The sequence below is a fragment of the Rosa rugosa genome, chromosome 6, assembly GCF_958449725.1.
Source record: "Rosa rugosa chromosome 6, drRosRugo1.1, whole genome shotgun sequence".
NCBI classification, from domain to species: Eukaryota; Viridiplantae; Streptophyta; class Magnoliopsida; order Rosales; family Rosaceae; genus Rosa; species Rosa rugosa.
This window is the reverse complement of record NC_084825.1, coordinates 17,084,046-17,144,993: the sequence shown is the minus strand read 5'-3', so window position 1 is coordinate 17,144,993 and position 60,948 is coordinate 17,084,046. Positions and strand designations below refer to the sequence as shown.

General features: G+C 37.9%; 1 protein-coding gene and 1 long non-coding RNA gene across 2 annotated transcripts; one reads left to right on the top strand and one right to left on the bottom strand.

The window, feature by feature from the left end:
* Positions 1–16,762: 16,762 nt before the first annotated feature.
* Positions 16,763–35,158, top strand: LOC133714161 (exocyst complex component SEC5A-like). Its single transcript, XM_062140234.1, has 21 exons — positions 16,763–17,290; positions 17,389–17,546; positions 17,641–17,729; positions 17,813–18,007; positions 18,079–18,206; positions 18,304–18,462; positions 19,095–19,199; positions 21,069–21,143; positions 24,899–25,036; positions 25,122–25,304; positions 27,402–27,545; positions 27,995–28,121; positions 28,199–28,409; positions 29,295–29,410; positions 29,495–29,729; positions 30,855–30,948; positions 33,282–33,359; positions 33,469–33,525; positions 33,739–33,888; positions 34,238–34,453; positions 34,712–35,158. The coding sequence occupies exons 1-21, from the start codon at positions 16,883–16,885 to the stop codon at positions 34,931–34,933; spliced, it is 3,288 nt and encodes a 1,095-aa protein (XP_061996218.1). The 5' UTR covers positions 16,763–16,882; the 3' UTR covers positions 34,934–35,158.
* Positions 35,159–36,270: 1,112 nt separating this feature from the next.
* Positions 36,271–37,496, bottom strand: LOC133714919 (uncharacterized). Its single transcript, XR_009848868.1, has 3 exons — positions 37,361–37,496; positions 36,902–36,946; positions 36,271–36,417 (listed from the first exon to the last, which is right to left on the bottom strand). It is a non-coding gene; the product is annotated as an uncharacterized LOC133714919 (long non-coding RNA).
* Positions 37,497–60,948: the final 23,452 nt, after the last annotated feature.

Sequence of the window (60,948 nt, the reverse complement as noted above, 5' to 3'; positions counted from 1 at the left end):
GCGTTCCACATGTCCACGAACTCGTATCGACGAGCTCTACAACTTTCATGAAGGAAGTTTTCCCAAATTTTGAACGTATAAAAAGTCAACTTTGTTGACCCCCTAAAAACGTTCGTTTTCGAAAATAAAATCGTTCGAACTAATTCCACAACTTTTCCAAGCTTCGTACTCGCTCCTACTATCGTGAAATCATTTCTAAAAAACCATGGAATTTAATTTGGATTTTCCGGGGTATTACAAATTAATCTAAGTGAAAGCACAAAGACTAATCCTATCAAACATGCATTCAAGCTCTAGAAAGCTAGACAATCATGACATGTTCAACGCAATAAACACCTAGAAAGGCTATCAACTCAAGTGTGCAACTTAGTATGAAAAAGTCCACCTAATTGCAATCTTTTTCAATTGAACTCGATTTTTGTCCAAAACCTTTACTACTTTTTCGATTTAAATTACACAAAACAAAAAGTTGAATTATGTTCTTAAATTTAGTACCACTCATACATAAACCCTAAAAGTTTGGAACCATTTAGAATCAACATACAAGAGTTATCAATTAAGCAAATTCAATCGAACAATCACACAAAAGCAACTAAGAATCACAATACAAGAATCGAAAACTTCTCAATCAATCATAAAAATTTCAGAATTAATAAATTGTTCAAACATATATGTCAACTAATACATAACCAACGAATTCAAAACAAGGTTTACAAAGGAGAGATCGGATTACACCGTGGATGGAAGATGAATATGGATGATTAACGTTGTGGTCTCTTGAATCTCGAAAGCAAGCTTCAAGGATGGTGATGGATGATGAAGGCTCACGGCTTCTCTTCTTCTCCCTTGGCCTTGCTTGAACCCGTGGAGATGACTAGAGGATGGAGAGAGGAATGAAGATGCTCACGGCAACAAGAAGAGTTTTCTGATTTTCTAAAGTTTGTATAGAGTCTAAGGTCCCTTGAACGTCACGTATGGGAGAGTATATATAGGAGTTCGGCCTCCTTGCTCTCCAAGCCGTGCGCTTCTCTTTATTTTCCACCGAATTAAAGTGATAATTCCACATAACTTCCTCCAATGCTAGCTTGCCACATAAGCCCTATGAGGTGGTCCGACCAATCACAAAATTCTCTAAAATATCTCCCTATTATTTAGTTGCCGAAATTCCTTGATAATATTCTAATTTTCTCTTTTATTTCGGCCAAACTACCTTTAGGGATTTTAGGAATGTATCTAGACGCCATTTAGCACTTTTCTTGGTCTCCACACTTTTGCTTTCCTTAAAAGTCTCTTCTCTTGACGTCAATTGCTAGGGTTTCACGTTGCTTCCTCCATTCTTCTTAGTTTCTCACGGCAAATCCCCAAGATAAGTCTCCAAGTATATTTTCTTTCCATAAAAATTTCCCTAGAAAATCTCAACCGAAATCCTCTTTGATAATTTCTGATTTTCACACCAACTTCCTTGTTTATCTCTTGGCTTTGGACGGCAACAATACCTCTTTGAACGGCACACTAGGGTTTTATTCCAACTCTAACTCTTTGACGTCACAAAACCCTAGTTCACATGGGCTTTTATCCATCTTTGCCGAAAATCCATCTTACTTGATAATTCTTGGGCCTTCTTGCGTCACACTTTGCCATGTTGTCTCCAACGTCACTTTCTTCATTATTTTGGTCACACATCTTCATGGGCTTTGGAGTTTTGCGTCACACAGTTTCCTTTTTCGAACAAGATTTCCTGGTTGAACCAGGAAAGCTTCATTTCTTCATTTCTGCATCCATTTGTATCTCATCTTGTCTCCCTCCAACATTGACTAGCTCCTCTTTCCATTTATGAGCTCATTTCAGCTCATTTATTCCAAGTACCTGAAAATAGAAACTGTCAATGAAAAATATAAAATTTTCTAAAATGAAAAATGGCAACTTTCCCAAACTGAAATGGGAAACTTTCTAAAAATGAAAAATAGAAACTACAAAATGGAAACTTTCTACAAATAGGAACTTTCCCAATCGAAGAATGGAAACTTTCCTAAACAGAATTTTATTAAGGAAATAACGCAGGAAATGTAGGAAAAGCAGTTAAAACGTCGCATTAAAATGCTCCTATCAAATTCCCCCACACTTAGCTTTTGCTAGTCCCTTAGCAAAATCACACAAAGACATACACTAAGACTCAACGAAAATTTAAAGACTCAAACAAACGAAAACTCTATTGCCCTTCAACTTTTTGTCTCAGCAATCTCTTACTTTCACAACACCAAGATTAGCACTCAACCAAGAATCAATGTTTAAGCATTCGAGAGTTAATTAAAACATGTAATCCACACATACACAAGTAGGACTTGGTTGTAACAATGGTGATGGGGTTAAGCTCAGCTTGCTTCAGACAAGTATGATTCAAATCCTCACAAGGTATATCCACTCTTTTTTCTCTCAGATCATGGCAATGCTTAAAAGCTTATTCACTCAAGTATATGTGAAAGATAAACAAATAGATCACATATGAAAAAACGAAAGCACATATATTTATTCTTTTAAAGATCTCATGAAGGATACCAACTACTTGCACGAATGGACTGCCATAGGTTCAACTCTTGTAACTCATCTCCACATCAAGGGCTGTCCCATCTTAAGGATCAAGAAGGTCTTCTCAAAGGTTGTAATAGGGCCAAGGTTTAAAGAATCGAATGGTAATGAATTATTAAAGTGTCCTAAAAACCTAGCAGAGCTCATGTAAATATAGAGACCTCAAGAATTCCACCAAGGTATTGCAAAAACGTCACTTCCCATAGAGGTAACATAAAAGGGCCTAATGTCTTCATGTTGGGCCCAATCTTCATTGTAAACTTCCCTTAAACTCTAGTGAAATGGACAAAGGCCAAATTTTTCTGTAGTAGGCCTTCAATTCAAAACAAACTCCAAAATCACTAAGTATGGGGAACTAAAATCCATAAACATTTTTTTTTCTTTTTAGCCATACTCATTTTTTTCTTTATCATTTTTCTTCGGCTTTCACAATTTTTTTCTTTATGGACAAGTCTACCCCCACACTTGAACTTTCACCTCTTCTCAATCTTCATCCTTAGCACCAAACCCATGTAGTATGTCTCAAAAGATAGCTCCACTAAGTTCTTAGAACAAAGGGTAGGGTTGTAACTATACTAAGCTTCAGGGTTCAGGATTTTAAGGGTGATGAAAGAAAAGACTTAACGTGGGCTCAAAATGGTTTATCTAGGGAGGTCCCACGACGGGCACAAATGGGGACACAAGTTTATTTGGCAATGGTGATAATTCCTAGGGTGCCTCTATCCCTTCCAGAATCAGGGCCATGTATTGATATCACGTCTCAACAAGCACAAGAGCGAATTCTAGCATTCTCTAGTCCATTAAACTTAATCTATGGCAAGTAGTCAATCAAGATGAAAGAATAATGAGATCATCAAAACATCGCCAAGAAATTAAGAATATATTTTTCATTTCACTCCAAGAAAAGGGGACATGGGCTCAAATATCTCACATGGGCTTTATGAATCACAACTCATCTTAACATGCTCATATTCTGTACCAAGGTCACGAGATCCATATCCACTACACATGCACACATTTTTCATATATCTCAATTAACCAAAGAATACCATTTAAAAATCATCTCAATGTTGTGATCCTCTTTTAGCCATGATTTCAGAGATATAGAATCATCCTAGACAGTTGAAAGACATCCTATGACTCAATAAATAAAAGCAACGAAATTTTTTTATTTTTTTGACAATTTTCAATTTTTTTTTTTTTTGTATTTTCAATATATATGTGACTCAAAATAAAAGACAAAATATAAATCCCTTCCCCCACACTTAAATATTGCATTGTCCTCAATGTAATCAAGTATAAGCATGCAATGAACAAATAAGCATATAGGGATGGAATTTACGAAAATAAAGACTAAAACAATTAAACAAAACGAAAATAAAAGATAAAGATAGAGAAAGCAAATCTGATTTGATTGGGTTGCCTCCCAATTAGCGCTTAGATTTAACGTCTTCTCAGCCTAGACGTGGTCTCCTCTCGTCCTCAGTTGGTTGGGCCCTCAAAGCCTCCCTTTGGATTTGGAATTATGTTGCTCGGAAGCTTACCAGTTTCATGAATCTTGGTCATGAAGTCCACCACTTGTCCCATTTGCTTTTTGAGGTCAGCAATGTCCTTGGTGTGGTTCTGTTGGCCTTGAATCAAAGCCTGTGTGGAACTAGTCAATGCCTGAGTAGAACTAGTCAATGCCTCTATCGTTTTATCATAGTGAGAATTTGAATTCCCTGAGTTCTGTTGAGGAGACATGTAAGGTCTTTGAAAGGAAGGTCCTTGAGGACGTTGGAAACTGCCACCAGGAGGGTTCTGAACGTTTTCATTGTTGGTCCACTTGAAGTTGGGGTGGTCCCTCCATCCAGGGTTGTAGGTATTTGAATATGGATCATACCTTGGACGTTGGGGACCCCCGTGGTTCCCTTGGTATCCTCCTATGGAGTTCACAGCTTCCCATCCACCATTTTCAATTAGTTGAGGACATTGATCCGTAGGGTGTCCTTGGGTAAAGCATACCCCACAAGCAGAGGGTCCTCCATGGCCTTGAGTGCTTGCCACCTTGTTCACAAGAAGGGTGAGTTTGTTCAATTGATCCGCAATAGCAGGACTAGTGCTCACCTCATTTACCCTACGAGTGGTTTGTCTCACACCCTCATACTGTTGAGTATTTAGGGCACGATTAGCAATCAGTTCTTTCCCAGCAGTAGGTGACTTATCCACAAAATCTCCTCCAGCTGCAGCATCAAGCATTTGTCTTTCTAAGGGTAGGAGTCCTTCATAAAAGCATGTAAGTAGGTTCTCATCCTTCATCTGATGTTGAGGACATTGTGCAAGTAAGGAATTGAACCTCTCATAGTAGGCCGAATAGGACTCATCTTGGGCTTGCTCGATTCCACTGAGCTTCTTTCTGAGTGTTATGACCTTCGAAGCTGGGAAGTACTTTTCCAAGAAGGCCTTCATCATTGTGTCCCATGAAGTGATACGTCCAGCAGGAAGCTCATATAGCCAATCTTTGGCTCTGTCAGCTAGGGAGAAAGGAAATGCCTTCATCTTAAGAATGTTTTCATCTGCTCCTTGTGGTTGCATGTTTGCACACACAGACTGGAATTCTCGGATATGCTTGTTAGCGTCCTCCATATTAAGGCCATGGAACATAGGGAGCTTGTGCAATAATCCACTCTTAAGCTCAAACTCTGCCTGTCTTCCTACTGCAGGGGCAGGGTATACAATGCTCGTAGGGGGTCCTCCTTGGACTGTTGTTGTGGAGAGTTCCCTAATAGATGCCATTCTCTCTTCCTTGTTTTCTTCAGGTGGTGGTGTACAGTTGGACGAAACCAAAGGTGAGGGTGTACGTGAAGGTGGAGATGGAGTAGGTGTCGGTGATGTGGACTCCTCAGAAGGATAGATCCTCTTCCCTTGCTCGTTTAATGTGTACGGCTTGAATTGCAAGGAAGAAGGTCTTCTGTACTCAAGTTGTGGAGGATTTGCCAAACGAGCAAGTCTTTCTTCAATCTCTTTTTTGCTAGGGATTTTAGAAGGCTCGGTCATTCATGGAGATCCTGAACAACATTAAGAATTACGCAAGTTAGTAAATTACAAAATACCATAAATACAAGTTAATAATTTATACAAGAAAACGTCACTATTCATAATATACACAAAAAGGGAAACGTAAAAATTTGTACAAGTAAGAAAAGTATAAAACAAAACAATTTACATGTGAAGGTTATGTACAAGTATTTTTTTTTTTTTTAGAAATGATAAACATAGTTAATAACTCAATTGATTCCAAGTTGTAAGTCGAGCCCAATAGAAACCACTACTATTGGTGAGCTACGATATAGGGATAGTCGCCTAGACATAAGTCTCTTTCCGTTGTTTCAGAAGGCCAGATAGCCAGATTAAGAGGTAAGTGAGAGGGAGGACTCATTTTGGTGATACTACGGAGGCTACTCCCTCATTGAGGTTTACGCCCCTATTGACTAATTCCACATTGTGGTTTACGCACAGTCTATAGTATCTCTGAGATCCAATTAAACCCATCACCCAGGGTCTCAACCTAAGACACCATCTGTATATGCCCCTTACTCAGCTGGGAAATTAACCAACGTGTTAAACTGTTCTCCAAATGCTAATAAAGGCCGCCCTCAACCTCATAAGACCTTAAGAAGGTACGAATGAAGGGTTGAGGCCAATATTAACAAAAGGGCCCTTGTCTACTCATACGATTTTACACACTCACAACAATTAAGTAATTAGCAACATTCATAATTCAATTTTTATTACTTTTTCCTTTCTTTTTTTTTCTTTACAAGTAAAATTAGACAAATTACATGCAACATTTTCACATAACACATGTACAAAACGTCACAATTCTTTTTTTTTTTTTTTCTTTTCTTTTTTTTTCAATTACTTTCAACACTTAGGTACGGGAACAGGGAATCTCGGTGTGCAATGGGACTGAAACAGCTACCCTTTTCCAAGATTATGTTTAATCCAATATACCTTAAGTGTCACAACAATTTCTTACATTTTCTTTTGTTATAAATATCATTGATATCAAATATAATTCCAAGCGGTAAATCAAGTGGACATGCGGCCCAAGTATAGTCGCCTAGACACAAAGTCCCTCCTACATCCGTTGGGCAACCTTACTGAGATGGCCAGGTAAGGGACGGCGAACACAAGAGGTAAGATCCATTTTGGCATAGGCTACTCCCTCATTGAGGTTTACGCCCATTTGTAAGCACTTCTGGATCCAGAACCCGTTATGAACGTTGTCCCCTTTCCTAGACACCATCTCACATAGGATATTCTTACTAGGATGTAAAAGGTCCTAAGTGTGAACACAGTTCAATGAATGTTAATAAAGGCCGCCCTCAACCTTAAGGGACCTGAACTAGGTACCAATAAGGGGTTTAGGCCAATATTAATAAACACGACTTCACCTATTCCTTCTTTAATTTACAACTCACAATTAAACTCGTGTTCAACAATATAAATAACAACCTAAGTAATTAATTGCTAAGTTTCGAAAATTACAAACAATTAACAAGTAATTTTTTTTTTTTTTTCAAAGCAATAAACAAACAACATATTATTCACAATATGACAAATGATTTTTCAATCCCCGGCAACGGTGCCAAAAATTGATACGCTCAAAGCAAGCGCATAATTTAACCATGAAATGTCATTAGTAGTATAAGTAAATAGGGATCGTTCTATTCTGGGGATTGAGGGTACACCTGTCAATGTAGGACAATTAAACAATTAATAAAAACACTAAGTATAATATTTACAAAAATAAAACAAAGTATATACATATTTACGAAAAAGGGGGGGTTTTTGATTTTGGTTTTCGAAAATAAACTAAGTTAAGAAAACAAATAAAACACAAAAACATAATTACACAAATGGAATGAAAGAACAAAGATCAAAACCGAAATTACAATCAAATTCGATTCAACCCTAATATTGTTCATCTTAGTCATGCAAAAGGAGTTGATCATGTGAAACGTTAGAAAGCAAACAATTCCCCATATTTTACTTTTCAAAGCTAATTAATCTAAGTAAAAGTACAAAGACTAATCCTATCAAACATGCATTCAAGCTCTAGAAAGCTAGACAATCATGACATGTTCAACGCAATAAACACCTAGAAAGGTTATCAACTCCAGTGTGCAACTTAGTATGAAAAAGTCCACCTAATTGCAATCCTTTTCAATTGAACTCGATTTTTGTCCAAAACCTTTACTACTTTTTCGATTTAAATTGCACAAAACAAAAAGTTGAATTCTGTTCTTAAATTTAGCACCACTCATACATAAACCCTAAAAGTTTGGAACCATTTAGAATCAACATACAAGAGTTATCAATTAAGCAAATTCAATCGAACAATCACACAAAAGCAACTAAGAATCACAATACAAGAATCGAAAACTTCTCAATCAATCATAAAAATTTCAGAATTAATAAATTGTTCAAACATATATGTCAACTAATACATAACCAACGAATTCAAAACAAGGTTTACAAAGGAGAGATCGGATTACACCGTGGATGGAAGATGAATATGGATGATTAACGTTGTGGTCTCTTGAATCTCGAAAGCAAGCTTCAAGGATGGTGATGGATGATGAAGGCTCACGGCTTCTCTTCTTCTCCCTTGGCCTTGCTTGAACCCGTGGAGATGACTAGAGGATGGAGAGAGGAATGAAGATGCTCACGGCAACAAGAAGAGTTTTCTGATTTTCTAAAGTTTGTATAGAGTCTAAGGTCCCTTGAACGTCACGTATGGGAGAGTATATATAGGAGTTCGGCCTCCTTGCTCTCCAAGCCGTGCGCTTCTCTTTATTTTCCACCGAATTAAAGTGATAATTCCACATAACTTCCTCCAATGCTAGCTTGCCACATAAGCCCTATGAGGTGGTCCGACCAATCACAAAATTCTCTAAAATATCTCCCTATTATTTAGTTGCCGAAATTCCTTGATAATATTCTAATTTTCTCTTTTATTTCGGCCAAACTACCTTTAGGGATTTTAGGAATGTATCTAGACGCCATTTAGCACTTTTCTTGGTCTCCACACTTTTGCTTTCCTTAAAAGTCTCTTCTCTTGACGTCAATTGCTAGGGTTTCACGTTGCTTCCTCCATTCTTCTTAGTTTCTCACGGCAAATCCCCAAGATAAGTCTCCAAGTATATTTTCTTTCCATAAAAATTTCCCTAGAAAATCTCAACCGAAATCCTCTTTGATAATTTCTGATTTTCACACCAACTTCCTTGTTTATCTCTTGGCTTTGGACGGCAACAATACCTCTTTGAACGGCACACTAGGGTTTTATTCCAACTCTAACTCTTTGACGTCACAAAACCCTAGTTCACATGGGCTTTTATCCATCTTTGCCGAAAATCCATCTTACTTGATAATTCTTGGGCCTTCTTGCGTCACACTTTGCCATGTTGTCTCCAACGTCACTTTCTTCATTATTTTGGTCACACATCTTCATGGGCTTTGGAGTTTTGCGTCACACAGTTTCCTTTTTCGAACAAGATTTCCTGGTTGAACCAGGAAAGCTTCATTTCTTCATTTCTGCTCATTTGTGCATCCATTTGTATCTCATCTTGTCTCCCTCCAACGTTGGCTAGCTCCTCTTTCCATTTATGAGCTCATTTCAGCTCATTTATTCCAAGTACCTGAAAATAGAAACTGTCAATGAAAAATATAAAATTTCCTAAAATGAAAAATGGCAACTTTCCTAAACTGAAATGGGAAACTTTCTAAAAATGAAAAATAGAAACTACAAAATGGAAACTTTCTACAAATAGGAACTTTCCCAATCGAAGAATGGAAACTTTCCTAAACAGAATTTTATTAAGGAAATAACGCAGGAAATGTAGGGAAAAGCAGTTAAAACGTCGCATTAAAATGCTCCTATCAACAAGTTGAATCCCATGAGCTTTCAACCAATCTCCCGCCTTAATCTTACTGGTAATGCTTTAATTGCTGCATTGTTGTCTTGGTCATTCAAGTCCCTAATTGTATATTTGATTTTAGTACAAGTTATAGCTTCTAATATAAAAAAGGATTGAGATACTGAGATCCATCAATTTGGATGATTTCAAGCATTTGATGCTTCTTTTATGAATATGTTGCCATAAAGTTGTTTGTGTTTGTGGTTGAAATTGATGATTTCCTGCTCAAGGCTTTGGATAGTGATGAGACAATTATATTATTTCATTTTTACCATGCACTGCTGCTATTAGCATCACCTTCATTTACGAAGTTTACGATTGGAAATTTGAAGTACTAGAGTAGCAGCTGTACTGATTTGGATGTCTAACATTGCTGCAATCCCTAAATTTAATGCTGATGCTCAAATATTCTAGTGTAGTGTTTTTATATTCTTCCTGTATACCTGCAATCTTTATTAACTGAACATGTTGCTCTGTATTATCAGATATGAGTCTAGACACACAAACTTGGGCCGAGTGATGGAAATGCATAGTTCACTGTTGTTCACAGTTCACATAAGCCTCAATGTTACCAAGTCAGGTGCAAAGAAGAGGAACAACCTTAAAATGGAAGACAATATGCCAAAGTAGATATAGAAGTTGTATTATTAATCTGCTTTTGTTTTAAGTTGTAATTGGGAATGGTTTTGGACTTTTGGTATAGTCCCCCATTCCCTACACTTTATATTTTTCGTATTTTTATTTCAATAAATTCAATCGGGCGTGGGGATGAGCCTCCCAGTTCGGCTGGGTTCCAAACCCCTTAAAATGAAAAAAATAACATCCTTAAACATGTCTTTGTAAGGTGGGCTACCAGGTCCGTCACTATTTAAAACAGTAGTTAGGCCCGGCCCTTTAACAAGGCCTAATGTGAGATCTTCAAAATTCGGAATTTTTTTTTTGAATAAAAGATGAATGCTTAAAAGAATTGTGTTGCTTTTAACTCCTTGGAGGTGGTCTTAGCACTCCATCATCTCGAGAAATTCGGAAAATATCGAGATAATTTCGGAACATTCTTACTCAATCATCATTTCTCACATGCAAAGTCAAAGCTGATGGCCCACCACGTGGCTGATAATTGGTTCGCCTAAAATTCAATCAGAAACCAACAAAGTCACCAAGGCTCAAACCTTGGTCACCAAATTGCCATTTGAAAGACTTGGCCAACTTTGCTGCACATACATTTATGTTATATTTGCAACATTCTAATATATATTAATTTGACCTACGAATCTGAAAACTTAGGTACATGTCCAATCAATAGCTAACTTAGAACAATCAATTACTATATTGAATATTCATCAAAAAAATTACTATATTGAATAAATTTTACCAAATGTTCAAAATTTTTACACCAACATTTCAAATTTTAATCCTATAAATAGTTCAAAATTCTATTCATTTTTTGCACCGAAGGAAACTACAAGTTTCTTTCTTCACTTCTTTCTCCTACTACTTCTTCACTCTAAAATTTTGGTAAGTAATAAGTTAATATTATTAACCATTTGGTTCTTATTGTTTATTTTATTGTTCTAATTAATGACATTTACTACTTTTAGTATTTGGTGTCTTAATACATTCCTACATTATCTCAATACACTCCTACATTATATAGGAGATTAGTAAAATATTGAGACATTAACAAAAATAAGTTACTCATGTAATTGAAGGTGCAATGTATGATATGTACATACAAAGAATGTATATAATGCGTGATGGCTTAGCCTCTCATTGGGTTTCCTGCCATTAAAAAAAAAAATTAGGTGTTTATTTCAAAAAATTTCAGAGTTGTTGGCGATTCAGCAATTATTGTTTTATCTTAAATTATTACAAATCACTATATAACAATGTTTATTCAAAGTTTTCTTTTCATATATAGAAGACAATTGATAAAACAAACATATCCAAAAGTTTCACTTAAAATTTCCATCATTTTTCTTGATTATTTACCGAAATCGATATATCCTTGATATTTCAGTCGAAATTTTCGTATTCGGGACCATCGATATTTCCTTGAAACTCGATATTTTGGTCATTATTTTTGGCTAAGAAATTGTCATGCAATACACGATTACGAATCCGCCAAAGTGTCCTCTTCATTCTAAGCATCACATTACAAATCCTTGTATATCTCTAAATCTGTTTTTTAAGCTTCACATGCATTTCTTGACATCTCTATGTGCTACATATTCATTCAGAAAATTGATCTAAAAAAATAGCCTCAGCCCACCGATCCCACTTGTTATACAGGGAATTAAGTTACCTAAACATTGTTTGCTGTTCTATGTGTCTGAACAAGTGTATGTTAAACAGCCTCCCACTCCATTGAATAAATGATCTTATCAACACTCTTCTGCACTTCCTCAACCTTCACATTTTAACAAATATTTCTCCCAATGTCCCGAGTACATAGTATATGTCTAGCTGTTGGCATTAAATTTTCCACAACATTCCTTATTGCTGCCTCCCCATTTGTTGCAAGTGATATAGGGTGTTTTTGATTATTGTTGTAACGTCCCGAACCCAAATTTACCGGTTTACTAGTCTTTCGGACGGTAAACGAGAGTTATTTTTATTTTCGGCTCCGTTTTGACCTTTTAGGGGGGCCTAAAAGTTGACTTTTTGTTCGGGTCAAAATTTGAGAAAATTTTCTTCATGAAAGTCGTAGAGGACGTTAAACCAAGCGTGTGCATATGTGGTACGTAAAAATCGGAGTTCGTATGTAAAAGTTATAAGCGAAAATGTAAAGTTACTGTTCATTGTAAATTAGTATATATATTCGAAAATTTACTGTGGGTAGAACTGCCTCTCTCTCTCTCTCTCTCCTCTCCGTTTCTCTCTCCCCGACAGCGTCAGCTTTGGCCGGCGGTTTCTCCCTCGTCCGGTGGCTGATTGAGGCCCTGTCTGCGGCTATGAACTCGTCTCTTCATCCTCTTTATGACAGTGGTAGCTTGGTGGCGCGATTTGGGCCGTGGGAGACGCATCAAGGCGGTGAACTCAAGGAGTTTGGCCGGCGTTTCTGCTTGCCGGCGTTTTCTCATTTTCCGGCCATTTCAGGCCGATCCATCACCCACTCCTTGGTGCTGGTTCGATCCATGACAGTGGGTATCAACGATTTGGCCGAATTAGGGCGAATCGACGGCGAGAAACCCCGTACGGATTTGAGGTAATTTCGACCCTTTAGACTTGAAATTGAACTTGGCCACAGTTATGAAAGATGCTTAGAATGTTGAGACGATGCTGTGGATGAAATTTGGTAGCCAGATATGGTGGTTGACCGGCGGCGTGTGGGGCCCAAGTGCAGTCGCCTATGGCGGCGCCTGGGGGCGCGTCCGACTGTTCCTGGTGAGTTGTTTTGATCTGTTGGATAGTACTTGTTGCTACGAATTTATAGATATGAGTTTTGTGGGAATCGGAAGAGATTTGGTATCGATCGGAATTTCCGAAGTTCAATAGTTTGGTTATTGATTTACGAGAATTCCACAGTCAGATTTCTCTCAATTCTGCCCTAGATACTTTGAATTAAAGAATTGGTGTAAATGATGAAGTTTTGGTTAAATCAGAGAAGAAATAGAAATGTTGATTTATGAGGATTTGATGTGGGAAACGTATTTAATTTCCGAATTGTTATTCACGAATTATAATTGTGTACAGGGCGACGTGCCGAGCTACTGCTCGACGTAGGAAACCGGTAGCGTGGTCGCCTAAATAGTACTGTGAGTGGACATTTATTTTAAATTAATTGTGCATGCAGTATATTATTATTTTCCGATTGAGGTTTTATTTATTATTTGAATTATTGAGTTTTATGATTTTATGAGCTTGATTTCTTGAGATTTATTATGCTCTATGAGTTACGGGATTATTAGTGGATTTCCTTCCCGAGGGCTTTCAATAGATTTTTCAAGCTATTTATTTATGAGTTATTGAGTTGGGAAATGATTTTCGGGAAGTGATTGATTAAGAAAATATTGTGAGAATTATTGATTTCGAATATCGATTTATATGGTGATATATGAGTACGAATGATTTAGCAAATATTTGAGCATGATCGAATTATCGAGATTTCTTGAGTTTTGAGCTCCGCACTTATCAGCTTTGAAGTTAGATTGAGATTTCTTTCCGAAAGAATTTATTGATTTATCGAGGATTTATGCTTTCGAGGATTTATTGAGATAATGAGCCTTGAGTTATCGGGATATTCTTAAGTTATGCTTTCGGTGAATTATTGAGGATTTATTGAATTAATCTCGGGTTCTTTCCGAAAGCAATTGTTTTAAAGAGATTGAATCCAGTTTATTGAGCAGGTAAATAAGTCAGCGCATGCATGCTTTACCTGGTCGGCAGTCCCCTCCAGAATATTTCGGTCGGCAGTCCCCTCCAATGCGTCTTCTGGTCGGCAATCCCCTCTAGATGACATGAGGTAGTTAGTCGGCAGTCCCCTCTAACTACCTATGGTTAGTCGGTAGTCCCCTCTAACCATCACCTCCTCGTCCGGTCGGCAGTCCCCTCCGATGCATCACTGGTCGGCAGTCCCCTCCAGGTGGCATGAGGTGACTAATCGGCAGTCCCCTTTAGTCATCGTCTATTTTGAGATATATTTTGAGATATGAGTGATTTAACGAGATGTTTGAAATATCATTATGTATTTGAAGGATTTGAGATTTTAAAGAGATTTCGAGATGATCGACATTACATAAATGAGATTTCAGTAAAGATGATGATTAAGAGTGTTTTCAAGATTTTTACTGCATGCGAGGTTTTAGAGAATAACTTGGGAAAACATTAAGTTTCACTTGTTCATTCGAAATTACTCATTTTTCGTCCATTCACTCTAACGATTTTCAAATGTTTTTCCCCTGGGCCCTTCGGTTTCAAATGCCCAGTTTGCAGGCCAGTTTAGCTTGAGGTCGAGCGTACATGGGGTTGAGGCATAGCTGACATAGCTTCCGCATTATAAAAGTATCGGTCCTTTATCTTGTTTTCTATCGTCTTGTACGCCTGTGCATTAGATTGCTCTGATAACCCATGAGATTAATATTCTTAAGTTCAGAATTGTTTTGTGAAATGGGAGTTGTTGTGATTGAGGGAGCAGGGTGGCTCCACAAGATTAAGGGTGGATTATTTTAGAAGTGTAAATGTCTTTCTACAGGTTTTGGGTAGTCCACTTTTAGAGGAAGATCCGCCAAATTTTTGGTAGAATTTCTTCTAAGGTGGGCCCCGCAGGGCCACTTTGGATTTCAAGGTGAAATCTGGGGCGGGTCCTATCAATTGCAGCCAAAAATTTTTGAAAAACCCAACTATATATAAGAGTGCTAATTCTCATCGACTATAGGGGAAAGCCCAAAAACAACCATGACTCGGTGGTTATTGCACCCTATAAAGACAACAAAAGGCTTTCCATATATATTGGTTTTGTAAGTACTCTCCATAATCAGTACTTCACCATATGCATTGTAGTCCAACAGAGATTGCCAATCTTCCTCTTCATCTGCTGTATACTTGTAGCAGAATTGTTTTTCCTCCAATGCCCTTATTTGCATCCAAGCGATGACAAATTAAGTATCCCCATCTAAGCCCGTTGCTCTCTTCCTCTTAGCAAGCTCATCGTACAAATCTTTGATGGTGAACCCCACAAATTTTTGCCCACCTGCTTGCTCAATAAGGAGTTCAAGTATCCGGCATGTGTGCACTTGTGCTTTCCGTAGAGTCTCAACCTGACCAATGATGTTCTCATTCACTCTACGGTGAGAAAGGAAATAACTAAACCTCTTCTGGAACAGCAACGTCATGATTCTGATTGTTTATGAACTTCGGTATAAAGTAATTCTTCATTTCCTTGCACTATTGAATTCCGAATCCAACCATGCAGCCAATTTGGGTATATCTTTTACTCTTTGAGCATTGATTCTTCTGCATCTTCTTCTTAACTTCGATTGGACTCTTCCCATTTTCTTTCACTCCTTGGTTGGCTTAATCGTTGCTTTGCCCTGTTTCGAACATACCCACTTCATTCTTATGACAAATTCGGAACCATATGCTCTAATCTTCTTGTTCTTTCTTGTGCTGAATCCAATAACACGAGTATAAGCGATATAACTTTTCAGCTTCGCACACGCTGCCGAAGACAACATTCTTCATGTCATCGATATTCAAAGTGTTGTAATCCTTGCCATATAAGTCTACACAGTCGACAACATTCGTTCCTTCTAATATCTCTACATCCATCAGATTGGATTTATTATTACCAGTTTGTGATGTATCACCAAGCCATTTCCCTCCTCTGTCGTAAAATCTGGGTGAGCGTTCCTTATCTTCCCAAATTCTTAATATGCAATTATCACCCAATTCTTCTTCGTCTGATGGTAAGGAGCGATGGTACAGGTGGCCAGTGTAGCGCAAACCTAATTCGTTGTTTTCCATAATAACTTGCATTCAAGGTCATTTCAGTTACATATCTGTTGTGTATGAGTAAATGAGATTGATTTCATGACCATGTATAATTGTACACACTCACTTGCTGTGATTGATTACCGAGGACCACTTCAACACAATATCTAACATATAATAAAACTTATAATTAAACTTTATTTTAAGACTTACCGCCAAAGAGTGTGAGGGGATGAGAAAAATCTTCAGATTTCCCCAATTTCGCTATCCCACCATAGTTTTGTAAGATCTGAAAGTTTCCTCATCGCCTTCATAGTCTGAAAGTTTCCTCAAACCCGGCCTTCATCATATTCGACCACACTATCATTCAAACTCATCTTCACGTGCACCTCATCTCCACTTCCCTTCACTGCGGATGTGCTCTGAGTAATTGGAAAGCCCCTGCTTTGTTCATTAACCGAAGCTTTCTTCTATCAACAGGACGAACTAGAGGCGTGGACGCTCTGGTGTCTTCAAGAAAACGCTTGGTTCGGGTCAATTTTATCCCCACATTTTTATCTTAACGGCCACCAATTTACCTATAAACACCGTTTAATTCCGAAATTACATTGACCATACTTTAATCCAATTTGCCTCACTCCGCGTGCCCACGTTGAACGTTGTCAATGTGTGTAACTTACAGCGAGCCTCAACCATAGTATCTTGAGAGTCTTATACAGTAAAGATGGTAAAACCCGGCGAAACTTCAAAAATTCAAGAGCATAAATAATTTTTTTTTCGCTTATGACAAAAATGTACAGTAATGAAAAATTCGCTTAGAAGGAATTTTGGCGAAAAGAAAAAGAAGCAGTCCGTGATCTCCTTCCGATTGTGGTTTTCTTCTCCGGTCGTCTTGTGTTGATAGGATGTCGAGCGGCAGTGAGGACGAGGATGAGCTCCTCCAGATGGCTCTGAAGGAGCAATCTCAGAGAGATGTGAATTATCAAAAGCCACCGTCCAGCAACTCCCGGAGACCCGTTGCCAATTACGTCCAAGCCCCTCCTCCTCCTCCGGCAGCAGCCAAGAAATCCAATGGCAACAAGAAGCCACCGCAGCAGCAGCAGCAGCAGCAGCAGAAGCGGCGAGTGGTCGACGACGACGACGAATCGGATGTCGATATGCTCAGCATATCCAGCGGTGATGAGGACTCCACCTCGAGAGATCAGCAACGTGTGCGGTTCCGCGGCTCTTCTGGTGCCGCCAGACCTAAAGACGACGAGGCTGCTTGGGACGGCGACGAGCCTGGTTGCTGGAAGCATGTGGACGAGGCCGAGGTATTCCATTCCATTCCATTCGATTCGATTTTAGTTGTTTCTGATTGCTTAATTGGATTCGATTCGGTTTCTGAGAGAGAGTGTGTGTGTATAAATAGCTTGCTCGCAGGGTTCGTGGAATGCGAGAGACAAGAGCAGCACCGGTGGCCATTAAAGTTGAGCGCAAAGCGTCCACTGCAGGTTTGCCAAGGAAGGGACTAACCAATTTGCAGTCCTTCCCTCGTGGCATGGAGTGTATTGATCCCCTAGGCCTCGGGTGGGTTCAATTCCTCTTCACGGTTTTTTATATTCTAAGCTTTCTTTCCTGTTGTTACTCACCACCTGCTATGCATTTTTGTGTGTTCCAACAGCATTATAGACAACAAAACCTTAAGACTCATAACCGAGTCCTCCGACTATTCTCCAACCAAGGATGACAAATTGGACAACACCCTTCGTGGTAATGCATCATTTCTGCTAGTTTTTTTTTACTTCCATACACCATGTTACCACTGTTACCGACTCCCACCTTCATATTTGCAGAGAAGTTATTGTATTTCTCTGAGAAATTTGAGGCCAAGGTCTTCATATCCCGGATTCACCAAGAAACAAATGCAGCTGATTTGGAGGCTGGTGCTCTGGCTCTTAAAAGTGATCTTATAGGACGCACTCAGCAGAGAAAACAATTGGTCAAAGACAATTTTGACTGCTTCGTCTCTTGCAAAACCACAATTGATGGTATGAAACCATCACATCTCTCACTGCGTTCTGGTGTTTCTTGATTTTTCATGTGGAAGATATTTTTGCAGATATCGAGTCAAAATTAAAACGGATTGAAGATGATCCTGAAGGTTCAGGGACTACTCATTTGTTCAAATGCATGGAAGGAGTCAGTTCATTGGCTAATCGTGCTTTCCAGCATCTATTTGAGAGACAGGTCAGTCAGACTTGAATTTTGGATTTTGTTGGATGGTTTATACCTGTTTATTCAACTCGGATGATATAGGTTTCATCAACTTTTTGAATGATTATAGGCTGAAGCTGAAAAGATTAGGTCAGTCCAGGGAATGCTGCAGAGGTTCCGAACGCTATTCAATTTGCCCAGTACAATTCGTGGTAGCATAAGCAAGGGTGAATATGACTTGGCAGTTAGGGAATACAAGAAGGCGAAGTCGATTGCTCTCCCTTCTCATGTATACAACCATCTCTATTAATTTAATTTTTGTTAAAATTTTCGTATGTGGTTTTTATGTATGGGATTTGATTTTACGGAGATATATTGAAATTGTTGGAGGAGGTGCACTCCTGCTGTTTATTTTGCAGGGATCAAGGAGATTCTTTGACCCATTTCGAACTTTCTTTTAGAGAGTTATTAAACATTGAGTTGGAAGTTTCTTCTGATTGACTATCATCGGGAGCTGTTATGTCCTTGTAAAATAAGTCGCATATATGTGGTAGTTTTATGCATTAGTTCTTTAAATTTTTGTGTTGTTTTTCTTTTCTCCGAATAATGTTGTATGGTTGCACATCCATAACTAGTTTCCCAGTGCAATGTAGTTTGATACTATTAGGAATGAAGAGAGTCCACCTTGGAGCCTTTCCTACTATCTGACTTGAATTCTGATATATTATATTTGTTATGTTTGACTGGTATTCTCCCATCCTATGAATTTTTTTTCACACTATTGATAATGATTGTTGGAAAACCTCCTTTTGTAATCCACGCTTTTTAGGCAGAATACTGTTTATTTATTTCTCAATCTGTTGAATCATTTGCTTTGGAGTACTATTTTCTGAATCACACTTCTCTGTCATTCAACTGCAGGTGGGAATACTGAAACGTGTTCTTGAAGAGGTTGAGAAAGTGATGCATGAGTTTAAAGGCACTCTATACAAGTCTATGGAAGATCCACAGATAGATCTAACCAATGTAAGCTTAGGATGTAAACTATTAGCACGTATTTACTCTTAGCAATAGTAAACTAGCATGAGGTGTTGGATCCTTTGTTTCTTGTTTTTGTTAGTGCTTAATTACATTAGTAGCCTCTCAACACGCACTTCGTGTGAGCCAGCACTTTTGTTTTCAATAACAATATAGAAGGAAAACAAAAAATTTGAAAAAAGAAAACAAAAAAAAAAATTAAAATGAATGAGCAGCTTTTTGGAGAGGTATTTCTTTTTGTCCACAGTATGATGCAAACTGATTGGGGCAGTTTTGATATATTTGGCTTTATTTTTACCTTTATTTTATCAAAAAGAATGTTTTAACAATATTACCCTCATATAATAAACATGTATGTCTAACAAAGGCCTTTTTGGGGCCTTCAGAAGCTTAACCATAATAAGCCTTGTTGGCTTAACATATAAGATACAGGTGTTTTTCCTATTACTTAATTTTTTTTCCTACGCTCCACTTCAATTGGATGAAATAATAATCTATTTGAAAAACCAAGTCATTAACAAAATAGCAAGTAAACAGAAACACAGGTTGGGTTAATTACATGGTAATTGGCTCTGAAAATAGTTATTACTGTTGCTATGCAGGTCCTCTCCATACATTTAGCAGGACATTTGTAAAATTTTGGATATTCCTGCTTGTTTCCTTTTCTTCTTTCATAATGTAGTTGAAGTGGGATTCTGAGAATGTCTGGGTTTGAGGCAAAAGGACCTCGTTTTAATCTTTCAGCTATTCAGTTGTTGATGACAGTAATGAAACATTACAGAAGAGATAGTTCTGATAGTAGAGGGCAAGATTCCATTCAAAAAGAGGGCATAAACACCATCACAAGAGATGGTTTTGCAAGAATGGAAGCTAAAACTTTGCATAGCCTAGGAATTGTGGACTGTAAATTTCTCGGATGAGATGTTCATGAAGAACAATTCCGCTAGGTTATAAAAAATGGCTTTTACTTTTTAGTGAACACCCACGTATAGATTGTTGTGTACTATGTGAAAGGTCAGTCTGCCTATTAAGCACCTGAAAATTTTTGTACTGGCAGCATGGTATTAGAAAGTTTATAACCCTGCATCATTTATTCCTATAGGAACTTATTTTATAGTTTTGGAGTTTGTATCAGTCTTGAGAGTAGTTTGATCTTTTCTCAGAAGTGAAAAGAAAAAAGGTGGGAAGTTATGCCACCCTGTTAGCTACAATTTTTAGGACCTAGGCCGAGTGATTTAGAGGTTAGGTGCCACCAATTTGACCTCCTTTCATATTCTGCCTAAACATGAAAGGGTTTAGGACAAAAGCAAACTGTTTTTGTGTTTTCTAAACACCGGCTACCTTTCTTGGAATGGTGGCTTAGGAATTAGGAGTCATGAATTTGGTAAATGGAAATTTGGCTAATTAGAGAATTGGCTGTGGTGGTTAGAAGGGGACTTTTCGAGATGGTGTCATTCATGGTAAGTAGTATGGAGGTTTACTTAATAAAGGGACTCTTTGGATGTGCTAATAAGATACTGTTTCTGGTAGGAGGTTTATGGAGGCATAGAAAGGATCACTGGGAGAGGTGGAATTTGGTGTCTAGGTAACATTAGAAGAAGGAAACAAAAGTAAAGATGATCATTTTGAGAGGTGAGATGTCTAGATCAAAGTGAAGGTTCGCTATCCTGTGTCTAGATCATATTTGCAAGGTAGCTTTGGGATCCTGTCCTTCAGAGTTTATGCTATTTACATGCCAATTGATACAGCCTTACTTTTTATTTGGCAATTATTGTTGTATTTTTGTGTTAACAATTTTCTTATGAAACTTTCTTTAGATAAGCCAATTTATTTGTGTTATTCTTGTGGTGAATGTAGCTTGAAAACACAGTAAGACTACTGTTGGAGCTGGAGCCTGAGTCAGATCCTGTTTGGCATTATTTAAATATACAGGTGAGTAATTTCATACTAATGCTTGGATTGGTTTCTTTTTTCTTTTTAAATTCTTTGAACAATTTGTTTTTGTGATTCAAACATCTATTGTTTACATATATCCCTTATGATTATTAGGATTTGAAAACACAGTTACTCAGTTGGTGAAACCTTCTAACTTTTTTAACCAAATAACTTCTAACTGGTCTACATCTGTATAGTTTTGTTTTGTTTTGTTTGTTTGTTTTTTTATTTTTATTTTGATAGGATTCATTGAACAGAAGAGAAAGTACTGGACAGCGGACGGGATATCTACTAAGATTTCCAGTGGATGAGATATCTACTAAGCTTAAAAAAAAGAATAAAACGACAAAGAAAGACGTGACAGCTAAAACAACAAAATACACCAGCATTCTTTGCAATAAAGGAAGTAACCATCCCTGACCACTGCTGAAACTGAAGCCTGTGGCCCGAAGTGAACCCTCTCTCATAGATGAGCCAGCTCATCCCCCCTCAAACTTAAAACTTCTTCTCTTTCTTTACATCCAAGGACCAAAAAGAATGGCCATTAGTGCGTATCTTTGATGTGAATTCAGATTCAATTTTCCCACCAGTTAGATGGATTTTGGAAAGCAAAAGTCCCTTGTAAGGTTCAGATGTTAGGTTGATTGGTGGCTCATGGAAGGGTGAACACGTGCGATATGCTTCAAAAAAGAAGACTGCTGTTTTTCTCATCACTGTTGTGTCATGTGCAGAATGAAGGGGAGAGTGTGGATCATGTTTCTGTGCTCTGAGTAGTGACTTCGTTTCTTTGGAAGAAATTAGTATGGGAGGCTGGAGTTAATTGGGAGCCCCCAGAAGAAAGTCATTGTCTTTTCAATCATCTTTTTTTGGGTTGTAGTGTTCTTGCTGTCATTTGGGTGCTTTGGATGGAAAGAAACAGGAGGATCTTTGAAGATTATTTAGGAGTAGGGGTGGAAGAGCTTTGGGAGAGAGTAAGATATAGGGCAGCTCAATTCTCAACCCTCTGGCCATTCCCACTACTGAATAGAAGCGAGTGACTAGAAGCTGAGAGTTGAGGCATGAGGATCTTCGTTCTTGTTCGATCATGTAAGTGGGTCCTTCTCCTTTCAGGGCCTATCCACTAGTTCAGAACCAGTCCTTGGTCCTGTGTAATTCGGGATGAAACAAGTGGGCTACCCAGGGGGCAGCGAAGATGTAACTCAGATTCGAGCTCGCCCATTGTTGTAGCAGCCACCGCTTGGCTTTATATTCTCTAAGGTGTCAACATAAGTTTGACATTGCGTTCAGGGTGATGAAAAGTTTGATAAACAATTGCACGAACTTTCGAGTCTGCTAGAGTTTTCAAACAGTTGCATGGAGGCCCCGGTAAAAAGTGGCAGTAACTTTTGGGACTCTGTTTCAAAGGTTTCCAAAGATGATAGTCTTTCTTCCATCTTATAGATTGGAATGCTGCTATTATCTAGGGCCCTAGTCTTTGTAGGGATTTTGTGTGCTCTCCTGGTTATGTTGTGTTTTGTATGTTTTGTCTGGAGTCTTTGTTTGCATCTCTGCTCCTTGCTTTTGTGGACCTCTTGTCCACTTTCCCTTGGCTGTGTCTTTTCCTTTTGTTCTGATAAAATCTGTTTTTTTGTTATTATTTTTTATTTATCTCCAAAAAAAAAAAAAAAAAAAAAGGCCATTACAGCATATCTTTCATCCCAATTGGTTAAGCTTATGGAGAAAACGACATCATCTGCTAAGAAATCTTGAGTCCAATTTTTGCAATTGCATTGCCCAAGTATATGCTAAACTCAAGGAATTGAGTGGTGGGAAAAGGTAAGTGAGGGGAAGTGCTATAGTAAAAGATAATAGTTGTTCCACATGTTAACAAATTTGTGGTAAGAGAGGTGTAAAGGGTGACGTTTTGGAAAGAGACAATGGTGGGGAACAACCTTTTCTCTTTTATTTCCATGTCTATATATATATATCCATCCCATTATCATCATTTTTGCTAGGGAACTAGTACACATTTGGTTGTAATTGCTTAGTGAGGTTCATGTAAGCTGGGCGACTCAGAGAGGGTTATGAACTGCAGATTATGCAGTTTACGGTTTTGGGAAGAGGCAAGAATGTGAGAGCTGATTGGTACTGCAGGTTGTTGGCAGTCTTTTGGGTGATATTGATGGAATGAAATGGTAGGATTTTTAGGACTATGGAAGGCATGGTTTTGGATAAGACGAGGGATTGAGTTGCTTTTGGTGGGGAAACTGGCATTGGTTACTGTAGGTTTACGAATTATTCCTTCAGCCTTACTGTTGGATTTTTGAAAGTCTGTGGTTGTTATGATGATCTACTAAATATGAGTGAGTTCTGTTCTGTTCCTCTTTTCAGTCAGTTGTCAAAAAGAATAAAAAAAAAATGGAAAAAGAAAAAACAAAAGAAGTAATCTATTCAGTTAGAGGGTTTTTTCTTTTTTTTTTCCCCTTGATGTTTCATTTAGATCAAGCACCAAGAAAGTGGTTGCTGGAGTCATCATTTGAGTTTAGTTGTAAAACAACATTCAAATAAATTATGGTCAACCCTTGTATTCGTCAATTCATTCTCTATTGTCTTTAGGAGAAGTTTTATTTTATTATTGTTTTTGTTTTATTCTTTTAATTTTTTAGGAAGTCTTATCTTAATTGGGACATCATTGTGTGGCCTTATTGGACAAAGGATAGTAGCTTTTTTGGAGAAAGAAAAAGTGATTGTTGCTGGACAGATGTGTTGTATTGGCTATTTGTCTGTGCCCTTGGTAAATGGATGGATGAGATATAAGATGATTTTAGAAGACGGAAGGAGGAGAAGCTGTGTGCTGCTGGAGATTTTGTGCGGAAAGGTTGATTTTGGGCAGCTTTGTAATACTTTAGAAACAGTCCATTCCAATGCTATTCCTTATGATTGGAATGCTGCTGTTGGGTCACGTATTTTGAACTTCTACTTTATATAGTCCATTCCAATGCTATTCCTTATGATTGGAATGCTGCTGTTGTTGGGTCACCTATTTTGAACTTCTACTGTTTTGTTGTTTGATGCTTACATGGATATCTTCCCTTTCTTTCTTTTGTTTTTGTGTTAATTTTGTTTAATCTTATAATAAATTTATGTTTCATATAAAAGAAAAAATTAAGCTTTATATTTTGTATATCTTTTTCTGGTGAAAATAATTTCAACTTTTGGGAAAAATAGTAAACAAAGTTAATTTAACATTCAAAATTGGAAGAATCAGTTGCGTCCGGATGCAGACCTTGGTTGGCGCCTCTTTCATCTTTTGCCTTGGTGTAGGGCCCACTGTGGGCATCTTTTACTATGTGGGCATCTTTTACTATGTAGTTTGAAGGTTTACGCCATATCCATACCTTGACTAGACTTGGGAATTATTGATAGAATATAATAAGTGTATTATCTCTGCACATGTATTTCGAGTCGACTGTTCTTACAATACTATTATGATGGTTGATTGATATTTTTGTTCTCTTTTAGTATGTGACATCTAATCCTTCTATAAATTTCACCTTTTTGTTTTTCAATTATTTAATGAAATAATATTTCTTAAAACAAAAGAACAGAGAGGTCAAACCATAGATTCTCATAGTAGTCCTTAGAACTGACAGCTAAATGGTTACCAGTATTCTCTCAACCAGAAAGTGGAAAAAAAAGGCCATATATTTTCTGAATCTACTTTTTGGTGCCTGATATTAGTACTTAATTTTCCAAGTTTGTTTCTTGTTCAGAATAACAGAATTCGAGGTTTGCTTGAGAAGTGCACACTAGATCATGAAGCTAGAATGGAGACTCTACATAATGTTTTACGTGAAAGGGCTTTATTTGATGCAAGATGGAGGCAGATTCAACAAGATACCAATCAATCTGTAAGTGTGAACCTTTAAGGGATTATTCTACACTGATCGAGAAGTAACTTGGTCAATGCTTAACTACCCTTTTCACTAATTTCAGTCAGATGCTCTTGCTTTTGGAAACAACAATCTTCTGGTTGATTCTGTGGCAGTCGATTTGACTGGTGAAGAAGTTGATGCTCTTAGAGGGAGGTATATTCGTAGATTAACTGCTGTGCTTACACATCACATACCAGCATTCTGGAAAGTAGCACTTTCTGTTTTCAGCGGAAAATTCGCAAAGGTATCTTGGACAATTTTTTTACTACATGCTTTAGCATGTATATAAGATAAGATATACCTATAATAATTGATATGAACTCCCCTTCTAATGATGCACATGCATTTGATAATATAGATTAAGTTGGTTTTTTGTTGCACGTCACTTGACATCCCATTTGTGCATTGATATATGTTTGTAGTGTGCCTCCCAAGAAAGAATGGGATTGTCTCTTAGTTTAAATATTTTTTTTAAACCTCATTTAAGTTATTACCTTTTTTTGGAATTATTATTTTCAGTTTTTATTCTGTTGAAATTCATTATTCAGTACGAGTCGATATCAAGGTTCGAAAAATCGCTAGGCGCTAGTCGGGAGGTGGGCTAGGGAGGAGCGCCTAGGCGGTTTTGTATTTTTTTTAATTTGTATTTTATTTTTATAGGTTTTATTTATGTAATTAAAAATATATAAACTTATAAAGGGTAATAAACTAAATATTTATCCTCCTCATGAAAAAAATAAACTAAATATTTATTTAATTAACCATTTCTTTAATTAAATAGAGGTAGAGAGGTAGAACTGAAGTTGTATTCAATTATCCAACAGGAAAAAAGAAGCAGTATTCAGTTATGCTTCTTGTTGCCCCGCACACGTGCGCATCCTATCCTTCTCTCTGCCGACTAAAAACAGCCACGAGTTATGCTCTCTCTTTGACACAATTAACCACTCCATTCACTTTCACTTCCTTCTCTCTCTCTCTCTCCTTTGCGAAACCAGTAGCCACCATGTCCAGCTTCTCTCTTCATTGATTTTTTCATTAACAGAATGCATTTCATAGTGGCAGAATGCATTAATCATTACCAAGAGTCCAAGAATAGTGGCGTGGAGGAGGCGTGGAGCTGTGGTGGCTCTAGGGAGCTCCGGTGGAGGTGTGGAGCAGAAGCGCGGTGGCTTGGTGGGGAGAGCGAATAAAAGCTGCGGTCTATTTTTCCAGTTCTGGGGTCAAATGGGTTTTAGGTTTCACTGATGTCGAGTTTAGGTTTCGGGAAGGGAAAAAAAAAAGAAAAAAAAGAAAAAAAAAAGGAGGAAACCGCCTAGCCGCCCAGAACGCCCAGGCCGCCTAGGCGGCCGCCCAAATCCTATCCGCCTAAGGCTTCCGATTTGCCATTACTCGCCTTGGTCTGCTGCCGCCCAGTGCCTAGGTGGCCTGGGCGGTCGAGTTTTAGAACATTGGTCGATATTAATGTGAAACTGCAGAATACAATGGAGAAAACTGTTTACCATTGTCAGTAAGGGACGTCAAACTTAATTAGACCACTTGAAAAGAAAAACTTTTCTACAGTCTAGAACATAAATGAACTCTGAAACCGAATGAAAACTCCCACGAAAAATAATTTGGGTTCCTTAATATTTATATATCTTGCCTCCTTTGGTTCAACATTTAAAGCTAGGGTGGTTGACATGTTGCTTTAAGCATTGTCATTTCTGGTCAAGTATTATAATTAGAGAGCTGATGAGTGTCATCATTCTCAAACTGAAAAGTGAGCTTGTTTGCTGATTTATTGTGAGAATGCACATATAAAACGTTAAGCCTATTGTCTGTTCAACAATTACCAATGCATGTTTTCCAGCGACGACGTATCTTTTTATTTCATTTGTCTTAGTAACGATGAATAGTGTTATCAACGAGTCCTAAAGTCAATCTACAGTCCTCTTTTAGTTTTTATTCTCTTATATGTAACTTCCCTTTGATTTTCATTATCCACTCCCTCATTTCGATGGTTCAAAAGAAAAGGGAGGGTGTTTTGTGCAATTGATATGATAAAAGTTATGATGAAATACACACACACACACACACACACACACACACACACACACATATAATCACTATTGAGGAGTGGTAAAAAATACTCTAGTTTGCTATTATATTCAAGTGGTCTAATATTTTGTTCCGTGGATTCATTTCACATTCCTTTGTATGCTCAATCTTAATCAAGTCATTCCTATTACTATTGGGGAGTGTTATTTAATCCCCTAATTTTTGTTGTTATATTCACGTTATCTAATATTTTGGTCTGTGAGAGATCCACATTCATTCTTATGTTTAATCTTTAAATTTTCAGTCATCCCAAGTTTCTACGGAATCAAATGCTAATACTCCAGCAAATAAATCTGAGGAAAAAGTTGGAGATGGGAAATACTCTACTCATTCTCTTGATGAAGTTTCCGTAATGATACGCAATACTATAGCAGCATATGAAGTGAAGGTGAGGAAGCTGGCTGAACCATCTGTTTAACATACTGAAATGGAAACCTTACTTTTTCACTGATAAAATCAATTACTGTGGATATAAGTGAATTTTATTTCCATTAGTCTTTTTTCAATGAAGTTGCTGATTTCTTGTGGTGTATATAAAATGCAAAATTTTCTTGTCATCAGAGTTCTACATTCTTGGATTTTTTAATAGACTGCACAACTAGACAAGCAACTCACATCTAGTTTTCATTAATGTCTTCACTTTTTTTTCTTCTCATTCTTCTCTATCAATTGTTTACTCTTCGATTACTTTCTCTATTTAACTGAAGAGAAAAGTCGAGTTACATATGAGTGGATGCTTTTCAGTTTGGTCATTCTTTATTATCTTTTTTCTCAGAGCTTCAGACCCAAGTTCAGCAGGTGGTTAAGAACATATTGACTATTATGCTCTTTCTGCAGGTTTGCAATACCTTTCGTGATCTTGAAGAATCAAATATTCTGCAACCATATATGAGTGATGCAATAATTGAAATATCCAAAGCTTGTGAAGCCTTTGAAGCGAAGGAATCAGCTCCATCTATTGCTGGTATCTTTTAGCTTTCTCTTAACTCCAAATCTGCTGATTTCTCTATACTTCTGATGGTTGGACTTATTTTGCAACAGTAATTGCAACTCGAGCACTTCAGTCAGAGATTACAAAGATCTATATTTTAAGGCTTTGCTCGTGGATGCGGGCATCAACGGTAGAGATTTCAAAAGATGAGGCATGGGTCCCAGTATCAGTTCTTGAACGGAATAAATCTCCCTATACAATATCTTACTTGCCGCTAGCGTTCCGTAATGTTATGACCTCAGCAATGGATCAGATCAAGTTGTAAGTCTCTAAAGCTTAAAAGGGTTTTCTGATATCATCAGTGCTAAATGAGCTCAAATATATGTTACTTGCCTATGAATCATTAGTCCGCTGAAGTTGTGAAGATTGTCGGTGTTCTCTTAACTTTAACACAACCTTACGGTGTATGTGTCTGTTTACACGTTTTCTGAAAGGAGGGAGAACCGTTGTGGAGCTTGATCCATAGTGAAGCAACATAAAGATGAAATTGGGATTTTGTCCATTCTCTAACTGAATTTGTAATTAGAACAATAAATAAAGGCTTAATTCGACTTTGAAGCTTCCAAGTGCGGGGTTTTATGCATGCTACCTGTTCAAAAAGTCCCAATTTCATCCTGAAGTAATTAAAGATGGTTATATTTCAATTGCAGGATGTTGGATGTTGTGTGAGACCGTTTTTTTAATTGAAATTTAACACCAAAAATATCTTCACCGCTATGCTAAAAAATCCTGGACATATGAGTGAGGGCAGTTTGTTCTATTGGTGAACTAGTCCTGCTAAAACTCTCACATCGAGTAAAATATGTCTGATTACTTCGACGATGACTATACTGTGCATTTGTTCTTTTTCCCAACTTTTAGTATTTCAAGGAATCAATTGAACTTGTAATATACAATGAAAAAGAACATGAATAATTCCATACACAAGATAAGGGAGTATGAATACTCGGTTACATGTGTCAATCCATATCTTTAAAATATGTGAAAATCTCAACAGAATCTTGACTAATCTTTAATTAATAACATGACATGTTGATTGATAAATTGCTATTTGTTTGGATGTTGTAATAGTTTTATTTGCTGGTTGTGCTGAAAATCGTTTTGAATTCTTCTTTTGACTGTTATTCACTACTTATTAATTTTTAGGATGATTCAGACATTAAGGAGTGAGGCGACCAGGTCAGAGGATATGTTTGCGCAACTCCAAGAAATACAAGAATCTGTCAGACTTGCATTTTTGAATTGTATTTTGGATTTTGCAGGTATGATAATGAGTCGCTAATTCAATTTCATAATGTTAAATTTTCATTATGTGCTGTCATGATGCTTGCATTGACATTGATCAGGTCATCTGGAGCGTATAGGTAGTGAGCTTACTCAAAACAGATCAAGCAAAGGAAGTTCACATGTAGAAAATGGATATTCTCAGAACCTAGAAGAGAAGCAAATGTTTGATCTCAGGGGAAGTGTTGTGGGTCCCCATCAACAGTTGTTGATAGTTTTGAGTAATATTGGCTATTGCAAAGAAGAGCTTTCTTATGAGTTGTACAACAACTACAAACATATCTGGCTACAGTCGAGGTATGTAATCCTTCAGTTGTACCATCTTCATTGGACTGCAGAAATATCATGATGTTTCTTGCATGTGAACAACTGGATAAGTTATGAAAAATGATATTTGAAATGATGTCTGTTACCCATTGAACCTAGAAGTGTGAGTCGAAGAACCAGAAATTCCATCTTGGTTGTTATTGATGCCAAAACTTGGAACAACCATTAGATATGATCATTCTATGGTTCAGCTAAATTGGGCTGCATCCATGGGTTGTATGGTTTGGGATGAATGGTCTGTATGTTTGAAGATAGTCCTTTATACATTCTTTCATCGAAGTACGAGGTGGCATTCTTCCCTTTGGAACCATGTGGAATTGAACTTTTTCCCTTAAAAAAAAATGGACTAAATACTCGTTACTCCTCATACTTTTGCATGAAAAACAGTTTAGTCCAAAATTTTAAAATTAAACAGTTTAGTCCTTATTCTTTCTAATTCTCACACAACAGGTCCTAAAATGACTATTATACCCCTCACTTTTTATTTTTTTTTAATTTTTTCTGCCTCTCTCTCTCTCTCTCTCTATATATATATATATATATATATATATATATATATATAATATGTATGTATGTGTGTGTGTGTGTGTGTATATATATAGATATATAGAGAGAGAGAGAAATAAAAAGTGAGGGGTATAATAGTCATTTTAGGATCTGTTGTGTGAGAATTAGAAAGAATAAGGACTAAACTGTTTAATTTAAAAAATTTGGACTAAACTGTTTTTCATGCAAAAGTATGAGGAGTAACGAGTATTTAATCCAAAAAAAATTTAAGAATACAATTCCAGTTTTCCAAAATCCCACAATGAAACAGTCCAATTAGTCTGGTCGAATATGACATAAATTGTTAGATGGTTGGGGGTTAAGACTCTTGGTAGGATTTGCAGATGCGCAAATGATATTTTATATCGTATGGTTTGTTATGTATCGTATTTTTTTCCTCAAAAGAGTCATTTGTTCAGATCCACTATGGTAAGCGGCAATAAGATGGTTTTTGCTTTTGCTTGAGTAAATGGATAAATTGGCAGTACTACTGAGCCAACTGATATTGCTGATGCTTAGTTAACTTGATATATTCTCTTTCTGTAACAGGGAAAGAGAGGAAGAGGATAGTGACATACAAGATTTAGTGATGTCTTTTTCTGGGCTGGAAGAGAAGGTTCTTGAACAGTATACTTTTGCTAAGGTATAATTAAACACCTGAACATTCCAATGTGCATGCACACATACACACTTATGCCCAAGTAATAAATGGCTCTTCTTTTGAGATTGCTACATAAAGATCTCCAATTCTTATTTTAAATTTCCTTTTCTTGGTGCACATAGGCAATTTGCTACACTGATATCCTTCCTGGCTCAGGAAATATAGTGAAGTTATAGGCATCAGTAGGTCATTTTTGCAAGAACATCTTTAAATGTATTTGTGCCAGATGTCCCTCTCTCATTAGGTATCGGATGAAGGGTAAAATGCACATTTGTTACCTGTTCGGTGTATCATAAATCTGCACAGGGTAAAGTGAACCAGATCAACTGTTGAGGCTTCTTAGCATCAGAAGTGCACTCATATGAAGATCCTTATAGAGATTTTGTTCTTGCTCAATTTATTTTTATAGGATTCCTTGATCTGCACAGGGTAAAGTATCAGGTTGAGTTAGTTGACATGGATGAACTAGAGTTAGGGTTGGTTGTGGTATAAGTGAACCAGATCAACTGTTCAGGCTTCTTAGTATCAGAAGTGCACTCATATGAAGATCCTTATAGAGATATTGTTTCTATAGGATTCCTTGATCTGATTAGAAAGGGTATGCAAAAAGGGTGGAGTCTTCTGCATCCCCAAAAGACAAAAATTTTGGCCCTAAAGTCAGGAGATTTGTTGATTCATTTCTATATCTAATTAATGTCATTGAATTAGCAGTCTAAGACGTCTTAGAATAAGTTTGAGAAAGTCTTCCCAAACCTCTATTTTTTGTTGGGGTTAAGCCCAACCAAAAATTAGTAATAATGTTTGGTTCTGTGGAACTAAGTAGTGAGGAATCATGACATCATCATTTAAGGCTCCAATTCATTAAGCTAGTATCCTGTGAAGACAATTTCCCTTTATAAAGCATCATTTGGTTGATCATGAATTATAGTTATGGCGATTCAATCTAATGAGGGCCCTTCCACTAAGGGATCTCTTTTTTGGCCATTTGAAGGGATCGCTTATAAGTCCAACTTTTCGGTCACATATCGGCATCTCGACCGTTCAGTTTTTAGGTCTCTTGATAATAGTTAAGGTACCGAACTATATCAAATCAATGGAAAACCGAATTTGTCCAACCTAAACCGTTCATGTTCATAATGGTACATCACAATTATGAACACTTCATCGATCATCAATTTGGCAAAAGGGATCCCTCACTAGAAAGGCCCTGTCAATCTAGTTATAGAAGGGGTTTGAGTGAGATCATAACTTAAGAGTCTGGCTCTCAACCCCACAAGCCTTACTGAGGAGACTTGAGCTAGAGTCCTATCACATTGTGACATAGAGCTTTATAACACAACTGAATGTACAACAGTAATCAGAGTTGTGTGAAAAAAAAAGGAATTTTAAACAAGATAAACTGAGTCTAGGGTTCTTTGTCTAGGTGACACACCTGAGTCAAGAAGAAACCACACCCAGGTCATACACATGCCACTGTTGAATCTTTCCTTTGTGGAAAGCTATATGGGTGCTAGGATTGGTGTTTCTATTTATGTTTTTTTTTTTTTTTTAATTATCATTATTATTATTTTTTTTATATTTCTGTTATGGTTTTCAGCAGGTTATGGGTTGATTGCTTGTGTGTCTGTCTTTGAAGAAATTGAGTGAGTCTGAAATTGCTGAAATAGTGCCCAAGGCCTAGTCTCACCTATACATTTCAGTTTTCTTGCATTCATCTTTGTTTTCTTTCTAAGAAAATGCATGAAACAAAATATTACAAATTCCTTCTATTGGCTTTTGTTTTTGAGGATCCTTGATTTATCTAAGAAACAAATATAGTGAATACAAAGGACTTTCATGTTTGGCACAAGTAGATATACAAACCTTGTCGTGAGGTTCCTAGCATACCAACTTGGAAGATTACTGAAATGGTGATGTTGATGTTCTGCGAGGAAATGATTAGCAAAGGACTCGATTTGATGTAATAAAGAAAGCGTGGTTGAAATGGTTTTAGCATATGGCAGTGGGATTGGTGTCTGTGGTCTATGAATTGGAGTTAGAATAGAGAAGAGAGAAAGGGGGAGAAGAAGGAAATGAAAAAGAATTTTATTTTCTGTTAATTTTTAGTCGAGGTATTGGAGTGATAGAATACTTAAACTGTTTAGTATACCATTTTTCTGTTTATCATTTTCTCCCATTAGAAAGAATAGATGACCCCTTCTTTGATTAAATTATTTGTTCACAAAATTTGAGCCTATTTGGATTTAATATGTGCCCTAATTTTCTATGGTCCCTTGTGTGCAACTTCACATGATCTAAACAGTTCTGTTACACAGGCAAATTTGATCAGAACGGCTGCTTCGAACTATTTGTTAGATTCTGGTGTTCAATGGGGAGCAGCACCTGCTGTAAAAGTAAGAAACCAATGAACTTGGCATTAGTACCTGTAATATTTTCTTTTCTTTAGCTATCTACCGAGCATTGTTGTGCCCTAGGAGTCTTATTATATGATGCGTCTTTCAGGGTGTGCGTGATGCTGCTGTGGAGTTGCTGCACACTTTGGTAGCTGTACATGCAGAGGTACTTAGTGGAAACCTAGTATTTCTCTTGAATATATTCTTTTTGGAAGAATTTCCTGTGCATTTTTGTACATTTGCTCTTAGTTTAGATCCTAAGCTAACAGTACTCTTGGGCCATATTCCGATGGTAACATGGTAAGCTGTATACGCTTCTATCTCTCATTGGTCGTTTGGTTATTTTGTCTCTAATAAGAAAGCATTGTTTTCCCTGCAGGTTTTTTCTGGTGCTAAGCCTTTTCTGGACAAGACACTCGGCATTCTTGTAGAAGGTCTAATTGATACTTTTATCAGCCTGTTCCACGAAAACAGCATGAAAGAGCTTAGGTCACTTGACACAAATGGTTTCTGCCAGCTAATGCTTGAGGTAAAAGATCATGTTCTATCTTCGTAAGTGGAAACCTTGTACCAGGTTGATGTAGTTGAAATTACAGAGTGGGTGGTGAACTGATTATAAGTGGCAGTTACTCCATTTCTTGGGACTCTTGCTCTATCGCATCCTCTGAAATAGCAAATTTTGTTCTATATATACCCAATTCGACAAGATCTTATTGTATCTAGCTTGCGTACAGAAAGATCATTACTGCAACCTATATACAACAGTGGTTAAAGAAAACAAAGGACAAAGTAAAGTAAAAATGGAAAGGATGATGAGACATTCTATGAATGTTCCTATTGAGTTTCTAAGGCATTTTCTTTCTGTGTACATAATGCAGCTTGAATATTTCGAGACCATTTTAAATCCATATTTTACACCTGATGCAAGAGAGGCTCTGAAGTCTTTACAAGGGGTGCTTCTGAATAAAGCAACTGAAAGTGTGACTGAAAATGTGGAGAATCCAGGACACAACCGGCGAGCAACACGTGGAAGTGAAGATGCAGTGCCAGATGATAAACTGCCAGGGATGACTGTGTCACCAGATGATCTAATTGTAAGAAGACTGCTCTTGTCAAAATATCTTATCATAGAAAGCTTTAGATCTAACAGTGCGTGCTTTGAACATTTAATCGATACGGTGATGTTTGGTACTAATACAAGTCATCATAGATTGTTAGTGGCCAAATGTGTAGGCATGAATGACACTATTGAGCTTGGTATATAGAAGAACCTTCCTGTATGACCGTGGTTATAAATTGTATGCTTTCAGCTCTTTTATATGTCTGTTAACTCAGTTTGTTGAATGCTTCAGGCTCATGCCCAGCAATATAGCTCTGAGTTACTTCAAGCAGAGCTTGAGAGGACTCACATCAATACAGCATGCTTTGTTGAGTCAATTCCTTTGGACTCAGCACCAGAATCAGCCAAACGTGCTTATGCTTCCTTTAGGGGGTCACTGGATTCTCCCAGTAGAAACTATAGAGGCACACAAGGAACAGCATCTCCAAGCTACTCCAGGAATAGGCGTCGATGAAGTTGACAATGACCTAAGATTTCCAAGTCCTACCTTGTATTTGCTAGTGTTCTCCTGTAGTTATAATTTACTGAAATCCATATTCTTTCTATTCTTTGAGTTCTCCATGAGCTTCTTGTACTGCTCTTCTTTTTCCTTGAATTTCTTGCTTTAGTCTGTCCCTAAAACTACAGTTTTGTATATTTTTTGCCATTGTGTTAATGCCAGTAATGCTCGCTTTGGTTATCTTATTTGTTACTGCATGCTCCGCTTTTTGTGCTCCCCCCAAAGAAAGGTTTCTGTGGAAATGGAGCTTGTGTTGTCAGACTTTGAGGTAAAATCAATTTGCAGCCAACTTGGAATCGGAAGATTGATGATCAGACAGATGCTCAGGATTCCCAACCTCTGACAGCTTTTGCGCACTTTTATTTGGCAGAAATAAATCCCATATAAGGTATCCTGGACTCGGATACACTATGCTTACATGACGGTATGAGAATATGCCAAATTAAAAAAGGTTAAGACATGTCAATTAAAATAATATATAATAGAGTTTTTCTCATGAGAGGTCAAAATTTAAATTTTCATGAACCGGACAAAATGATATTCCACTTTTTAAAGTAATCAAAATGGTTCATGGACTTTTAAAATATGATCAAATGGATACCTCCGTCACATATCCGTTACTTCACCGTTAGTTTAGTCCATGTGCCACAAATGTGACTCAAAATTGAGGTGAAAAAGACCATAATACCCCTAAATCATTGATCTGAAATATTTGTACCCTCTCTGATAGTCTATCTCCAATTTTCCCTCCAAATATTCCGGCCAAACATATACCGTCTTTTTTTTTTTTTTTTCTTTTTCCTGAGAATAATCATGTACATATTTTCCATACAATTGAACATGTCTTATGCAAATAATCAGGTTACGTTCAATCAAAAATCAATGTTTAATGATATGACATGAAAGTCTCAAAATCTGTTCAAATGCCATGCGCTTAATCCGAACATTCCAATCACATAACACCTTCTGCTAAAATACTATATCGTAGTTGCATATCCCAAAAGCATAACATAATTTAATAAGTACCAAATACCAAATAATATCCAAACATAATTAAGCAAGGCATAATTGTCTGCCACAATAAACATAACAAAATACATTTCAATAGGCGGACAACAAAAACCAAAAATTAAGCACAAAATGTTTGCTTAATGTCAGCCAACATTGAAGCATCAATTCACCCATCATCTTCAAAAGCTTGCCCATTATGAGGAAGTTTGACTATTCTGCATAAATTGTGAACTTGGCTGCTGCACATTGTACATCATCACAAAAGAGGCAATCCTTGTTGCTCGATGCTCTCTTTGTGAAGATGAAGTTTGGGTAGTCCTAGTTGACTTGGTTTCCTTGGCTTCTTTCCTCTTCTTCCATGCCCTCCTTGATGTGATAATTTGTTTCAGGACATTCCTAGGTCTTTTTGGAGCAGTTGTTCTCCTAGCCTACATGTGAGCATCACAAACCATACACATGTAATTGATAAGAGTCAATTAATAAATACATATGTATTATATATATATATATATATATATATATATATAGGGAGAATTCCACAAATGGTCACTCAACTATGACTCATTCGACACTTTAGTCACTCAATTTTCAAATATATCACTTTGGTCACTCAACTAATACTCTGTCAATCACTTTAGTCACCCAAAGGACATTTTATCTCACTTTAATCACTTCTACCAATCATTCTAATACAGATTTATCAATTTTTCACAATTGGTTGGACAAAAATATCATTAATATTGTGGCAAATAATTTTTTTTAATGAAAAAAATTAACAAAGTGACTAAAGTGAATAACACAGTTAAAGTTGAGTGACCAAAGTGTCGAATAGGTAAAAGTTGAGTGACCATTTGTGATATTCTCCCTATATATATATATATGTGTGTGTGTAACTATGTACAAAGGGTAAACCTGCTGCTTCTTTGGTGCTTTGCTACTCTTAGAGCTTCCTTCACCCTGTTGTAGCACATATACAGTCAACATAATTAAACTATATATACTATGGTACATGGTTGCAACTTTTTGTTATTAAATTCCCAGCTTTCTTTAAAAAACAAGAACAAAGAACCTATGAACAATTAATATTCAAATAAAGCCATATGTGAGCATTGGAAAGCAGACATCATCCTCACATAAGAATACAAAAATCTCAGGAAACAAACAACTCTAGCTATACATGGTCAACCAACTATAATTCAATTACAAAACCAATTTAATAAACCCTAGGACCACTTGATAAATTCATATACAAAAACCACTTGATAAACCCCAAAACCACCTCACAAGAAATAAGTCTAAAAGCCTCATCCCATATACATTTGTAGACACCCCATGTGCAATGAAGAAAGTAGAATGGTACCCGAGACTTACCCTGAGGAGGTCTTGGTCCAGATTCCCTAAAGAACCTCCACATATTCACCATCCTTGACAATTTTGAAGATGAATCTATTCCCTTTTCAGTAAAGAGAACGAATCTAGTCAGGTTTTGAAGCTTTTTCAGAAAAAATCCTAGGCTTGGGACCCTTTTTGATCTCTCTTTCTTTTTGCGGCTAATGCATTGTGAAAGGAATCACAAAGACAAGCTTTTTAGGTTATTGATAGATAAAAAGACAAAATAGCCCTCAATTTTAAGTCATGTGTACGGCACATGTATGAAAATAACGGTAAAGTGACGGAAGTTTAACAAAGGTATCCAGCTGATCATATTTTTAAAGTTCAGGTACCATTTTGATCACTTTGAAAAGTTGCATATCATTTTGTCCGGTGCATGAAAGTCTTGACCTGTCTCATGAAAAAAAACTCTATATAATATTGTGAAAAAGATTTTTTTTTTTTGAGGGAATATTGTAAAGATATCATCACCTAGCAGAGCATCTCCAATAATGTTAGTTATTTACATGACCAAAAGTAGCTAAAAGTCGTCCAGCTCTAAATTTTAAAAAGGTTAACTGTTTCAGTTCTACCTACAACGTCTATTCTATAAAAAAGACGTATATTCATGTTCAACCATCTTCCATTTTCACCTTCACTTTCGATACCGATTATTTCTTTGTTTATCTATGACTCGTTATTTACGTGAAATGATGATGAACGATGAATCCTTTGATGACGACGATGAAGCAATTATGATTGCTCTTGTTGAACAATCAATCAAGAAAGACAGGCCTCCCCGCTGACGCTATTCTGTTGAAGGTACTTCTCGATTTCATAAAAATCATCATAATTTGCAACCTAGATGCGGGAACAACTAATTTAAGATAATCTTGGATATTGTTTTTCAAGTTTCCATCTCAAAATTGAATGCTAATGTATCAATATGATTATACTTCTTCATCTGCTATTTGAATGCCTCCCGTTTGGTATATGTATCAATAATTGATTATACCGTATCAATTGAATGCGTCCCATTTGGAATTTGATTAATTCCCTTAATTGGTTCACAATGCATCCCATCTGGTTTTCCATCTATATCCTATATATCCCATCTGTTTCCTTATCAAGGAGACAGATATTCTCTGGCGAACACTGTTTTTGGGCTTTTTTTTGGCAGCTACTTCATCAGAATTTATGGAGTCTACTTTTTTTGTTTTCTTCTTGAACTGCCAAGTAGCAGTTTCTGTAGTGTTTTTAGATAGGATTCTGGTTCTGGTGAGGCTTTCAGTTGGTTTAGTCTTCCGGTTCATGGCTTGTGTTCTCGTGTGTTTATATGGACTCTTGTTCACTGACTGTACTCTCAATAAATCATGTTCTCATAAAGAAAAGATAAGTATATATTGCTAGAGTATCTTAGTTTGCCAAAGATTATCATGTTCTAACTCTTTTGTTGTAAATAGTTATGGCTAAATCATGTAAATAGATGTAGAGTGATATGTGTTTTTCACTATAAATTAGTGATTGATAGAATTGTGTATAGGAGTAATTGGCGTTGCTATTAAACGTTGCCTTTTTGTATACACCATGTACTCCTATATAAACCTCCTCATGGTGAGATTAATACACACACTCCATCTCTATGCGACCAAACTCTCTCTCTCTCTCTTTCTGAAACACTTTTGCTTTCATTTTACAACACGTTATCAGCACGAAAAGTTCTAGGATTCAGATTGTGGGTTGCTAAGAGAAGAGGAAAATAACTCCTGAGTTGCGGAGAAGAGGCGGTTCATCATTCAATCAACGTCAACCTTCTAGCTCTACAACCAAGTAGGCTTCCTAAATTTTGAATTTCACATTCGTGTTTATCAAGCCTTTGATTGAATATGAAAAATCACCATGATGCATGAACCCTAATATTTGGTATATATATTTGTATATATTCATTCATGTGTCTTGAATTGTTTGGCTTTGGATTGTTTGATTGGAAAAGAAAAGAAAGAAAAATTTATGGACTGCAACTATACATCTCTAGTACTTGGTCCAGTAGTACCAAATCACTAGTAGAGGCTTTCTACGTCATATTAGTCTTAGATCAGTAGCACCAATTCAACAAGAAAAAAAAAAAAAAACAGATTGTGCAGTTGCTGGGATTCAAACCCAGCCAAAATAGGTATCAACCCAACATGTTGTCCACTGTGCCATTATGGCAAGGTAGTATTTGTTAACACCATTTAGTATTAATTCTGCCAGAAGTAGATTCAACGCCACTTAATTGGCGATTGATCAATCCGTGTTTTGATTTTGATGGACTTTTATCTAAAACATTACCATAGTAATTTATTCTCATTACCATAATCATTTCATAATTTATTCTTTATTATTTCGTTATTTCATTTTAATGACGTATATTGCGTTTATTACTATAATGATTTTATGGTGTTACTTGCTTCTCTATTTGCTCATATTAATTATATGAATATTTTACTTGCTTAAAAATTCTTTGCATTAGAATATATATGTGTAGAATGCAGGTACTTAATGAACCAGAACTTCACACAGAAATATTGAATCAGAAGTTCATACATAAATATTGAACCAGAAGTTCACACGTATCGAACCCGTAGTTTCGATAACATTGAAAGGTTATGAATCTTTCCAAGTAGGCTCATCCAATTCGATGCGATGTCTAGGTAAGATCAAATGAGGTTGTGTACTTAAGTGAGCCTCGCTCCACCTAAACCTCATACTCTTACCTGGTCGTATTTAATTGGAGTTACCGAAAGGGTTGAGTAATAACATTTCATGTATATATATCGAACCTATAATTTCGATAATGCCATGTAAGGAACTTGAAGTTTCATCCATGAATTCACTATACATGTTTAATCCTATTTTTCATACCATGTTATAGAACCTGAAGTTCTTATTGATTGCTTATGGAAATTATTACCCATAGCACTAACTATTATCCTTTGAATCCTTGTAGAGAATGTCAAATCTCAACAAGCTTGACTTTTTGGAAGGAACTACCTCAAGTGGACCTAGGATGTCAAGCTTCATTTGACTGCAAATAAGATGAGATCAATGATTATTGCTGACAACATCACCCCTGAAGATATGAAGGCAAGGGCTATGATTTTCATCACGAAACATATGGAGGAAGTACTCAAGGTGGAATATTTAGTTGAAGAGGACCCACGGTCCCTTTGGGTCGCTCTAGAAGAGCGATTCAACCATCAGAGGACCAACTACTTGCCGGAAGCAAGGCACAACTGGCAGAACATACATTTCTAGGATTTCAAGACTGTCAATGAGTATAACTCTGAAATCTGCCGGATTCAGTCACCCCTAAAATTTTGTGGAGAAGAGCTCACAGAAGCTGATCTATTGGAGAAAACTTTCTCCACCTTCCCTCCTTCCTGTATGGTCCTGCAGCAACAATACGGGGAGAGAAACTTTGCTAGATTCTCAGAATTGGTCACCGTCCTGTTCTCAGAAAAGAACAACGACCTACTTTTGAGGAATGATCAAGCAAGGCCTATTGGCACCAGAGCAATTCCTTTGCCTGAAGCAAATGCTATTACCTATCACGAAAATAACCGTACAAGGAGGAACCGGGGCCGTGGAAGGGGAAGAAGGTTTGAACGTCCGAGACATGGAAGGAGAAATGGGCCTAGAAATGGCCCATATGACCGTGACCACCAAGGTAATCGCCCAAGGGGTCGAGGAGGACGTGGACAAGGCCCACGTGGTGGAAACCGAAATGCCCAGGTCCAACAAGCTCAAATTAGAGAGAATGTGGGCCCAGCCCGTCGCCCTCAGAATCAGCATAATCTATGTTATAGATGTAGAGGCACTGACCATTGATCCCGCACCTGCCGTGCAACAGATGAAGAGATAGGAGAGAATCACGCCAGACGCGGAACTCGAGAGGCCAACCTTGTGGAAGAGTCAGTTCCTATGGATACCACCTTAGAGATTACTGATTTCCAAGCAGCCAATGGATACATCGAGGATTGAAAACTCGAGGACATGGACATAATATGCACTTGTGCCATATCTATATTTTTGTTATGAATAATGCTTTCTATTTTTTTTTATTATCTTTGGTGATTTTTGGAATATTGGTTTTACAATTTGGTTATGCTTGGATGTTTAATTCAATAAATTTATTTATTTTCATACATGTGATCCATTGAATTAAATTTATGAATAGACATGTCTTGTGGGGAAGTTTGTTGTCTGGCTCATAGTGCTACTTCGCACACCATACTCCGAGATAGGAAGTATTTTTCAAATTTATTGCCTACTCATACCTTTGTGACAACTATATCAAGTCAATTCAACCTGATAGAGGGCCATGGCAAAGCCCATTTTATGTTGTCCAATGGTACTGAATTTACCATTAATGAGGCCTTATATTCTCCACGTTCCAGAAGAACGTTATTGAGTTTTAAGGATATTCGAGCCAACGGTTATCACATTGAAACCACTGAGTTTAAAGGAGTGGAATATCTTTGCGTAACCTCCAATTTATATGGCCGGAAGCGTACATTGGAGAAGCTAAAATGCCTTTCGAGTGGTCTCTACATGACTACCATTAGATCAATTATGGCAAATCACATAACTAGCCAGAAGTTAACCAATTCGAGCAACTACTTGCTTTGGAATGACCGTTTGAGACAACTAGGTCAAAGTATGATGCGCCGTATCCTAAATTCATCCCACAGGCATTCCCTTACCAATAAGGATCTTGTGTATAGTAACACATTATGCCAAGCTTGCTCATTGGGAAAATTAAACGTAAGACCATCACATGCAAAGATTGAAAAGGACTCCAACCTTTTCCTACAAATGATACAAGGGGATATATGTAGACTTATCCAACCACCATGCGGACCATTTAAATATTTCATGGTTTTGGTTGATGTCACGTCCCTGATTTTTACGCAAATAAAAATCGATATATATAACCCCATAATTATATATGCGTGAACGTTCAGTCATCAATATATATACCTGGAACATCTTTCCCTTAAAACAAGTACATACTGATGCCCTGAACCAATCCAAGTTAATATACACTCGCATAACATGAGCTATATATTACATAAGTTTACGAATTAAATTGCCATCACAAAATAAAACGTAAATACTCCTCAGAGTTCACTACAAAGCGGAAGTCGCAACAATGGCAAAGCCAATCAAATTTGCTTCCTACCAGTTCTGCTGCCAACAAGTCGCCTCAGCTTCAGCCACGATCACCCTGACCTGCAAGGTTAACCCCTACACCGTTTGAATAGTGCACCGGGTTGTCACACAACAAACCCGGTAAGCTTTTGCAAGCCCGTATGAGTAACTCAAAACAACTCACACCAAATTACGGGATAAAAGCCCGCACAACTCACGCCAACACGAGGAACATCTTTCGACTCGAGAATAAGGAAAACATACCATGCCTTCCAAAACAATACTCTTTTTCCGAAAGAAAACCACGAAAGTCACACCGTGACAAAATCATATAAATCGTTAACCTAACAATTCAAATATGATTAAACGATCCAACCTGGATAAAACACATACGCACATCAATCATACCTATCGTTAACCTAACAAATAGCATATGATTCTTAGTCCAACCTGGGCACAAAAGCACATTAACACACCCTCAATCATACCTATCGTTAACCTAACAAATAGAATATGATTCTTAGTCCAACCTGGACAAAGTACGTACCCAGGAGTCATAAGTAACCTACTTAGATCCATGAAGTACCATGGCAGACAGACTAGCACCCTAGCTGATCGTACCCACTTACCCGGCCAACTGCGTGATTCCCTATTTCATGCCTTGGTCACTATCTGCGACCTGTCACCATCTGTGACCTATAATCATTCAGACCCCGTCTGCTCTCGGAATCAACCTTTGGTCACCATCTATGACCTATCACCATCTGTGACACTTGGTCTTCAGACCCCATCTGGTCTTAGAACCAACCGTTGGTCACCATCTACGACCCATGCTTTTCAGACCCCATCTGGTCTCAAGTCAACGTTAAGTAAGTCATAGCTGACCTAAAAACGTTACGACCATCTAGTTCCGGCTTTCCCCATCCCTGCTCACCATCTGTGACCCTTGGTACAAGGACTAATACATTTAAAATGAGTCACGCTTGACTCCAAAATGTCACATCAAAATCAATACTTTTCAAACAATAGAAAACATCTTTTTCCACAATATTGTTTCAATGAAAAGTCGCATTCAACAATAATATGAACACCATCATGCATATTATTCATCACACATCATCCACAAGAATATATATATTTCACGTAAATATATATATACGTAGTCATTCGCTCAGGAATGCCTACTAATACCAACTATAGTTTGCAGTTAAATAATTAACGCCAAAACAATAATGGTAATTCCGTTCATAATGAACCTTGTGAGATTACTCACCTTGAAACTCCCGCTGCGTCTTCTATACAGAACCGAACCAAAACTATCACCAACAACTCGTCCAATTCACCTTTAAAAGCACCTAATCACCAATGACCTCAAATCAGTAACGATTCACAAACGATTTAAGTCCGAAACCCCTGTTTTGAACTAAAATCCCCAAAGTGGTGCCAATCGAGGCAAAACCACATCCGAGACCTCCCAAAGTCTCCGGAATACGTCCATGATCGATGTGACCAAACCACATGTCGATCGGATGCTCGAATCCTCACGGATCGAATAAATCGATCGGTATGAAACTGCAAAAATCATAACAATTCCATACGAACTCCAAAATTTGCATATTATATATCGAAACGCTCGTATCAACGAGTAGAACATATATAATACCACAAACAGTTCCTTAAGTGGCCGGAACACCGCCAGAACGCCACCACAGACGGTGGAGCACCGCCACCGGCCAAAACTCATTATTTCACAAAACTCCCAACATCAAAAAGCTTCATCTAAGCATGCTTGTGGATTCTCATAACTAGCTCGAAGTCAGAAAACAAGCATAAAGGGTCGAAAACTACCTCACAAGCTTTGGATTTTTGCTCAAACTGAGTTGAACCGATTTCCACGTAAATCGATCGAAACAAACACCATAGATCGATCAAGGAGCCTCCTCTGAACTCAACCAAGGAATCATGAAGCCATGAAGTCGCCGGAGCTGCATTTTCCGACCGGGTCAGAAAACACCAGCTGCACCGCCGTCTATCGCCATCACCGCCGCGAATCGCCGCTAGAGGACACCACAGGGAGGAGCGGACGGCAACGACGAACCAATCTGGAAATTTTCGTCGCCGGAGACCGCCGGAACTCGCCGGAAAAGCCGGGTCGGGTCGGCCGGATCCGGGTCGGGTCAGTCGAAATACTTCGACTCTGAAGGTGCAGCCGAGAGAGAAGAGAGAGAGAGGAGATGGTTTCCGGAAAAGGAAACAAATGAAAATAGTAAGTTTCCACTTTGGAAACTTCTATTTATACCAAGATGGAAATTCCTTCCAATGGCCATAACTTTCTCATACGAACTCCGATTCTCACGTTCCACATGTCCACGAACTCGTATCGACGCGCTCTACAACTTTCGTGAAGGAAGTTTTCGGAGAATCCCAACGTATCAAAAGTCAACCTTAGCAACCCCCCTAAAGTCATACTTTTCGAATAATTATTCGCCCGAAACACTTCCGCTCCATCCACGAGCCACGAAACCGTCCAATAACCACAATCTAAATTCCGGAAAATCCTCGGAAAATAAATACGAATTTCCGGGGCATCACATTCTACCCCCCTTAAAGAAATTTCGTCCCGAAATTTAAACGTACCACTCCAACAAGTACGGATAAATCATTTCCACATCCAATTCTCATTCCTCAACAACCTGTTCTTGTCTCCTCGTACAACATACCTAGATCAATAACGGATACAGGTACCCTACCTAGTATCACAATTCTAGGAATCTTTACCACACCGCTCGGTGGTAACCCAATCATTTCATGGATCTCATCCTCGTATACTATCCAATAAAGACTCTGTGACTGTAGCACTACGCACAGATCACACAAGAGTCCAGAATCCTGTTATCACAACAGTATCTGCATCATATTGACTTGATAATGCCGGAGAGTTTACATCGAAATCTTTTGATGATTATTGCAGAAGTTCCCTATGTTCATACCCAGAATGGTCTTGCAGAAGCGTTCATTGACACGCTAAAAGCAAGCGCGCAATTTAACCCTGAAAAATGTCATCGTTAGTATATGGTAAATAGGGATTGTTCTAACCGGGGATTGAGCGTACACCTGTCATTGTAAAACAAATAAAGAATTAATAAAAATAAAAAATATTATTTACAAAAATAAAACAAAGAATATATACAAGTTAACATAAAAATGGGGTTTTAAGAATATAAAATTGAAAATTAAAATAAATAAAATAAAGAAAATGTAAAAACATATATACAAGGGTGGAACGCAAGGAACAAAGATCAAAACCAGATCCATATGAATGAATGATACGCTTTAAGCAAGCGCATAATTTAACCCTGAAATGTCATTAGTAGTATAAAGTAAATAGGGATCGTTCTATTCCGGGGATTGAGGGTACACCTGTCATTGTCAAACAATTAAACAATTAAAATTAAAACAAAGTATAATATTCACACATATACACTATTTACGAAAAAGGGGGGTGTTTTTGATTTTGGTTTTCTTCGAAAATAAAACTAAGTTAACAAAACAATTAAAATGCAAAAACATAAAAATACAAATGGAATGCAAGAACAAAGATCAAAGTCGAAACTCATGATTAAAATTGATTCAAGTTCATCATTGTTCATCATAGTCATGCAAGAGGAGTTGATCATGTGAAACGTTAAAAGCAAACAATTCCCCATATTTTACTTTCAATGCTAATTAATCTAAGTGAAAGCACATAGACTAATCCTATCAAACATGCATTCAAGCCCTAGAAAGCTAGTCAATCATACATGTTTAACGCAATAAGCATCTAGAAAGGCTATCAACTCAAATGTGCAACTTAGTATGAAAAAGTCCACCTAATTGCAATCTTCTTTGATTAAATTCGGTTTTTGTACAAAACCTTTACTACTTATTGATTCAAGAACACAAAACCAAAAAGTTGATCCATGTTCTTAAATTCGTAGCAACATTCACATAAAAACCCTAAATGTTTCGAACCATTCAAGATTATCATACAAAAGATTTCTATCATGCAAATTTAATCAAACACTCACACAAAAGCAACCATAAATCGCAATATATGAATCTGAAAATTAACAATTAATCATAAAATTTCAGAAATCAACACTTGTTCAAACATGTATGTCAACTAAGGCAAAACCAACGAAAATACAAACAAAGTTACAAGGAGAATCGGATTACACCGTGATGAAGGTGAGATGAACGAAGTGATGATGTGGTCTCTTGAATTTCGAAAGCAATCTTCAAGGTGGAGGATGGATGGTGTTCACGGCTTGTCTTCTTCTTCCTTGGCCTTGCTTGCACTTCGTGGTTGCCCTAGAGGATGGAGAAGAGCACGGCTAGGCTAGAGAGTTTTCTGATTTTTTTCTCAAGTGTCTAACGTAAAAGAATGGGAACCCTTGACGTTGAGAAGAAGAGAGACTATATAGGGGACGGCAAACTTGGTCTCCAAGCCGTGCAATTCTCTAGGGTTTCTCACGGCAAAGTCTTGATAACTCCACATAATTTCCTCCAATGAAATCTTGCCAAGTAAGCCCTATGATGTGTCTCAACCAATCACATAATTTTCTAGAATATCTCCCTAAATAAACTTGCCGAAATTCCTTGAGATATTTTCTGATTTTGCACTTCCAATTCGGCCAAACTTCCTTTAGGGTTTCAAGGAATGTATCTAGACTTCTTTTGAGAGATTTTCGAGTTCAACATATATTCTCCTTCCTTTTATTTCTCCCTCAAAAATCTCCACCGAATTTCTCTTTAATATTCTGATTTTCTACGCCTCTTCCTTGTTTCTCTCATTGCTTTGGACGGCAAACATCTTCTAGGGTTTCTTCCATGCGTCACAAACCCTAGTTGCTTGGGCCTTGATCCATTTTGCCGAAAGTTCAAAGTGTTCTTGGGCTTCGTTGCTTCATCTTCAAGCCTTCTTATTTTCCAACGCAAAACACTTCATTTCTTTCATTTCTTTTCATAGTTGCGTTGGAAACTTCATTGGTAAGCTCTCCTCCATTTCGCAGGGTTTCCTGGTTGCACTAGGAAAGCTTGTTTCTTCATTTCTGCTCAAATGTGTGGGCCGTTTTCTCTCATTTTTGTTCCCCTAGGTGTTCGCAAGCTCCTCTTTCATTTCGTGAGTTCATTTCCACTTTTTAGCTCGGAGGTCCTGAAAATAGAAACTGGTATGAAAAATAGAAACTTACCTAATTTGAAAAATAGAAACTTACTAAAAATGAAAAATAGAAAGTTACTAAAAATGAAAAATAGAAACTTGCCAGAAATGAGAAATGAAAACTACAAAAATAGAAACTTTATACAAATAGGAACTTTCCCAATCAAAGAATGGAAACTTTCCTAAACAGAGTTTTACTAAGGAAATGACGCAAGAAATGTAAGGAAATGCAGTTAAAACGTCGCATTAAAATGCTCCTATCAATGAAATCCAATCACAATTCCTATAGTTGATTTTCTATGTCATGAGAAAAAGTTGACCATGTGAAACGTTAAAAAGCAAACGATTTCCCATTTTTTACTTTCCTTGAATATTTAATCTAAGTGAAAGCACCTAAATTAATCCTATTGAACATGCAATCATAGTCTAGAAAGCTAGCTAATCAAGAACACATTCAACGCATGAAGAACAAAGAAAGGATGTCAACCAAAGTGCACAACCTAGTATGAAAAAGTTCATCTATTTGCAATCCTCATTAATTGATTTCGACTTTTGTCCAAAGCCTTCACTACTTAAATCTAGCTCCAATTACATGCATATATCCTAAGTTGGCCACCAAAGAACATATACATACAAAAGTTTTCTGTAATCCAAAATCAATCAAGCAATCTCACATAAGCAACATATAAATCAACATATAGAAATCACAACTTTATTTGAAAACATATAAACGGGCTTTAAACTTTGCCCTTAACGTCATGTTAACTAGAATTCATAACTCTACGAATCAAACAAAGGAAAACAAAAGAAAAGCATGAAATACACCGTAGAAGATGAATGACAAGCCTTGAGACGAAGAACTTGAAGATCCTTGAAAGCAAGCAATCTTCTAGGGACGACACAAGGGTGGATGGCGGATAGGATCTTGATGTATTGCATGACTTCTCCTCCTCCTTGGTTGAGACGCAGAGCTTCTGAAGACTAGAGAATGGAGAGAATTTTTCTAATGTTTATTTTCTGAGGGAGAGAGGTGTCTTGTGGTGTTGTCGTCGTGGTGTTCTGTAGAATGCTCCTATTTATAGGAGGATGGCAACTTAGTCTCCAAGTCTTCAAGATTGATCCACATAGCATTAGCCAATCAGATAATGCCACATAAGCTCTGCTATGTCATCCAACCAATCAGAAGTCTCCAAATTAGCACCTTGATTTAGGGAGATTATTTTTGAATTAATTGCATGATTATTTTCTGAATTTTCTCTTAATTTTCGACCAAAATACTCTTGAGTGAAAGTAGGAATGAATCTAGACTTGTTTTGGACCTTTTCTCCCTTAAATCTCTCCATGGCATCATTATCCTTGATCCTCTCTTGATTTTTGACATTAACTCCATAATTTCCCATGGCAAAATCAGATTTAATTCCCCAATAATATCTCCAATGTAATCTTCTTATGACTCTCCCTTGATTTTCACGTTGTCTCCATAATCTTCTCTTGATAATTCACGGCAATTAAAGATTTATTCTCCAAGAATCTCTCTTTGACGTCCACAAAACCCTAAATCCAATGGGCCTACTCCATTTGCTGAAAATCCAAATTAATCTAGAAGATTCTTGGGCCTCCATGTGTCATCTTCAAGACATAAGGTCTCCTAGTGCCTCCAGGAATCTTCTCCCAACGTCCTCTAGCTTTTCTTTCTCTTTTTGAGCTCATTTCAGCTTGTTTGCTCCATAGGACTTGAAAATAGAAACTATTACTAAAAATAGAAACTTCCTAAAAATAATAACTTTCCTAAACAAGAAAGATTCATTTAAGGAAATAACTAAGTAAATATGAGGAAATAACACTTAAAACGTCGCATTAAAATGCTCCTATCATTCATTAAAAGATTACAAATGATCGCACGGACCTTGGTAATGCGCACTAAGCTTCCAGTATCTGCGTGGGGCTATGCAATTTTGCATGCAGCCATGTTGGTTCGACTGAGGCCCATTGCCACCCAACCTTATTCCGCGTTACAGTTGGTGACTGGGTACGAACCTGATGTTTCGCACTTACGCGTATTTGGATGTGCAGTTTTCGTGCCAATTGCGCCGCCACAACGTACAAAATGGGTCGGTTACGAATCCCCATCCATTATACGTTTTTTAGAGCCCTTGACAGGCGATCTCTTTACCGCTAGATTTGCGGGTTGTCACTTTGATGAGACAGTCTTCCCGTCGTTAGGGGGAGATAAGAACGTAACCGTTCCTGATGAACAACGTGAATTGACGTGGAATGTCCCCACTATGTCTCATCTTGATCCCCGAACCGCACAATGCGATAATGAAGTGCAGAGAATTTTAGATCTATAGAGTGTAGCCCAAAATATGCCAGACGCTTTCTCTGATCTAGCTAAAGTGACGAGATCACATATACCTGCTGCAAATGTGCCTACAATGATAGATGTCTCTGTAGGACCCGTCGTCCTAGATGGACGAGGTACGACCATGCTGCTAACCAGTCACATGTCCCTGCCTAGAAGCGAGGTAGACCACTAGGTTCAAAAGATTCTTATCCCCGGAAGAGGGTAAAACCAGCACAAACGAATCCACTATACATCGTGCTCTCAACTGATCCATCTCACGAGACAATTCCGGATTATGGGTCCGTCCTAGAAGAGACGGCGTTGGGGGACGCTCCAACGTCTGAACCCACTCTCGAGAATAGGGAAATCTCGGTAAATTATGCATGCTTAAGTGAGATCTGGAATCGGAATGAGATTATCATCAATGATATATTTGTATTTGCTATAGCTACCGAAATTATAATTAGCAATGACATCGAACCTCGCTCCGTTGATGAATGTCAACATAGAGACGACTAGCCAAAATGGAAAGAAGCAATCATGGTCGAATTAGATTCCTTGACAAAGGGAAAGGTGTCTGGGCCTGTCGTTCCCACACCTCCCCATGTTAAACCTGTAGGATTTAAATGGGTATTTGTAAGGAAGCGTAATGAGAAAAATGAGATTGTGAGATACAAGGCTCGACTAGTGGCGCATGGATTTTCTCAACGCCCTGTGATTGATTACGAGGAGACATATTCTCTCGTAATGGATGTCATAACTTTCCGCTACCTTATTAGTTTGGTAGTTTCTGAAAAACTGAGTATGCAGCTAATGGATGTGGTCACAGCTTATCTTTATGGGGATCTTGATACAGAGATATACATGAAAGTTCTTGAAGGACTTAAGATACCCGATGCAAATAGTTCTAGACCACGGAACACGCTCTCCATTCGTTTGAGGCATTCACTTTATGGATTAAAACAATCCGGACGGATATGGTATAACCGTCTAAGTGAATATTTGATCGGGATGAGATATGTAAACAATGAACTATGCCCATGCGTGTTTATTAAGAAACCAAGTTCTGGATTTGCAATTGTGGCGGTCTATGTTGATGACATGAATCTGATTGGTACTCCTGAAGAGATCAAAGAAACCGCCAAGCACCTGAAGTCTGAATTCGAGATGAAAGATCTTGGGAGAACGAATTACTGCCTCGGCCTGGAGCTCGAGCACCGTGTTGATGGGATTCTTCTTCATCAATCAAACTACATCCAGAAGATGTTAAGACGTTTTAATGAGGATAAAGTGAAGCCCTCAAGCACTCCCATGGTTGTTCGAAGTCTAGATCCTAAGAGAGATCCGTTTCGTCCTGCAGATGATAACGAAGAGATATTGGCACCAGAAGTCCCATACCTAAGTGCAATAGGGGCATTATTGTACTTGGCTCAATGCACTAGACCAAACATTTCATTTTCTGTGAACTTGTTAGCTAGATATAGCCATGCGCCAACACGCAGCCACTGGAATGGCATAAAAGATATTTTTCGCTACCTTAGAGGTATGACTGATATGAGCTTATTCTATCCATATGCATCAAGAAATGGATCAAACCCCCTTGATCCTCAGAATGGTGCTCGCCTTGTTAGATATGCTGATGCAGGCTATCTATCAGACCCGCACATGGCGCGTTCCCAAACTTGTTATGTCTTTACCATTGGGAATACTGCAATTTCTTAGAGGTCTACAAAACAGACTCTTGTTGCTACCTCTTCGAAAAGCAGTACGTGAATGTATATGGTTGAGAGCCATAACAAAGCATGTTCGAAGCACATGTGGACTATATTCCACCACTATCCACGAGGATAATGCTGCTTGCATTGAGCAAATGAAGTCGGGTTTCATCAAAGGAGACAACACCAAACATATTGCACCAAAGTTCTTCTTCAATCAGCAACAACAGGAGCATCAAAAGATTGAAATCAAGCAGATTCGATCTGAAGACAATCGTGTAGACCTCTTTACCAAGTCACTACCAAAGTCTACATTCCAGAATCATGTACAAGGTATTGGTCTATGTAAATTATCTGAATTACCTAACATGTAATTTGATGAGGCACATCTTTGGCATGGTCACCTCACTTACTGCATCCTGAAGATGCTTTGATTCGACATATATGCATTTGCTCATCTTTTCCCTTCGACCATTGGTTTTTCCACTGGGTTTATCGGGCAAGGTTTTGGTGTAGCAACTCTAATGCATCCCTCTTGTAGACATACTACCTACTTATGATGCTGATAAGAAGACTTCACCTATATCTGTTGTGATACGACTACTCCACATTCACGCGCGTTGTGCTCTTTTTCTCTTTCGACCAAGGTTGTTTTTCCCACAGGGTTTTTTATTAGTTGGCAAGGTTTTTGACGAGGCAACCTGGAAGCGCCTAGCCTAGGCAACACTATTGACATGAAATATCCAGGGGGGAGTGTTGAAAATAGTTATGGCTAAATCATGTAAATAGATGCAGAGTGATATGTGTTTTTCACTATAGATTAGTGATTGATAGAATTGTGTATAGGAGTAATTGGTGTTGCTATTAAACGTTGCCATTTTGTATACACCATGTACTCCTATATAAACCTCCTCATGGTGAGATGAATATACACACTCCATCTCTATGCGTCCAAACTCTCTCTCTTTCTGAAACACTTTTGGTTTCATTTTACAACATCTTTCCAACTTTGGTCAGCATTTTTATTGTTTTGCATCGATTGCAGCCTTGTGCTTCACTTGGCCCAAAAGTTAAATTGATCGTTAAATTAACCGATATCTAAACTTTTGATCAAATTTTTTTCAAAAATGCGGAGGGACTAAACTTTCATTCCCTCCGACACTTGGTATTTTCTTCACTTTGTCTGAAACTTTCGAACCCTAACACTCACTTGACTACGATTGACACCAGCACCTCCTTCGATGCCTCGAGCTCATTGTCCGACCTAAGCTCGTTCTCCGAGTTCAGCTCTTTCTCTCTCGCTCTTCCATGAAACCCTAGAGCTCTCCTCCTTCCTCTCCTACTCGATCTCTTTCCACGAATACTATCTCTCCCTCATTAACCGCCTCTGTCCCCTCACCGGCGCCATCGCCTCTACCGGTGCTTCTCGTCTAACGCCACCACGTCCTTGCTCCGAGATCCGAACCCCAACTGGTCACAAGCACTTTTCCGCCTTCAAATTTGGGGTTTCTTTTAGATCTGGAGATGAACATCAAGATCTGGTATAACTCACTCTCTAACCCTTCTTATACTTTTCCTTCTTCAATTTTGCCGTGCATATTTGGTATTGATGAAATTTTGTTCATGGTTTTCAAATTTGATCAGGCAGCAAAGACATTCTGAATCCAAGAATTTTTGTGGTTTACAAATTTGTTGTATGATTAAACATGGGTTATATATTTTTCAACTACAAGCTATAGTTTCTATATGTTCTTCACCAAAACCCTAAATTTCTTATCTGAGTGGCCGGAGCAAAATCCTAACAGGTACTTCGGTGCTTTTTCTCTGCCGTAAACTCATCATTGATTTGATTTTGATCTCCGATCTGGTCCAGGTTAAGAGAATAGCGACGGTTCCAGGGCAACTGATATGGCAGCTAGTGAAGAAGAACAACTCTTTTCTGGTGAAGAAGACAAGCCACGCCGGTGTTAGGTTCAGCAAGGATCTGGTCAATGATCAGGTAAACAAATTCACGGGCTTTAATTTGATAATGGGTTTGTTTAGTTTGTGTTGCTGTTATGAATCTTAATGTGTATATAATGGTTGTTTAAAATTGGTTCTTAAGTGGAGTGCAGTTGTTACGGTTGGCTTCTGAGAATGCATAATGCCTGCAATATTTTGTAAAATGTGCTTGTTTTGGGTTTTTGGTAACTGAAAGGCTTGTTGTAACTACTATATTTATGCGAACTTTGTCGAGGTAAACTTGACCGTTGAACTTGGAATCTCAATTATTTTGGCATGCCAAATCTAAAGTTGGAATCTTTGTTCTAAAGATGAACCATATGAGTGCGTCGTCTTGGGCACTATCCACCTCTCGTCTTACTTGAATGTGTCGTCGTATAAGACAATTGATGGTTGGGGTCAGAGGATTAAGTTTACTGGGAAGGGGTTGAGGTTGAAGGAATATGAGCATGTTATTATATGCAATTTAGAGTTTGAAGGTGGTAGAGGACCAGATGTTGATGGTATTCAGATAAAACCAAACTCTAAGCACATATGGATAGACCGTTGCAGCCTCCGTGATTATGACGACGGACTTATAGATATCACCAGATGCAGCACAGATATTACAATTTCGAGGTGAGGTGAATCCTAATGTTGGTTATTACCATTTTTAATCTTGTAGAATTTGAAGTTCATGTCTTTAACCAATTCGCAAGTGTCATTTCTCGCAGAATGATGAGACAATGCTAATAGGAGCAGACCCCTCTCATGTTGATGACATATGCATCCGGGTTACAACTCACCACTATTTCTTTAATGGGATCCAACAACGGCATCCTCGTGTTAGATCGCCAGAGTACATCTATACAACAATTACACCCGAAACCGGGGCATATATGATGTTTGTGCCAGTGTAGAATCGCAGGTGATAATGCTATTACCAATGCATATTTGATATTAGCTAAAATCTGTTTCAAGTTATCTAAAGATATTATCATACGATCATAACATGTTAATCATAATGTTTTCACTCCAAATATAATCTCAATGCAATATATATGAAGCAAGACAGAAGAAGGTATGCCCCTTTTTTATTTTTAGTTACCAACTACAAGTCTTTAAGGTGTCTGACTTGTATTGTTCTGCGGTTGTATTTTTTGTTTTTATTTTCATGTATAGATTCTGTAGTATCAAGATTTAGAAAATGTATTGGAACTAAGCTGCAAATGAGCTGTATATTACCTTATATAAGGTGGCACTTGTTATAGGAGCTTGACTTTTCTGATCCCATCCTAGCCTTTCTAATCATCTCAATCACTCCATGATTTATATATAACTCTATAAGTCATCTCTTCCAATGATGCAGGGCTAGAAGCGTTTATCCTCATATAAACTCACTTCTTGAGGCATTTCATGCACTATGATTAAGCAAACTTATAAGAACCATATAGCTATGTAGAGTTATTAAATTATGATTAACCAACTCAATCTCTATGCTCATATCTGACCTTTGTTCCTGCTCTCCTTCTCTCCCCCACTGTGTATTGCTTTTTTACTTTCAGGCCATTCTGGACCACAAAACAGGCATGAGAAAAACAAGGTAGTGGACTGATGAAAGCAAATGCATGGCATCATCGTGCAGATGTCATTTCGTCAGTAGTTGCTCTTGTTGGAGTTGGTGAGGGGATTTTTTTCCCCTTCTATGCACCATTCTATTTCCAGTTGTTTTTAAACATGGAAGTAATATTTGGTAGAAGATTTGTAAATAAATCACCTTAATCTGCAGCTTTGTACTTATGATCTATCTATGATACTTGTGTATGTCTAAAGATGGTTTGTATGAACAAAATAATGAAGCAAAAGAAATCTAAGCTGGATGTATTTGGTTTTTTGTTTGTTAATATGTGTCTCCTATCTGACGTGTGCTGTGTGTTTACGCGATCTAGTGTCTTGGAATTGGTGGATGCTGCAATTCCCACAAAAGAGTTGGATTCTATTAAACAAATAATTCTACAAGTCGAGGGTATAAAGGTAAGTAGCATATATTCCTCATAGGTTGCTAAGTTGTATAATGTTTGTAGAATTTTATTGATCTGCTCATCTCATCTTTGAAACTCCCTTTGTTAGTATGCTTCAGGAATAAGCTTTCTAGCTGTGTGTGTGTCATATGTAAAAGTAAAGTGGCTAGCAGTTGGCTTAGAGATGCTTTGAGTTTGAAACTATCTTTCAACTATCCAACTGTGTACAGGGTTGCCATCGGTTGAGAGGAAGGAGAGCTGGTTCATCTCTTTATCTTGATGTACATATTGAGGTTGCTGCTTCTACTCTACATTTTTTCATGCTTTATGTAGCTTTAAGTAGGCCTCAAAGTGGTCTATGTGAGGTTGACAAATATTGTGCCATTTTTCTTGTCTAAGGCAAGTTGGTTGAAACTTTTCCCTGATAAGTTGATCCCTTTGTAATGCTAGCGCAGTACATGAGTTTGTGGTTTTATTTTGTGAATTATGTAGAATCATAAATTAAGCTGAGAAAATTAATGGAAAGCCCCAATTTTGATATGATGAGAAATGTATTTCTTTTCCCAGCAGCAGTTAGATGATCACTTTGCACATCATGCTTGTCAAAATGAAGTGATGTATATAAAAACATAACAAAACAGTAATGTCAAGGAAAGCGATGTCAATTGCGAGATTAGAAATCAGTAGCAAAATAAAAATCGATGTTTCATGATTAACAACATATCAAAATATGCCCACAAATTCGATGTACCTTTGACCAATGAACATCGATTTCTAAACACGAAAACATAATCTATTGTCAGCGTACAAATCACTTACTATAAAGTAAACCGATTTACCATGAAACACAGAACATCGATTTTAAAAACTTGAAGTCATGTCTACGACGAAATAACACATCAGTTCATATGAAAAGAAGCGATGTACATAAAACCAGTAAACATCGTTATACATAAATAAAAACGATGTCTTGTGTAAAAGAACACATCATTCTTAATAAAATAACCGATGTAGCCTAAAGGCACATACATCGTTCTTAGAAAAAAAAGGTCGCAAGATGCACGTAAAAATGGCCAATAACAAACAATAGTAATCGATTTATGATTCTACATTAACTCAGTACTAGATAATGGTAGGTGAAGCTAACCCTTTCAGTCAGCTGCGAATCTGGAACAGTTTGAGGCATTTCAGGTCGATGCGCATCATTGATGGCTGGGGTTGGAATCACAGACATTGTGTCATTGGGTCACTATCTACTTCTGGTGCCATCTCAATCCCTGAAAAACCAGCTTTTTTCATCAATCTACCAATTTCAAGTGTTAGCAGTTCCTTCACCTTCCTTGCATTCTCTCCATAGCTGCCTCTTGCTACTTCTTAAACTCCTCCATTTGTGCGGCGAAACTTTTGTTCATCTCAGAAGCTTCAATCCTAATGCTTTCCTCTCTTTGGGCAACTTCATGTCTCTTTTTCAGCCTCGCTCCTCAATCTTGCAGTCTCAAAGCGTTGTTTCTTAATTGTTGAGATGTGCTAGTTCAAATTAACTCTTGAGATGTCTACGCATGCTATCGTCACATCTTCCTCATCATTCAGTCCATGGACAACCTGTTGAGGAGCGTACGGTTCTGGATCAAGGTCCACATCCATATAAAAAAAGTCTCTTGGTTTTGTGAATGAACCTTGCAGTTAAATAAATAATGCCAAAACAATAATGGTAACTCCGTTCGTAAATGAACCTTGTGAGATTACTCACCTCGAAATTCCCGCTGCGTCTTCACACCACTAGACTACTTACATAACGCCCTCTGTCAAGCACCTAAGGAAGTACAGCCTTGATTCAGTCAATGAAACACAAGGAATAACGTTCGAAACCCTAAATCGAACCAAAATCCCTAAAATGGCGCCAATCGAGGCAAAACCACATCCGAGACCTCCCAAAGTCTCTGGAATACTCCGACGATCGATGTGTCTGAACCACAAGTCGATCGGACGCTCGGATCCTCACGGATTGAATAAATCCACCGGTATGAAACGGTAAAAATCATAACAAATTCATACGAACTCCAAAATTTACATACTATATATCGAAACACTCGTATCGACGAGTATAAGATATATAATACCAGAAACAGTTCCTAATATGGCCGGAACGCCGCCACAGACGGTGGCGCACCGCCGCCGGCCAAAACTCAATATTTCACAAAACTTCCAACATCAAAGATGTTCATCCCAGCATGCTTAACCATTTTCATAACTAGCACGAAGTCAAAATCGAAGCATAAAGGGTCGAAAACTACCTCGCAAGCTTTGAATTTTTGTTCAATCCGAGTTGAACCGTTTTCCACGTAAATCGACCCAAACAACCACCAAGGATCGAATGAGGAGGCTGCTACGAACTCACAACAGGAAGCATGAAGCCACGACGTCGCCGGAACTGTGTTTTCTGATCGGGTCCGATTTCCTCAAACTTCGCCGCCTTCTAGCGCCGCCACCACCGAGAATCGCCGCTAGAGGATGTCAGAGGGACGACCAGAGCAAGGAGGCGATCTGATCTGGAGAGTTTCACCGCCGGAGACCGCCAGAATTCGCAGGAAAAGCCGGGTTGGATCGGCCGGGTCGGGTCAGGCGGAAAACTCAGATACTGAAGGTGCAGCCGAGAGAGAAGAGAGAGGGAAGGAAAGTTTCCGGAAAAGGAAAATGGAATTATGAAAGATTTTCCGGAAATTCTCTATTTATACTGGTGATGCCCCGGAAATTCGTATTTATTTTCCGAGGATTTTCCGGAATTTAAATTAGTAATTATTGGATGGTTTCGTGGCTCGTGGACGGAGCGGAAGTGTTTCGGATGAATTTTTATTCGAAAAGTGTGGATTTAGGGGGGGTTCAAGGTTGACTTTTGATACGTTGGGATTCTCGGAAAACGTCCTTCACGAAAGTTGTAGAGCGCGTCGATACGAGTTCGTGGACATGTGGAACACGTCAATCAGAGTTCGTATGAGAAAGTTATGGCTATCGGAAGAAGTTTCTGTTTTAGTATAAATAGGAAAAAATCAGAAATATTCTCATAATTCACATTTCCATTTCCGGAAACCTTTTTTTTCTCTCTCTTTTCTCTCTCGGTCGACTCCTTCAGAATCAAAGTTTTCCGTCTGACCCGACCGGAACCCAGCGACCCGACCCGACCCGACCTTTCCAGCGGTTTCCAGCTGTCTCTGGCAGTGAAAAATTCCAGATCAGTTCGTCTCCTCCGTGCGCTCCTCCCTGTGGTGTCCTCTAGCCACGATATCCACCGTGTGAGGCGCAGCAAGGCGGTGCAGTTTGAGGTTTTTGGACCCGACCGGAAAACGTAGCTCCGGCGACGGCACGGCTTCAAGTTTCCTTCCTTGGCTTCGTGGGGGTCGTCTGGGTCGATCTATGGTGTTTGTTTGGATCGATTTACGTGGAAATCGGTTCAACTCAGTTTGAGCAAAAATTCAAAGCTTGTGAGGTAGTTTTCAACCCTTTATGCTTGTTTTCTAACTTCGAGCTAGTTATGAAAATTCACAAGCATGCTTAGATGAAGAACTTTGATGTTGGGAGTTTTGTGAAATATTGAGTTTTGGCCGGCGGCGGTGCGCCACCTCCTGTGGCGGCGTTCTGGCGGTGTTCCGGCCATGTATGGGACTGTTTCTGGTATTATATGCCTTCTACTCGTCGATACAAGCGTTTTGATATATAATACGCATATTTTGGAGTTCGTATGAAATTGTTATGATTTTTACGGTTTCATACCGGTTGATTTATTCGATCCGTGAGGATTCGAGCGTCCGATCGACTTGTGGTTTGGTCATATCGATCGTGGACATATTCCGGAGACTTTGGGAGGTCTCGGATGTGGTTTCGCCTCGATTGGCGCCACTTTGGGGATTTTAGTTTGATAGAAGCATTTTAATGTGATATTTTAATAGTTAATTCCTCACATTTTGCTTAGTTAATTCCTTAAACGAATCGATTTTTAATTCAATTTTTATTTTTAGGTACATTGGAGTAGATGATGATGAAATAAGTGTTAGGTCCATAAAATGATGGAGAAAAATGGAAATGCACTAAAAAGGTCAACTTTACACATTTTCCTACTCCGGCTAGGAGAAACCAAGCCAAGCAAGGAAGAAGGAGCGACCACCTGACCAAATGAACTTCAAATGAGCTGAAACCTTCCAGATCCATTCTAGACATCCTAAGAAACATTTCTTATGAAGAGTGCAAGAGCCAAAAAGAAGTGGAAGGCCTTCAAACAGTCAGCCCAATGTTCTGCAGAAGCAAAACTGGAAAACTGGACCTGTAAGGAGTCCAGCAGAAATTCCGGCCCAAACACATGGAGATAAATTCTGAAAATTTTACAGAATGATCTACACTCATGATGGATCATTTCATATGAAGAAGTCACGGGCAAAATCTGAAGTCTTGGTGGAGAATTAATTGAAGGAAAAATGAGTAGAAAGTGACTCAAACCTAACAAATTCCATTAGTGTTTAAATACTCAAACCTAACAAATTCCATTAGTGTTTAAATATTCAAACCTAATAAATTCCATTAATGTTTAAATGCTCAAACCTAACATATCATCATTTGTTTAAATCCAAATAGTTTTGCTTGGTAGCCTATAAATAGAGGCTACAACAAAGAAGAAAGACATTCCTTCATCCATTCCATTTTCTTTGTCTCTCCATTTCCTTTCCATTTTCCTTTCCATCCTCTAGTTTCACGTTTAGTCATCTCCACGAGTTCAAGCAAGGCCAAAGAAGAAGAAGAGAAGCCGTGAGCACTTCCATCCATAGCCATCCTTGAAGCTTGCTTTCGAGTTTCAAGAATCCACAACGTGAATCATCCATCTCATCTTCATCCACGGTGTAATCCTATTCTCCTTTGTAACCTTTGCTTTGAATTTCGTTGGTTATGAACTAGTTGACATATATGTTTGAACAAAGTATTATTTCTGGAATTTTTATGATTAATTGAGAATTTTCAGATTCATATATTGTGATTCGAGAGTTGCTTATGTGGGTTTGTTTAATTAAATTTGCGTTATAGATAACTTTTGTATTTTAATCTTATGTGGTTGCAAACACTTAGGGTTTCGATATGAATGGTGCTAGGTT

Bases quoted from the DNA above. Each gene is read 5' to 3' on its own strand.
- LOC133714161 (XM_062140234.1), top strand. From the start codon at position 16,883: ATGTCGAGCGGCAGTGAGGACGAGGATGAGCTCCTCCAGATGGCTCTG. The intron at 17,547-17,640 runs GTGGGTTCAATT...GTGTTCCAACAG, and splicing joins ATTGATCCCCTAGGCCTCGG to CATTATAGACAACAAAACCT. The intron at 21,144-24,898 runs GTGAGTAATTTC...TTTCTTGTTCAG, and splicing joins GGCATTATTTAAATATACAG to AATAACAGAATTCGAGGTTT.